The sequence below is a fragment of the Cygnus olor genome, chromosome Z, assembly GCF_009769625.2.
Source record: "Cygnus olor isolate bCygOlo1 chromosome Z, bCygOlo1.pri.v2, whole genome shotgun sequence".
NCBI classification, from domain to species: Eukaryota; Metazoa; Chordata; class Aves; order Anseriformes; family Anatidae; genus Cygnus; species Cygnus olor.
The window spans coordinates 80524719-80596807 of NC_049198.1; the positions used below are offsets into that span (position 1 = coordinate 80524719).

At 42.8% G+C, this 72089-nt stretch overlaps 1 protein-coding gene across 1 annotated transcript; it reads right to left on the reverse strand.

Moving 5' to 3' along the window:
• Positions 1–5399: 5399 nt before the first annotated feature.
• Positions 5400–37103, reverse strand: PCSK1 (proprotein convertase subtilisin/kexin type 1). Its single transcript, XM_040541633.1, has 14 exons — positions 36672–37103; positions 35377–35481; positions 31534–31644; positions 29146–29292; positions 28638–28714; positions 26456–26544; positions 22507–22679; positions 19964–20176; positions 18655–18755; positions 17407–17640; positions 15759–15916; positions 13861–13994; positions 11834–11995; positions 5400–10235 (listed from the first exon to the last, which is right to left on the reverse strand). Exons 1-14 carry the CDS (start codon positions 36849–36851, stop codon positions 9873–9875), a joined length of 2247 nt encoding a protein of 748 aa, XP_040397567.1. The 5' UTR covers positions 36852–37103; the 3' UTR covers positions 5400–9872.
• Positions 37104–72089: the final 34986 nt, after the last annotated feature.

The following is a 72089-nucleotide window of genomic DNA, read 5'->3' on the forward strand; positions in this document are numbered from 1 at the left end:
CTCAATATAGAATTGCAAGCAGACATTTGCGATAACTAAGCAGAATTTTAAAATCACATCCCCTTGCTCCATGCAAAGGGACCCTGGAGGAGCAATCCTTTTGGATTCAGCCAAGCACTCAATCAAGTGCTTAATCCTATGTATATGTTAACGCAGGACAGGAAAGTGATTTAAGGAAGTGAGCAAGATTTAGCATTTCCTCAATGGTTTTACATCACCTGCAGCATGTATTTAAATGAGTTTCTAAACTGAAGACATGAAAGGCCATTGTCTTCCCCCCATAAATTTTACTCGAGTCTGAGTGTCACATAGGGTATTTATAGAGAAAAACATTCGGCTGAAATCTGAGATCCTTGTAACATTTTCTGTAGTTGTCACTGGATTGGAGAGCCCTGTTGTCTGAACGGATGCTCAGTCTGGCACAGCTTCAGCCTAGCTTTTCAAAAGCGCTGAGCAGATGCACTGAGATGTGCTCATAACGACCCAGTACCAGACTTGGGAGCAAAAGATGGAGAGAGATGAGAACAACATTCACTATGTCTAAGTTTAGATGTGTAACTGCAGTGCCTGAATTAGGCCTGTGAATCAGAATTGAGCTGCTTACATACTCGCAAGACAGTTGGCTCCGTGGTGTGATTCAGAGTTTACTCTTACAGAAGCTCTAAAGGAGGCTATTTCTATTAGGTTTTGGAGGAAATCTAAAAGAATACTCAGAGTACTATGAATAACTTTCCCTAAACTATTTCAGTTTTAAAAGCCTTGAAGGAATTTTCACTGCAGTGTCTTCATAAGATACATAAAATTGATAGAAAGGGAATTGAAAGGGCCAGTTGAATCTGGCAAATCAGCAGATGGGTGCCACAGGCAGGGGTTTGGCTACTTAGACCATGGGACTCACGTCGAGAAACCTGGTCTGCTGGGGACCGAGGGGGTCCACCTGTCAGAGAAAGGTAAGTACATCTTCAGGCATGGGCTTGCCAAGTTGGTGAAGTGGGCTTTAAACTGGAGTTGCCAAGGGAGGGGAACCTCAATCCAACCCGCCCCTCCCAGCTTGATGCCAGTGTCAGTGACAGATGCCCAGAGTCTGGAGAAGGGTCATGGGTCAGCAGGAGAGCACCTGAAGAGCAGTGCAAAGGAAGTCCAGCCACTGCAGCCAGTAAGTCAGCTTCATCGGTGGCCCAACTCAAATGTCTCTATGCGAACACACGTAGCATGGGGAATAAACACGAGTTAGAGATATACGCACACCTGCAGGGCTTTGGCACTGGCATTATGTATGGCATTATGTATGGCATTATATATGCATATATAGCGTGGTGGGATGCGTCCCATGACTGGAGCGTTAGGATGGAAGGACACAGGCTCTTTAGGAAGGACAGGAAGGGGAGAGTCTGTAGCCCTCTATGTCCTATAATGTCCTTCTCCAAGTGACAGCGGAGAGGTGTTATGCTGGACTTCATTCTCACCAACAAGGTGGGGAATGAGAAAATCAAGGGCAGCCTTGGCAGCAGTAATCATGAAATGGTGCAGTTTAGGATATTGAGGGAAGCAAGGAGGGAGGATGGGAGCACAACAAGCTTGCTACCCTGGACTTTGGGAGAGCAGACTGCGCTCTCTTCAGGGATCTGCTCTCGGACAAAGCCCTGGAGGGAAGAAAAGCCCAGGAAAGCTGGTTGATATTCAAGGATCACCTCCTCCACACTCAGGAGCGATGCATCCCAACATGGAGGAAGTCGGGCAAAAACACCAGGAGGCCTCCATGGAGGAACAAGGAGCCCCTGGCCAAACTCAAGCAGAAAAAGGAGGCCTACAGTGGGTGGAAGCAAGGACAGGTAGCCTGAGAGGGATACAGACACACTGTGTGAGCAGCCAGGGATAAATTGGGCAAAGCCAAAGCACTGACAGAATTAAACCTGGAAAGGGACATCAAGGGCAAGAAAGGCTCCTATAGGTACACCAGTGGGACAGTGGTAAAAGTAAAACAAGGGAAAAGTGATCCTTTTGCTAAAGGAAACGGGAGACCTGGTTACCTGGGATATAGCTAAGGCTGAGGTACTCAACAACTTTTTTGCTTCAGTCTTCACTGATAAGAGCTCCAACCACATAGTTCAAGTCTCAGAAGGCAAAGGTAGGGATTGGGAAAATGTAGAACCACCCAGTGTAGGAGAAGATCAGGTTCAAGACCAGCTAAAGAAAGAAATCATGTACAATTTATTTATTTATTTATTTATTTATTTATTTATTTATTGTCAAGTGCTATGACTCTATGATCTGCCTGGATTTTTGCAAGGCATTTGACAATGTACACCATGATATCCTTGTCTCTAAATTGGAGAGACATAGATTTGACAGATGGACCACTCATTGGGTAAAGTATTGGCTGGAGGGTCACGCGCGAAGAGTTGCTGTCCTTGGCTAAATATCCAGGTGGAGACCAGTGACGAGTGGTGTTCCCAGGGGTCAGTATTGGGACCGGCACTGTTTAACGTCTTTGTCATGAACATGCACAGTGGACTGGGTGCACTCTCACCATGTTTGCCAATGGCACAAGCTGTGAGGTGCAGTTGACACGCTGGAGGGAAGGGATGCCATCCAGAGGGACCTGGGCAGGCCTGAGAGGTGGGCCTGTGTGAACCTCATGAGGTTCAACAAGGCCAAGTGCAAGGTCCTGCATCTGAATTAGAGCAATCCCATGCACAAATACAGGCTGGGCAGAGAATGGACTGAGAGCAGTCCTGAGGAGAAGGACCTGGGGGTTCTGGTTGATGAGAAGCTCGACATGAACTGGCAATGTGTGCTTGCAGCTCAGAAAGCCACCCATTCCCTGAGCTGCACCAACAGCAGTGTGGCCAGTAGGGCGAGGGAGGGGATTGTTCCCCTCTGCTCTGCTCTTGTGAGGCCCCACGTGGAGCCCTGCGCTCAGCTCTGGGGCCCCTCCACAAGGACACAGAAGTGTTAGCATGAGTCCAGAGGAGGCCATGAGGATGAACAGAGGGCTGCAGTGTCTCTCCTGTGGAGACAGGCTGAGGGAGCTGGGATTGTTCAGTCTGGAGAAGAGAAGGCCCCAAGGAGACCTCACAGCAACCTGCCAGCGCCTCAAGGGGGCTACAGGAAAGCTGGGGAGGGACCCTGTGTCAGGGGGTGTAGTGATGGGACAAGGAGTAATGACTTTAATCTAAAAGTGGGTAGATTTAGGTCAGCTAGAAAGAAGAACCTCTCTACTCAGGGCAGTGAGGCCCAGGCCCAGGCTGCCCAGAGGAGCTGTGGCTGCCCCATCCCTAGCAGTGCCCAAGGCCAGGCTGGATGGGGCTGGGGGCAGCCTGGGCTGGTGGGAGGTGTCCCTGCCCACGGCAGGGGGGTTGGAACTGGGTGGGCTTTAAGGTCCACTCCAGCCCAAAATGTTCTCTGATTCTATGAAAATCCATCTTTTATAGCACTTGACACAATACTTACCTATTGTCTTTCAAAGCCAGTATTACTTAACTGTCTGAATTGTTCAAAACTCCCTATACCATTATGTCTATTTTTTTGCATAAGACTAGGTTTATTTTTCTTTCAGTGCAAATACAGGAATACAGGATTCTCTGGAAAACTGTACTCCAGCTTTTAAAAGGATCATCAGATAACTCAGTCTTCCTTCCTCCTCTGCCACTGTCAAAAGGAGCCTACTTAATACTACTTTGACGCAAAATCTGAGTAGAAGTTTAACTTTAAGCTCTGTTCTAGCATTTGCAATCTGCATCTTCGTCTTTCTTCCTGTTTCTGCTAAGAATTTCTGTGTTCTGCCACTAATAAGTGCTTACACAGAATCATGTGAACAGGTATGTAAAAATTTATCATGGAAAGGAAAAAGCAATGAATTGCATTGATTTCAGAGTCTGATGTAGTCACTGGTGAAAAGGTGTTTTCAGTATCTATAGGTATTTTCAGACAAGTTTCATTCAAGGTTGAGGCAGAGTAATATCTACAGGTATTTTCGGACAAGTTTCATTCAAGGTTGGGGCAGAGTAACTGAAATACAGGGTAAAGGAAGAAAAACTGGTAGCTACATATTTTTTCCTAGATGCCCAGTTTTTAATATGTCCCCTACAGACTGTAAATTTTCATGCACGTAACTGAGTTACCTATCGAACCATGGTATCGAACATTGCCTTTACTTCCTGGATGTTTGCGATGCTCTGCATTGCACTGTAGCTATTCTTAAATGTACGACTAATTCACTATGTCTAATGGAGCTGACATATGACTTTGCTATTTGTCTAACCTTTATAGCTCCATTTCACATGAGCACTTCACGGATCAGCATATGCAAAGCTGCACGTCCTTAGCTCTAAGTTCATTTTCTTATCAGAATATATGGCACTACATTATGCTGCATGTTTTTGATTTGAAACACTGACTGATAACACAGGCATACTCAAACAAAACGGTACATATATCAGCAACCAATTCATTTGTTTTGGGGAAAGAATACGATATCAGAAAGAAATATATAGCTCAGCTAAGTTTGATTGGAGTAGTCAAATAGCTGAAACGATATAACCGGTAAGATATATTTTCCTGATAACTACCCATATTCAGATATTACCTATTTATTTTTCTCTGGTATCTTCATGAAACGTGGAATGTATTTGACATATTATTTTCCACTGGGCATTTACTGTGTTGTTGGAAGCAAAATTTCTTGTTCTTTCTGGTTATATTATCTCCATAAATGGCAATGAGAGAAACAATATTTTTAATGAGTGTTTGTGTCATTAACTAGAAAAATATTTACTGAAATGATTTCTATTAGTGCCTAGCAGAGTTGGAGTTTGAACCTTTTCAGTCTGCAGTCAGCAATGCTAGCTAGCTGAGTAACTGATTCAGAGCAAAAAGCTTATTTGTAGAGTTGTCCCCTTCTAAAATGCCGCTGTGGTGGGAGCTTTAGAAATAGACTTTGTGAAAGAAAGGATTTGATCAAATAGAAAGGTTTCAGGCTGTGCAGACATTCTATATATCTGCAGGAACACAAAAGTGGTGTTGCCTAATAATGAGCAGAAAGGTGTTTTTTTTTTTTTTTTCCCTGTAAGTTTTAAACTATAGCTGTTTTCAGAACTGAACTAATTGGAAGCCAACTTCCCTTGAGTTTGTAACGTTTGAAAAAGTGCAGTGGTAGAGGTCAGTTTGCTTTTGCAGGTACAGCACTGATCATTCTGCTACTGTGATGATAAACATGGCTGTCACTCCTGCAGGATTAGTTCTGTATGTAAGATGTGTAATAGCTCAACAGCAGTGTTCAGATGTTTCCCCTTCCTATGAATATATTCTTTTCATAAATAGACTATATCCAATCTTTTCTAATATTAACATAATTCCAAAGTCAGTAATATATTTGTAAAGAAGCCTTTTCTCTTTTAAAATAGTTTTATTTACACTGAAAATGCTTATGATTGTTTTCAAATGACTTCAGGAGAAGTAAGAAAGAGGATGCAGTCTTTGACTCCTTATTCTCTGAGTTTGGGGCTGTGACATACCTGCTTTGGTAACTCAAAACAGCTAACATTGGAAAGTTCAAATGCAACATGACATTTAAAAATCAAGCCAAATTAAGAGAAAACACATTGTTTAGTGTGGAAATAGGTTAATATTACATGAATATAGACTTTAGATTTCTTTGTTTTCACTAAGAGTTGGTCGGGCACTGGAACAGGCTCCCCAGGGCAGTGGTCATGGCACCGAGCCCGCCAGAGTTTGAGAAGCATTTTGTCAACACTCTCAGAAACATGGTCTGACTTTTTGGGTGGTCATTTGGAGACCCAGGAGTTGGACTCGATGATCCTTGTGGGTCCCTTCCAACTCAGGATATTCTATGATTCCACGATTCTTTAATGCTACCTTACAAATGTATTTTCTGTTCACATTTACTAAAAATATTTCTGCTATGCAAACATAGATTATTGAAAGCACAAGTAGTACTTTGACAATCCAGAAAAATCAGGTTTTGCTTGGCAAGCAGTAGTTACCCAAGACTCGATAAGTGAACTCAGTGCGAGTATAAGAACGATTCCTAAGTCCCTATGAGGGTAAGGCTTTGGGAGGCAGAGACTCATCCCTCTCTGCGCAGTGTTCTCCCTGGCACCACACTTAACAGAGGGAGAAGGGGGTTTTGCAGGGGTGGCTTCATCTCTCTGGGCATCATCATTGACCAGAGCAGCCCACCCAACACCGCAGGCTGTGCACAGAGGCCAGGTGGTCCCCACAGACCTGCATGCTGAACATGGCATGGCTCGTCCCTGGACCACGAGCACCCACCGCGGGGCGCAGAGGGGCAGACAGAGCAGGAGGCACAATGTGGTGTGGAGCAGCTAACATCTCCCCCTGAAATGCCATTCTCCACAGGCACTGCCAGCACATGGGGGCTTCTTTTTTACTGTGTTGAAATGTGAGCAGTGGGGAAAAAATGGCATTTTTAACTAGTAAGACTTCGATGCAAGAAAATGAAGACCTGTATATTTAATTTGCCCCCATGACTGATTCTTCTCTGCTATGTCATTTTAGTGCTTCAGACACGTCTGTATGTGAAACATGCACAATTCTGTGTTTCAGACCCAGGGAGACAGACACTGATACCACTGCTGTCAGCAGCAAACCTCACTTCAGCTGCAGTTGTGCAAGGTGCAGTGTTCCTCCTTGTGGAGAAATCCTTTGCGGTTCTTCTTATTCAATAATTGCACATTTTCTTCACCCAGCCCCTCATTACTTTCTCAAGCTCTTGCTTTCAATTCTAAACTGTATTTCCCTGTTGTTTTAAGGCAGTGGTTTGACATTATCTTATTGTTTTCTTTACAAATGTTAAGACCACACAATCTGAGCTCTGCTAACACACTGTATTATACTACTAGTAGACAAATTTTAACATCACATCACATACATATTGCAGTTGCTGTTGGAACATGCCTTTTAAAAAATACCTTTATTGGATGAAATTGTCTCTTCCCCAAGAAAAATCTGGTTCTTCAATATAATTTATTATACCTTTTAAAATTCTGTCTGTTCAGTAAAATCTTTGCTACATTATAAATACCTGTAAAGAAAATATAATTTAAAATTCTGAGAGAAAACATTATTTTCCTTTTACATTTTTCACAGAACCCACACAGGCACCAAGGAAAGACTAACAATAAAAATAATTTAATTTACTCCTGTACAGTCTACTCTGGGTTGGAAACATTCAAAAGAGAGACTTTAAAGTTGTCCTCTTATGAAACTTTGGCTACAACATAGGAACTGATCTTAAAACAAAGTCCTATGTATTCCACCCATCTATATCTGAAAACTTCTTTCAAAGGCTGATTTGAGTGTTTGTAGTACTTTCCTCACTTTAACGTACTGGATTGACAACTGGCAAAAACCACCACTATCTGACAGAACCAGCCCCTGAATTTCACTGCACAGGACTAACAGTGGTCCTTTCTCACCAAATGGGAATATTTATTGTAGAGACAAACTCCCAATTCTGACAATTACATTTTAGTGGAAGTAAGTTAGTGCTCTCACTAACTGCTCCAGTAGCAGCAATTTAACATTCTGCTTGTTCAGTAGTTATGTATTGCCAGAAAGCTTGTGTGTTGAAGGGACAACATAAAAAAAAATGTTTTCTGATTTCAGTAACTTTTTTTTTTCACTTCTTGTTCTAAGTAAATTTCTTAGCAGAGAGCAAGCGGTTTAAGTTTAAGAGACATTCACTCTTGCAGTTGTTATTGTTGTAGCATGGAGTATAAATATGGAAGAATTCTTCAAATCAACTAAGCCATATCTATCTAAAGCTGGCAAAAACACAGACTGAGCCCCAGGTAGACATGAACCTACTAAAATCAAATGAATATGCAAAGATTTTTAAATCTTAAGTTTGGTAAGATAATTTTCAAAGTTGCCTTCAAGCAGAAATTACAGAATTTAGTGTGAAGTTTGAAAAATCTCTATCCAAACTGATGAATTATGAACAAAATATTCAATTTCTTTTTTAAGAGAAAGTTGGATCATTTTAAGGAATAGACAGTGAAGAAGGAACATTTTTTTCTAGAATGTCTGGAAAATGTCTAGTCTACATTTCTACATTTCTACATTTGAACGGTAGATGAGAAAGAGGGAGAAAAGTAAAACCTAGTCAGCACTTGCTTGGATTATCTTTAGCACTGCAATGAGACACTTCATTTCCTTGTAGTAGATCCTCTCCTATTTCTGAGCACCCAGCCATACATTGCTGTTTTTGTTTGTTTGTTTTTAATTATGAACAGCAAAACAATAAGTCAATCTTGACTCCAACTTTAAAGAGGTATGTGTGGAAAACTGTCATTAGATGCCATATGATGCCATTCATATCATTCTACTGTATATGATACCATGTATAATTTTTTCCACTTGGGATAGGGTGATAGACCTTTCTGGCCACACTGCTTCTCCCTTCACTACTTTTATTATATTCTGAAAGGGTCTCACCATGTTCTCACCATTTTGCATTTTCCTCTGTCATCTCACTTTTCATCTTTAGTCTCTTATGACTGCTAAAGGTAGGCAGCAACCTGCCCTTCCTGCTCTCCGAAGCTACTCCGTTTCCTCCTCTTTCACTTTCCCCTTCCTTCTTTTCCTCTCCCTCCTTCACAACCCATGCAGTTTCTTCCTCCGTTTCTGACTCCCTTCTCCTGGGTATTTTTTCATTCATACACCTCCTTCCCCCTCCCCCCAATTCATTTTGCCTTACCTTCCTAGATATTTGGGAAATGTTACAATTCACCACAGATACTCCAAAATGCACTCATTAGATGTTCTCTGCTGGTATAATTTCCCTTTCTACACTGCTTTGGTCACAGTTTAAGGAAGGGGTAAAATGATCCTAGCTTTGTTGCCCTGATTGCTGCAGATGTAGACATCTTAGGAGGCATTTATATTACTCAACTTTAGAAATCTAACCGAGGCTCCAAAGGTAAGAGATTGTTTCCCCAAAGTTCATCCAGTCAATAAAAATAAATGAGTACTCCAGCAGGTAATTCAGAACCAGTGCAAAAACTAGTCAAGTGCTCTTAAGTGCTATCTGTCTTCATTAGCTACATACAGCCTAGAAAAACTAAGCTCATAATTCAGGCACTTCATTTAGGCAGTTTAAGTTCGGTGGTGAGAATCCCCATGGTCTGGAATGTGTTGTTTGGAGCTCTTTTACATTAGAGTATGTCTGTCTGTAGTCTAAATCATTAATAACCTCATCAGTGTTCACTGATGCTCCAATCCAATTCCAGTTTCCCAGCTGCTCCTTTGCAGGAGAACAGAAGGGTAAGAGTGCATTGTTGTTTGGAAAAGGAACAAAAAATGAAATAAAAAATAAAAACAACTGTGAGGGAAGAGGTACTTGCTGCAAGTATTAAATCTTGAATAAATGCCAAATATAAGAAAGACTACACCATTCATTACAATTCCAGGGATGAGAGTATATCCCCAAAGCTTTGGCAGTTCAGTTCAAAACTGCTTAGTAATTCAGGTTTTGAATCCTACTTCATGCTAAGGAAATAGGGTGGAAGAATAAGTAACGTGAAAATTGTTTAAAATAGAGCATTAGTATTTTCAGGGGAATACTGTTGCATTTCATGCCTGAGGGGGCAAATCTACTCTGATGGTAATGAAGAAAGTCTTTGAAAAAAGCTATTACTAAAAAGCATGAGTTTACTGCCTTATCCTCCCACACCTGTTTTTTTCCTTCCTTGATATTTGTGTTAAATATGAAGCAATCAAAGCAGCAATTACACAACTAGAGCATACAATAGACTTCTGAAAAAAAATAAAAATGGAGGTGGGGTGGGGAGAACGAATATTTCCAACTCAGTGCCATACCCTATAGTTTAGTTTCCTTCATTTATGATGTCAACCAAGGCTTGCAGCAGTCTATCATCTCTATGCTTGTATGGTTTGGCATTGTAAAAAAGATCAACGTAGTCACTGTACAGGCTTTCTTCTGAGTCTTTTAGCTGGGAGGGCTTGTTTAATTTTTCGAGGGCCTGATAGAAATGTTCAAATGGAATATTTAACTTCTCACTTCCAGTCTTCTTTGGCAGTCGCTTCTCAGCCATCTGTCTGCTAAAAGCACTTTGCAGTAAGTGTAGCATAGCCTCTGATGGGATTTTATCTTCTGCTTTGTCACTGTTACTACTAGTATCTTCTGTGACTTTGTTTTTTTCACTCAGGTTCTCCTGTGTGGTGTGGTCCTAGAATGCAGATTGGCATAAGAGAGGTTAAGTGTCAAAGCAAAACTGTCTGGATTCAGATTTGCTCTGATTAGTGATTTTCATGTATGTGTGTGTAGATATAATTTTTTTCACTTAGGAGCCACTAACATCTAGAAAAGAACTAGATCATTTTATTCCAAAGCAGACTGTCATTATTCATTCAGACTGTCATTATTCATATTCAAACAGACTGCATTGCATATAGTATGAAATCTCCCTTAGGAAGATTAGGAAGTTAACTTTGGGTAAGATAACTCAGGAAGATAACTTAGGAAGTTACAACTTCAGATCCCACAGCAGCAGGATACAACTTGTCATTTTACAGCAAGATTTGTCCCAGTCTCACAAATACTCCTGGTTGTACTGTGGGAGACAGCTCCTCAGCTGTCTGGAGCAAGCACCTGCAGTGGTGATGGCAACTCTGAATGTGCCACATACCCTTGTGGAAAGGACTGAACTAATGCCTCTTTATTACCTGCTCTGTAGTAATCATTTTACCTGGGAAATGACGAGTAATGTATGGCTAACCCATGGACATGACATGTATCTTGGCAAACTCTGGAAGACTATTGCCAAATACAGATGTACAGAGAAATTGCTGAGGCACAACCCCATTTCAACACTGTTATGCCTCCCATGCAGCAATATATGGCTGCATATCGTCCTCATTTACACTGGGTCTGTCTTTCTAATGGAACTTGAGCTGTTTTTTAGTATGTGTCCACCAACCTTCTCCTATAGCACCTCCTGAATCCAATTTTATTTTCTTCCAACTTTATTTTACTGCACATAGCTGCCACAACTGTGGACACTTAATTTTATGCATGTGAAAACCATAATTATGTCTCCCTCAATATTCTCCTCTGTAACCTTGCTGAAGAAGGTTAGTCTCTCTATTATTTACAGACATCCTAATTACCTGATGGGGAGATGAATAGATGTGATGTGATTAAGTATGCTGAAGACAATAACATAATCAAGCATTTTGAAAATATACAATATTATCATCATGAGCATCCAGAAAATCGCTGCTATTCTCGGGAGCCTAGAATACATTTGTTTTCCATACAGCACTCTAACTTAAAGGTAAGGAAAGGATGAAAAAGGAGCTGGCAGCAACAGGTCCGTTTAACTGAACTACCTCAATCAGTGAGTTCCTCACTTTTGTGATGCTTCTTTGTTACAAACCTGCTTCCAAACTCCCTTGAAGCACTCCAGCAGGCTCCTTTGGGATCGAACACTTGTTCTCACTAGAATTACATGAATTTAGTGTGTCTGTCAGTGGTGCATTCCTCCCTCCTTGTACCACTCAACTACATTAGCTGTTGAGTTCATAGCGTTAGTATCAATACCTTCTTTCAATCCTAAAACTGTTAGGTGTTGGCACATGAAAACAGAGACTAATAAAAATATCAGTTGCTGACTCTGAGAAAATTAGAACACTTGCAAAACTCACAAGTGTTCAGGAGCTAGAGGAAACGAATACAGAACAAGTATGTGTCTTCTTATTAGGGAAAAAGCCAGAATTCTCCTACAAATTTAAAAATACATACAGAAAACAATTACTGTGCCGCTACCTCTATGAGGTCTGTCATCTTCTCCACTCCTCTTCTGTCATTTTGCACAGCATTGTAGGATGTGTATACACGTGGCTGCTTCATATGTTCAGGCTGGGTAGTAGTGCCATGCAAAATCAATTTCCAATTTACAATCCTTCCTTCATTTTGTATTCTTCTGGACTAAAGGACAAGCATGGCATTAGCATAGGTTCTCAGGATGTAAGAAGAAAAAACAGAGGATACTTGCTCAAAAAGCAGAGAGAATTCAGTAAAATAAACAATAAAGCTTTCAATATCTAAATTTAGAGCATGATTTGTAAGCACCAAAAGACTAATACATTAGAGACAGAACATATCAGAAGGTGGGATTTAATGCAATGGCTTGACTACTCCAAGTATTCATATTTTGAGGTAATGTAATTATTAATTGATCATGTAATCATCGATGGAATTTCAAAACACGACACAAAATTACTGAAGTATAAGTTTGTGTTATTGGTATTAGATCACTAAGCCATTCCTTTGCAATTTTCTCACAAGAGTTACCATTGAAACAGTAGTTTGGAATAATATTCTGTGGTAGTGTACAATAGCCATCTAAAACACAGTCTGTGGAGGTGAGCTACAAATGTTTTGTCCATTAGTTTTGTCAATGGTATTTAAATAGAAGAAAGTGGAAGAGAAGGGTACAGAGGACAGTGAAACTTTATTTTTCCAAAGCTTCTTCCAGAATTTTTGCTTGGTCGTTTATTGACTGAAGAGGGCTGCTGAAGCTCCTTACTAAGTTTATGCCAAAGTTTACATATGTAATTTATGTGGCAACTAAATTATCAGTAACTCTGCATGCCGATCCCTGATTTCAGGTGAAGGCACTAATGTGAAAACTTATTTCTGGAATCACAAAACCCTATAAACTAAGGAAAAAATCCATTGTTTCTTGCAGACAAAAACTTGGTTTATTGTAGATCTCAGGAACCACTATCTTGACAATGAAAACTAAAAGATAGTTACATACGTAATGCCCTTCTTAGCTTCCTTCCTTCCCCCCCAAAAAATAATAGAAAAAAGGTATTATTTTAGTTACTAAGAGCAGGATATCTGTAACCATGGGGTTATCTATAAGCCTACAGTATTAACACTACACTGTTGATAATAATATTTACTTCTACTGCCTTGTCCATCTGCTCAGTATTCAGCATCATCCTCCTGATTACAATTCAAGGCCAGTAAGGGTTGGAGACTCAGTGTCTGGTAGGAAGCACTCGGTTTCTTGCAGGATCTGATCCTTAATGACAAGCTGATTAACAGACAGCTTCAATGAAATTCTCCAGAGATGACTGAGCCTGATCACTCTCACTCTGAAGAGAATGATTTTTCAGTTGCCTGTCAAACAGATTTCTTCTGTCTCACTGTCGCAATCCATACTCCCAAGTGCTTTTAGTAAACTTATTTATTTTACATCTGTAGATTTCTTGGCTTTAATTCTTAAAGGTTGTTCAGTGGTAATTACTCTGAGAAAGAGGTTAGGGAAAGATATATATCAGAATAGCTCTATAAGGTCACCAGAAATTCATTAATTCCAAGGGGTTTGAGTTAATGAAAATTATGCACATGTACCAAGAGGAGACTATCGTCTATCATGTGCTCTTTTCTGCAGAAAAAAAAAAAACTAATTTGCAGTTAATCATATGTAAATTTGATTACATACTTCATGAATCACAAAAAAATTATATTAAGAAGTGACTTCTTTCAGTGACATACGGTGTGAGAAAAACATAGGCATGAAACTCCTTTTGACAGGTACATGTCAGTGGAATGTGTGCAGTGCTTTGCATTCATGTTAGAACAAGAAAATCTGACTTTATCTTTTTTTTTATGCTGTTTCTTCAGATGAGCCAGTCTTTAATCTTCAATCCAGATGGATGCTCCATTTAAATAAACTCTTGCTGTAGCTTCCTTAATGAGAAGATTCACTATTCAACATACTTGATAGTGGCTAGCGATCATATTCTGTGTTAGCTCTCAAACTTAACAAACATACTTACCACATCAGTAATTCTTAATACCCAGGTGCCTGTTGGATTCTCTCCCCATGTGTGAACAGACATGAAGTCCCAGTTCTTAAAGCCATTGGGAGATTTATCTCTCTCTCTCTCAGCCAGTAAGACAGTGCTGGTCCCTGTGTTAGCGCAAGATCAATAGCAGTGAGTGTTCATATGTGTACGCTTCTGTTTGTCACTTAGCTTGGTTTGCAAACTATGTAGTGCAAAGGTAACCTGGAAAAACAGCATTTAGCCATGGCTTGGGGAATGGGAAACATGCTATCTCTGGTCACCGGGTACTTTATCAAAACCAGCTCACACAGAATTGAAAACCAAAGCCTTATCCTGAATTCGTCATTGTATTTTTTGGGGGGGAGTGAATGTAAAATGTTACAGCCCAGAACTCCAACAGGGCAAAAACTATTTGTATTGTTATTATTATTACAAAATGCTACAGTTCAAAAAGCATTTCTGCAGCAGAAGAGACTCTAATGCAACACAGAAGCTTTTTTATGTTTATTTGCATATAAGGAGAGAACATGGAAGCTAAATTTATGTAATATGGAACAAGAGAAGCCCCAGGGAGACTGATCGCAAGCTATAAATACCTTTAAAGGTAACACTGTAAATAAAGAAAAGGGATGACATATATTTAGTAGGAATGTTTTACAGGAAAGTTAAAAAAAAAAAAAAAAAAAAAGCAGCAATAACTAAAGGATAGTTCAGTCATAATAGCAACATGGTAGTATTATGGGGGCAGCAATACTTGACTATTGCTACCTCAACTAAACCCACAGATATACATATGCAGATGAGGAACAAATTACTGTCATCGGTCTTTCAAAAAGGGGTGTTTTACTGAGATGAAGCCAGGCTTCCTATGTTTTAGCAATAAAGGGAGGAAAGTATCTCTGTAAAAGTAGAAAGAGCTCCATGAAATGCCTCGAGACAGTCCATCTGTATGGTCCCAACCCAAAACTTATCGAAGATGGAATTAAAGTAGAAAACACCACCAACAATCAAGGGTAAAACAGATTATAGCAACATTGGTCCCATAAGACAAAAGCTAAACTCAGAAAATGAACAATTAATGATAGGGTTAAAAGGAATCCCAGACAAGGTAGGCTTTGGAAGAATACTGTATGTACAGTATCTAAGCCTGCTTTGAAGTGAGGTCATGCAACTATCACATCAACAAGGCATTAGTAGTTTATTATATGCAAATTCTTAGATTACACTTTAATATCAGTAAATTAGTTTAGAGCAATGTTTAAATTCAAATCTGAAAGTTTATCTGTGTTTTGTTTTGTTTTGCTTTTTAATAATATCAGCAGATCTGACAGAAGATCTTACTCTCTACAAAGTTATTTATACTCTTTCTTCTTTCTTTTCGTTCTCCTTATTTCAGGGCACTGTCAAGATCACTTGCTATGTTGTAGCATACCTATTATAGTTGAATTATGGTGCCAAATACAGACTTTTTTTTACATTCACCAATGGGGTAACAGGTGAAATCTAGGGAGTCAGATTTCTTGAGTTTTCCATTAGGTCATTAAATCACAGGAAGGCTGATAAGCATTACAATTTGATACCTCCAGGAACTCTCAGTTTTCACAGGTCCTGGTGCTAGAATGCGACACATTAGAAACAGTGCCTTCATTTCTGAAGTAAACATCTTCTTACAAAAATAATCCAAAATGCAAGAAGAATGAAAAAGGCATTCAAAGAACCAGTTCTCGTTCCCAGGATGCTTTGTCCTCACATTCACCTGTTGGTTGTGCCTAGATTTGTCTAATGATGTACTTAACTATTTTTTAATCCACTGAGAAACATACAAGTAGTTTTAATGAAATGTTACACACTACAGCGACCGAAACTAAGGATGTCTTAGCTTCCCATACCTGATGGAGACACCAGGGTGACATGAAGATCACCTCTACGGGAATATTCAATTGTTGCCTCAAGCTGCACATGCTCCAGGGATGCAATTGAGTTTTCTTGACCCTCACAGGCTTTTGTGGGAATTTCAATGATGACTTCCTCATTTGCTCTTAATAATCTGGCAAAATTACAGTAAATATTGACAGAAACTTTAGATTCTGGATCATTATGTGAAGCGTAGAGACAATAACAATCATTTAAGAATGATGGGAAAAGAAGTAAGGAAAAAAAAATTTTTTTTGAATGTCCCCATGAAAACCCTGGGAGTTCTGAATGTACAGAAAATACTGAAGTGGATCAAGTTGTGTGCACTGTATAAGTTACAGTTGTGCAACCCACCCTGGAAGCAAGCAAGTCTGGGTAATTGAGTTTCTGTCAGCACTTCGCTGTTCCACAGAGACTACAAAAAAAAAGTCCTTGCAGTCAGCTACATCACATGACTCTATCAGACTTAGACTTAGCTTCCTCATAGAAATATGCAATAGAGCTGTTATCATAAAGTTAAAACATTGCATCAGGCATAGTGCTTTTTATCTTTTGTGATTAATGCCATCTCTAGAAAAAAAGGTTTACATCCTCCATACATGCTCATGCATAGCTTTCTCTGCACAATTTCCATTACTTCTAATGAGAAAGGTATCTAAATGATCTAATGATTAGGGTATCTAAACCTCCACAGAAATCATTCAGAACTCAAAATATTGGGATCTTTGTTTTTATTATGTCACACAGAAGACTGCAATAAAAATACATAAGCAGCAAGTATTGCATATACCAGAACTAGATCAACACTCGAAGGAAAGGAGAGGGCTCATAAAAACAAATTGACAGTAAAACAGCATAAATTGTAAGGTTACCAAGCAGTGACACTCCAAAACACCATAATATGTTTTTACAGACAGACTTTTAGTGCACTCACATGGTATAATTTCTATCTTTGAAATATCTGTATTTATTCTAAAGAACAAACACACAAATGAACAAGTAGAGACAAAAACATTCTAGATATCCTTACTCATTAATCAGGTTAGTGATTTGTGATTAAAGCTTGTATGTTGAGCTCAGTTTAGGCTCACTGTACTGTGAACACTTGTGAATATGGCTTGTAACTCTTTTCAGTGAACCTTTGAAACACGTGTTTCGTAAGAGCAGTGCTATGGATGTGACTAAAGCTTAGTATACCACCCTGATTTCAACATACCCTATGCATGTCACAGGAGAAGAGTTGCTGAGACTACTACAGATGTTCCTTTAAAAAAAATCTCTGAAAAACTTTGGCATCTTTTTGCTCATCTGCTGATAGCAGCCTAAACATTCTTATCTGATCAGGTTCAGTTTCACAGTATCGTTCATACACGCATTGTCTGTAAAAGCAGAGATAATCTCATTTTTGTGAGAGTTCATGCTAGCAATGTTCATCAGTCTTACACTAAAAAATAGCAAGCAAGCAAATGCTGCTTGCCTGTCCCTGGGGGAATACAGTAGGACAAAACCAAATGAATCAAAAGAAATCTCTTAGTCTGCTTTCGAGCGATCCATGCACAATACTATTCTTCAGGCATTACTAAAATAGATGTAAGCCTAGCTACTACTAACACACATTCTTACCTTGGTTCAAAGCTTTTGTCCTTCACAACACACTCTCTCTTTTCTGGTACACCTTTCCATCTTTTGGGATCAGCTAAATCCACCAACGCATTGGCATTGAGTAGTCCAAACCCAAATCGGCTGTTTACCATCAGTCCCGCTCCATTCTTTTTCCATCCTGGATTGCCAGCCAGTGGATCATATTCTGAGGTCCAGACTACCAGGTGCTGCATATCCCTCCATGTTAGATTTGGACTGTTGAGAAAATATGCCCGGTTAATTGTTTCGAGACTATCTATCATATTTCTCTTTAGTTTGCAATATTAGTTTGCAACAGAAAGTGTTTTAAATGTACATGGTACCCTATTATTTTAAAATATAGAGCACATTGCATGTGTATTCTTCCAATACTTCTTCAGGTAAACAGGATTGCTATGTAAATGAAGAACTGCTATCCAGCAAGATCAGAGTCCAATAGTTCAAACTCTTTAGGCATTTAAATTTATCTAGCAAAAATAGTATTTCCCACCAGTCTTTATGGAAACTGGTGGGAACTTTGAAAATTCACCAGGCATTTGAGTCATCTGTGATTAACTCTACCCTTTAAAATATGGCCCTTGGCTTATGTCATTAAAGGAGTATGCAATAGAATAGGGAGTCGAACACACACCTTTCGAGTGCTAAGCCTACACCATGTCTAAGTGAAAAGGCCATTGTCTTGTCAACAATGTGCCAACATTGTCTTGTCCTGCCCTGTTCTTCACCTCCACCTCTAAGTCATAGTTCTGGCTACCAGCCCTGCAGGGTGTGAACCTGCCTGCTCCCTGCCTGCTCTGAAAGCTGAGCTTCAGTACCTTCCATTTTATGTCTCATCACCGGCAGGAAAGGTTCTGCAAATTGACTAAGCACTTCACTTAAACTCCCGCAACCTATTGTCTTCAAATTACGCTCTCTTGACAGAAGCACACCTTCACTGCCTTTAAGCGCAATTGACCAGCTCGGCAAACAATTGTTGCCAGCGCACTAAATGGACTAAAATTACTTGGTCATCACGTTTTATTTGCGTTGGTTCTGACTTGCTAGGAAGGTGTTGAGGCAAGTAGCTGCTTATTTCTGTCATCAGGCTGAGCAAGTCCGACTGACAAAAAGTGGAGCAGCAGCATGAGATCGTGTAACTTTCAGGAAGGCAATGTTTGAGGCAATGTTTGAGGGAAGGTAGTGGGGCGGCTGAAGAAGAGGAGTTTCAACAGTAATTTTGTGACATCTTACTTTGCCTCCAGAGCCAGAGCAAAAATTCCTGCTGCCAGTGGTGCAGATGCAGAGGTCCCAGTGTGAGTCTCTGTACACTCGTTGTGAAGATCAGCACTTGTCTGACAGAAAAACAACAAAAAATTGTCTGAAAATATTAAGATTGCATGAATAAACAGTTGTAAATACAGTCAATCCATGCTCACAAACATAACTACGTATCCTTTACTTGGTGCGTATTAATACATTCCTCACCAGCAAAGTGATGGATGTTTAAATCTGTTCATATTTCAATCCTCTCTTTTTACTTCAACTATAATTTTTGTATCAAAATGCTTTGTGTTGGAACAAAATACTCCCACACTGAATATCTTATTTTATTCTAAGGTTTCACAATAAGTGTTTCAGGCTTACTGGTGAATCATAAAAACAGATCATTGTGTTGGGCCTAGAACATTTAAAATTACTGCTTGCTGGAAAATTACTCATAGGATTAGTATTAGTGTTCTGCTCCCTCTTCAGCAGAAGAACTATAATTTGCAATGAAACATGCTTTATTTGGCAATTAAATACCAAACTCATCTGTCCACAAATCTCTAGATATGCAAAGAGGCAACACCAAGACCTTCACATCTCAGCTATGAAGACTAGTCAGCTAGGAAGTACTGATCCATAGCTAATTTGGAATGACATTGTTTTAATCCCCATCCATGTAGTTTACTGCAAAATTACCATCAACCAGAGCTGAACAGAAATTATAGGTCCTTCAACATTATTTTATCACAGCAAAGTTCTTTAGTACAAGTTATTTCTTGCACCATTAACGAAGACACAGACTGATCTGTCCACTTGCTGAGTACCTTTCACAGGTTTCAAAGCATCATTGTTGCTGTCACCAGTGGGAACTGAGGGGCTAAAAATCTTACAAAAGGTAAGTGTTGGAGTGACAATGTATACCAGAGGTGCTGACTGATATGGGTACACTAACTCCACAAGCTTTTTGCTTATAGTCTCAATCTCTCCTCATGAAGAATGGGACCATCTCCATCGAGAGGCCTCCATCATACACAGATATCAGAAGATTTCAAGCGTGCGGATTTAATTTCTTTGATACAACGATATTGTTTAGCCATTGCTCTACAGTAGATGTTCTGAGAATACAACCACATCCTGGAGTACAAATCCCTCACTGTTTCAAAATGAAAGCACTAAGCATGCAAAACACATGTAAAACAGGTGGTCAAAACTAAGCGTTTAAGAGCTCTCACTTGTTATTTGCATATATAACACATTTCTATGTTTTGTTCTGAATCTGGTAAAAACAACCTACAATTCTTTGGTCAGTATAATCCCCACTGCTGTATGCTGTGGCCAGAGTTGAAGAGCACTTCTCTGCATACCAGGGAGAAAGGCCTTGCTGAGAAGCACTGCTAATGGAGATAGTGTAGATACTATCAGTGTAACCATCACAGTCACAGTTGTCACCCTGACGACCTCCATTCCCAGAAGCCCATACAAAAATGGAGCCTTTTCCATTTCGGCCCTAGAGAAAATGAAACGGGTGGTTATAAAAGAGATTTTGTAATATATTCTTAGCAACTCCTCCTGTCCCCTCCTCTCCCCCCAACATGAAAGCCTAATACATCAAATATTTTCAGGTAGAAAAGGATAATTTTCCACCATAGAAGACAGAGACAGAAGAAAACAGCTACTCGTGATTTTCTACCTCAGACCCTATAGTACAATCTTTTAGCTTGTTTGTATCTTTTAGCTTGACTAGTCTACATTTACTGTCCATGGACAGTAAGTTTCTTTAAAATAGGTTTTAGTGTTAAAAACAGAGTCTATGATCAGCAGGACAGTTTTCCCAAATAACAGTGTTTCAGTCCTGAACAATTCTAGGAGAAACGCCTTTTTTTTTTTTTTATTTATTTAAAGAAATAGCTAGTTCATCAGGAGTTATTTCACCTGCATTTCTTGTAATCACAGAGGTATGGTAAACGGTATAAATGATGTACACAATATGACTTTTCCACCAATTTCTTTTTTTGTAATGAAGCCTTTCACTGGTGGCACTCGCTGAAAAACAGTAACAGTAAGCACATCTGGTTGAAAAGCCTCCCTTCTCTTACAAATCTGTGGGCCAGCACCAGCAGGCTCAGGACATAACCATTTTCATTCCCTGCTCTGGCCCCCAGAGAGTAATGAGGTAGCAGCAGCTAACAACTGATGCTGACAGCTGACAAGAGAATGCTGCAGCAGCACGTAAACCATCACAGCTATCACAGAGGAAGTGTATAGCAGCTATTCAGCCTTCAGCTGTGCTCGTCCTTCAGAGGAGAAAATATGTTTCATGTCAAAAGCAAAAGTTCATTTTTTATTCGTTATTAATATATGTATATTCACTGGAAACTGCAGTTGAAATACAGGTTTTTATCACCCTCACCCCTCAGATAAGATTTAAAGTTATTCATGCATGGCCTAAGCAACATTTGCAGCACTTAAAACATTAGAAATAAAGAAAACAGAAAAATAGGCTGTACTCTTTGAGATACAATTGCTAAAATGGGAAGGACAACCCACATGAATTACAGAAAATGAGATAATATCTTCTTTTGAAAATAAAGGCTGCAGTCCAGAAAAGCAATGGTATATGTAAACAGATGATTTGATTTCTCTTGGAGTGCTACCAACACCTCTCAGATGCTTAAGGCTAAGCATATGCTTAAAGTGTTTTACTGGACCAGCAATATACGAGTCAGGGATGAGACTCATTGGCAGCTCCATCACTGACTGACTAAAAGGGATGGAGAGCATCCAGATCCATGCATGAGGGAGCCTGACAAATTAGTGGGTAAATTTGTTCCCCTCAGTAAATAAAACAAGTTGTAAAAACAGGTACATTCTTCACAAAATAACCTGATTTTTCAGAGTATGACCACCGAACTTTGGTTCCTAATAATTGCCTTTAATTATCCCTTTTCACTAACTGCCTACCTATGGACTTAGATCCCTGTTTATCACCAACCCATCCCTCCCAGCCTCCATTCTTCCCTCAGAGTATGCTTGTCAGTTGTCAGACTCCTTTCTTCTTCTCCCTTATCTGCTAATGTTAACTGCTCTATTTTCAATACCCTCCCTTGGTTTGCTCCTGTCCTTCAAGCTTTCTCTCTTTCTCTCCTTTCTTGTCTCTGACTAATACAGACTTCCTCTCTGTATTAGTACCTGTCCTTCTTTAGATATCTTTTCACTGGCAATAGCAAGAGCAGCTTTTTAATACATCCCCAGCAGCTTTCTCTTTGTACGCTGCTGATCATCCAACGAGATCAAAAGAGGATAACGTAAAACAGAACTGTAAAACCACTGTTTCCAATACTCTTCATCATGCATTTTTACTATCTTGAATTTAATTGGATCATGATATGCACCAATTTATAAACACAATACAAGCCCATCCACAGGGTGCTAAAATGCATAGTTATTTCACACAGCAAAATATTCACAAAGCAGAAATTTTGTATTAAATTTTTATAGGCTTTCAGTGCAGAAATCCAATTACTGTTCAGTGCAAAACAAGCAGCAGAGAAGAGTGGGGGTAGGGCAAGACAAAGGCAGCTAAAGTAGCAACAGAAAAAGAAAGCTTATCTGTAGAGAATAGCAGCTAAAACCAGCTTAGGCTCTAATAGTGCTTTTTTAAAAGTCCTGTTCTAGCTAGTAATTTCTTTGACCAGTACTATTAAAATATATTTTTTTCTTTTTAAATATGTTTAAATGAATAGAGTGCAAACCATTTTCATTTCCTGCCTGATATGAACTATTTTAAAATCCTGTTCTCTGCCACATTTCATTGCATTTTTTTCTTAAGTATCATACCTGTTTTATCCCATACTCAAAAGCCTTCTGTGCCAGTCTCCCAGGTCCCTCAACAGTTTTACCATCATCATTAGGTCCCCAGCTTGCACTGTAAATATCCACGTGTTCTGGATTGAAACCAATTGAACTGGCTTCAATAGCATCAGTGACTATTCCATCCAGCATACGTATACCTTAACAGAGAAAAACAAGCAGACTGTATTTACTGTCTGTTTCCTCTTCTTCATCTTTGTTACCTGATTGTAAATTTTATAGCAAAATTAATCTATAAATATTGTACTACAGACTACTGCTGTTCATTTGAATAATACTCAGGACAGTTAATGTCAGTGTAAAATACTACACTTACCCTTTATTTGTAGAGCTCTGTGCTCTCTACAAACATTAAAAAAATAATAAATCCTAAAATTTGGTTGCACCTTATTTACCTCTTTCTCTGTTTTTTGCAGAAGACCAGGAAGATGATGTTCTGTTTACTGTTCCTGCTTTCTTTTCATTACAATGAGCTTTCTCATTGTAATGACCTTCTTCTTCTTCTTTTAAAACCATAACAGAATTCTTTTCTCAAATTGCTATCATATCACTAAAATTAAACAGGTTTTGTCAACATTATTTTTAAGAGTTTTAGTTCAAAGATGTAATTCTGACTGTTCTGACTAAAGCACTGTCCTCTCTGTCATTAAGCCATTTTGCTGTCTTTGTGATGCTATTTCACAAGCTCTTCAGTCTTCACCACAAAAAACGTTCACTGTTGCTTTACTACCGTATTCTTCCTACTGTGAGAAATCCAGGGATGCTAGTGATATCTAGCCATTAATGTTTTATTAGCAACTGCATTATCTAATCTTCTCCAGATCAAGCCTAATCACAGTGGTACTTAAAATTCAGTGGCAGGCAGTGGCTCGCCTGCACTGGCCCCCCTGCTCTGCAAGCCCCTAGCTCTGCAGTGGGATTGCTACCACCGTCGGCGCTGGGTGAGGACAGAAACCCCCGCTACGGCATGGCTCTCCCAGCAAGAGCAGCAATGTAATGGTTAGTGCAGTCGGGATTCAGCCTGTGTTTTCAAGCGATGTAAATGTCAGGGTTCTCCCAAACTTGGCAAGTTTGTATGACAGCAGCTGCACCGTTACTGGCAGCTGGTGAATTGTGAGGACTGATTTTCTGGCATTTTCCACAAAATGGGGGTATTTCCAAAGCATGCCAGGAAGAATGTGACAGTGCTATACAAAAAGAAAAAAAAAAAAAAAAAGAAAGGAAAAAAAAAAAAGAAAAAAAACCACCTTCCCCTTGCAGCTCTCTGTTTTATTCTTTTTTATAGTTAAGAAGGAGAAAGGGTGTAATTCTTTCCCCAAATGGCTGCCCTCTAAGACTCTTCACACCTCTGAAAGAAAACTGAGCTTTATTATTTCATATTAATTAGTGGCAAAAAAGAGACAAAGGAGTTAATCTGTTCAACCACTGCTACTCCACTATCACTCATAAAGCTGGGAAAAGAATCAAGGTGCATCCTGTGCATCAGGTTCTACAAACACCTCTTGCCCTGAATAGGCTTAAACTCATAACATTTTGAATATTCCTTTTTCAACTAGCTCAGAATTGTGAGTTTCTGTCATACATGTGTGCTGTAAGCAAAGATCTGCCTGTGTGGAAATGACTGCAACACTCTGGACACTGGGTTGTAACATATCATGAGATACTGGAAATGCAGAGAGACATTTCCCAAACAAGAAGACAAAGCCAATTCCACTGATAAATAATGTAGTGAGGAAGAAAACATGCACACTGGCAATGCATTGATAAAAAAACAGCTCAGTAGAAAACAAACAAACAAACAAACAAACAAACAAAAACCACCAATACTGTCATGTCTTTATGACCTCCAAAAATACTGCATGTTTAAGTCAACTTGGGGATTTGATGACTGCAGTGATATTTCCCTAAGCAGATTCCAATTATCTGCTCTTGCATAAATTCTTCCACATGCTTTCTCTCATCATCAGTCCCACAAATTCAAAAGCAGGCAAAGCCCAAGGTAATTTCAGACACATACATGTATCTGCATGGCAGAAGGCTATTTTTAGCAGCACATCACTATGTGGGAACTCTCAGCCCAGTCCTTTGTGAAATGGAACTTCTTAATCATTTGATTTCCATGGCAGCACCAGAGAAATATCGTAGCATAGTGCAGCGGTTAGATATGCACAAAGATATACACACCCTGCTTTACTCCAAAGGTGATAAATACACACATTTCTTAGCTCTATACAAAACAAGAGGTTAATGTTAAATGAAACTGAAAGGTGTCACTTTTAAAATTGACATTAAGAAGTATTTGTTTCACACAGCACATAGGGATGGCCTGCGGGATTCATGGCCACAAACTGTTGAAAAGATTTACACAGATTTCAGAACAGGGCCAGACATTAATGTACTAATAGAAATGCTCGAGATTATTAAAGTTACTATTTTCATGGAAAATGAAAAATTTTGAATTGAATGTTTTACTTCAAGGCAAAGTTAAACCAGTCTCTAATGTTAAAGGTCAGAGAACAGCATATTCCAAATGTCAGGGTTTCTTTCCGTCTTTCTCAAAGCATATATTGCTGACTATCAGAGAGAATGCATTGGCTACGGACCACTGGATTTATCCAGTATGGCAACTGATACAAGCAAACAGCCGCTTAAAGAAGTCACCCTGAACTAATGTCAAACAGAAGTGTGTAATGCATCATTCCAAGGATTTAAAAAAAAAAAAAAAAAAAAAAAAGGAAGAAAAAAAAGAAAATGTCTGTGAAGAAATGAATCCTACATAGCTTTGTACGTAAAAAAAAACTCTTCCAGTGTCTACCCAGACCAAATTTAGCTAAATTTTTTGATGAATTCTCCTATTTTCCGTTGCTCTTTGGACATGTTTTTGTTACACCCCTATCTCAATCATGCTGGCCATATATACTGGCTTACAATTTATTTCAACTCATGTATATTTTTCTTATCTGCCACCCAGTTATTAGGAGCTTTCTGGGTAATCTGAAGCACTGGATTGCTTTTCCTCCTGTTATTTTCCTTTTCTAGACAAGTCACACAGTACAGATTTCTAGTTTGCATTTGCAAATGAAATCTGTGGAAGAACCTTCTCTATAGATGCAAGTGCCTTAAAATATGGGCACAGCAGGAATTCAGACATCATTGCAGCTTCATCCATTTTGCCCTGCTTTGAAAATTTGGCATCTTCATCTCATGAGCGAGATATTTTATTTAAACAGAGCATGACAGCATAATGCATTATGGCAAAGGCAGACTGCAAAGCTGACATCTATGACAGCTGAGTAGAGTAAATGGGAACCTACAAACGTAAGACCAAAATGGTGGGAATGGCAGTTATGGGTGTCAACTGCCACTCATCATCCTTTTGTTTAAAAGGAAAAAAGAAGTAATGGAAAAACTAGACTGCAACAAGTATCTTCCTGTGAGCTAAATAACCATTTGCAACTAATACTTTGATCATAACTATTTCATAAACTTCTAATGGATTAATTTGGATATTCTCTCTTCTAATCTGCTCAATCACCTCTCCTCCTCCATGCCATCTCCTTCCAAGATAGCCAGCTACAACAAGTGAATCCATCATTCCTTAAAAGATCTCTGTGTACAAAAGAGATTATTATTAACCTATATTATTACTTTGTTGTTACATATTACACCATCTACTTATATTCAAGTGACAAATTCCAGAGAACATGATGGCATTTAAGAAATGATGTCACAAAAATCTATCACTCTGCCCTGTGGCCAGTCAGGATTTTGTAGACTAATACTGCAAGAGTGATGATTCCTGTGAAGAAACAGTAATTTATACTTCAGATTAATGGTATCTGAAAACATTCAGCATTTCACAGAATTTTTCTAGTTTTCCTTCACATCAGACATCTAGCTATCTTCATTCTCTTACCTCCAACTTTGGAATTGTAGGCTACTCCAACTCCACATTTTCTATTGTTGGCTTGCATTGCAATTTCTCCTGCACACCGTGTTCCATGCCTGAATAAATACAGTAAGAATAAATGATGTCTCATAACCTACACAATTCTGTGTAATGTACACAAAGACTCATCAGTGACTTTCTGGATTTGGTGGATGTCTTGAACTGAATGTAATGCAGCTGTTGAATAATTCTGAGTTGTATCTATGTGACACAAAAATACTTGTTTCCCTTAGGCTTCAGTCAATGTAATTTTACCTATTTAGTGATCAAATGATCATCAAGATGAGATGGTAAATACCTAATCCAAGCCACACTGAGGTCCATAAAACTATCCATTATCTGTATTTTAGCAGAGTGCATCTGTATTTTACAGAGTAGTGTAAAATTATAAGGCTAATAAGCTACTAAACTTCTTCAGAAAGAAATGCAAACGAGTCTTTCTGTAATCACACATTCAGATATTCTTTTTTTTAATGATTGCCTTTATTAGGATTTCAGAAAGTTAGCCTTTAAAGTATCTTCATCATTGCTGAATTTTTCTTGTAACTAGCTACTTTTTATGCAATTTTTTTTGCCATGGGTGATTCTTTACTCTTCAATAAAGAAAACCTTCAAGTAACTGTAATTGTAGAAGAGTTGTATTATTTAATACTATAGATTGTTATTCAATGAAGTGTTTTAATGCTTCTGGGCTGAATTCCATTTATTTATTAATAAAGATTAGAAATAATACAGGTAAATTTAAGGGATAATGTCATCAGAACAAGAGGATAATGGACTCTTGCTCTTAAATAATGCTGTAGTAAAGTAGAAATGTCATTTTTCAAATGTCTTATTCATGGGATATTTATCTGTTGATTGACTGTTGTGTTCCCCTCCCCCCCCCCGATTTATGTTATGAATGCTGCCATATGGTTTGATAGACAATAGGGAACCAGTGCATCAGCATCTTCCTGTGTATTTATTGAGTACTGACATCCTAATTGGTTTAAGAAATTGACTTCTGTGCACCAGCTTTTAAAGAGGTCCACTCCCTTCTCTTGTGCCAGACAAAATCCCTCACTGAACTACATGAATACTCCCAGGTGTGACAGATCCATCCTGATGTTCCACTGAGTACCTGACTGACAGCTCTAGAGAGGGCATTGGGGAAAATTCCCCACTCCTTCCAAGACACACAAGTCCACTAAGCAAACCGGCTGGTTGTCTGTGTTCGAGCCTTTTGAGACTTCCTGTGTTTCCACTTTGAAGATGTCCAGGCCAAATCTGGTCTATATAACGTTTCCAGACACCTTTTTCCTCAGAAGAGACAGAAAGATTTTCCAGAAAAGGAATGTAGCCTCCTCCAGTGTCACAGCAATATCAGAGGAGGAGGTCAGAAGCATTGTTTCACCTTTGCTTATCAGTACTGAGCTAGAAAACATTTGTCCAAAATATTGTATTGGTCCAGAAGGTACTGCCAAAACCAGAATACAGTGTCCTTAAATAAAAAAGTTGGTCTAAAGGGATCTTTTTTTTTGGTAGGTTGGTAGGTTTCTCTAAGAAACAGGCTGTTTCAGAGCCCTTCACAGCAGATGCATTCTTCTAAAATTCCCAGGGCAAAGCAGAGAACTTAAAATTTGCTTAGGTAGGTATTGTTCTACAAATGTATATGGTGACATGGACAGATTGTTCCATTCAGCTTACAGAAATGTGTCAGACTTTACATATACTAAGATATGGAGAAACTGAAGACGTCAAAATTTAATTTCCCTAATATCCAGTGTCTGTGAAAGTGTTTCTGCCAATGAAAACACAGGAGATTCTGCATGAACATCGGGAAACACTTTTTTTACTGGGAGGCTTACCTGAACACTGGTGCAGGCTGCCCAGAGAGGCTGTGGAGTCTCCTCCTTGGCGATACTCAAAAGCCCTCTGGACATAGTCCTGTGCACCCTGCTCTGGGTGGCCCTGCTTAAGCAGGGGTTTGGGCCAGAAGAGCTCCTGAGGTCCCTTCCAACCTCAACCTTTCTGTGGTTTTGTGACACAAATTTTTCCTTTCATACATAATTACCATAGGGGACATGGATATTTCCTCATTTGCATGTTGTAACACACGAAGTAATAGAGTACTATTTTACTCTCTTCACACAATTGGGAGGCTACTCACTTGTTTTCGTTTGTTGGGTCATATCTAGGAAAGGGATCGTGATCGTTGTCATTGAAATCATAACTTGCCTTTGGGTCCTACATTTAAAAGAACAGAAATAATTGGGACAACTAGGAAATGCATTTTTAAATGTGCAACAAAATGGGTTCTAGAGTCGGTATTTATTGATTTGGTGTGCCTCATGTTGACAGCAATCAAGTGCATAGAATTTGACAGGCGTTCACAATTCCATAAATTTTTCAGGGAGCTTTAATAATTCAGCATTAAACCACGGTATACAAACATGCCTGGGAACTAAATCCACTGAGATTAAAAAAAAATAATAATAAATTATCTTTGCTAAGTAACGTTCAACTTCCTGTGACATAGACCAGGTTCCAAATTAGGTCTGAGGCAAATAGTTCAGTCTCTGCAATGTAGGAGCTGCCTTGTGGAACAGACAATGTGTCTGTATATGAAATTTACAACTGATTAATTTATTCCACAGCAATATAATGCACAAACTTACATAGTTAGTGTAGATGTCAGTGTGATTCCACTCCAAGCCATCATCTAATACTGTGATGACAACACCCTTGCCTGTAATCCCTTTTTGCCATACAGGAATAACATGGAGATCCAGTTTGGGAAGGGATGGAGTTATCCTTGTATCTTGCTGAGGGACAGAAAAGATTACAAATGTGTCAGTATTTTGTATCCATTTATACCACACAGATCCAAAGTCACATTTTAGAAATGCTCTAAATCCTCCCAGCCTGAATTAGTATATTTCTCTCAAACTTTGTAAACATATAACAAAAATGAATTTGTTCAAATAGTTGTAGCACTGAAAGATTTCCCCCATCACTCGATGCTTCCAGAAAACCACCCCTGAATAAGGACCATCTTTGATTTATTAGAGCTAGACAACAGAAATAAATACAAGAGGGGTAGGAACGTACCAATGAACCTTGCAAAGCTGAGTTAATAACCAGACCTACTAATGTCTGTTATTTTCACCTTTTGAGGAGCCAAGACAGTAAGTAGCCCACAGTACAGTACGCTGTGTTTTCTCCAAACTTGTTTTCTCCTTTGACGTTCAACTTAGCCAGAACAGAATAATTAATGGCTAAAACAATTAAGGTAGTTGTTTGGCTAGGAACAACTGTGCTGAATCACAACTTTCTGTTTGCTACCCTCATTACTTTTCCTGTGGTAAATCAACTGGAAGTATGAGTCATTTATAGCCTTCTCTTCCACAGAAGTTCTTTGAAAAGTAACTTCTAAGTGGGTCATTTTTCCTCTCTAATATTAAATATGCAGCACATACATCTAATTTAGAATCCTTGCTTACTACCCCATAAAAACAGAGATATAAACCCCAGCATTTTGTGTTTCTCAGTGCATAATTACGTTAGTTGATCACAGGTTTTTCATTTATTTGTTTCCAAAAGAATGTCAGACAGCATATGAGGATTAGGTACAGAAATATGTTATAGGAATAACATTTATTTCACTTTTTGCTTTCTTTTCTGACTGCTGCAGATCAGGAAGGTTTTGAGGTTTCCAGTTTCGTTTTCTAGAATCCATTACATTTTTTTTTGGTGATTTGTGAAGACACACTGAACAAAAGTTAAAAACCATTGACACTAAATCAGATAATAGGTTATTTGCTACAAGGCAAGGATAACATTTTGGAAGAAACTGTCTAACACACGTATATTCAATTAAAAATATATATAATCAATGTGCATTGGAAACAAGAGTAAGCATCATGTTTTCTGTTTCTCATGTGTGTAAACTGGAGGCAAAAGGAGTGAAAAATCACAGAAAGGTGGAAAGAGGAACAGCGTCTTCTGGAGAACATGGCACTGCTTTTTTCACACACACACACCAAAAAAAAAACCAAAAACACTTTTTTTCTGAACTGTGTGTTTATGTATTTGTCCAAAGCAGAGACCTTAGATATTTTGTGCTTCCTACTGAAAGCAGGCAAACAAGCAAATACACACACAGCTTCAAAGAAATGTTAAATTCTCAAAGATAACTATTTTTATGTTGACAAATAATCTGTAGGAATTTTTGTGGAAATATTTTATCCTATGTGTTTTGCAATTTACTTTTTCTAACTAAAAGGAAAGAGAAGCAAAAGCATTGTACAAACAGCCTACAGTTTGGCCTGCTTTCTCTAAGCTGAACTGAAGAAAAGGAAGTATCTCTAGCCACTAGGATCATGTTTGTACTTGACCATTTTTCTTGTTATACCATTTTTAATCCCACTCCTCTTCTGAGGGAAATCCATGACATCTAGACTGAAGGTAAACCTAGATGCATGGTGGAAATCCAGCTGAAACGTAGGTGATGAACTGTATTTCTGTCTTGTCATATTCAGACAAAAACTAGAGAGGTTAGGAAACTTCTTTTCCTTGAGGTTTTCAACATGTGAGCTGTAAAGAATCTCTTCTACTTGCACCCTAGGCCGAGACGCCAAAGGCGACTGCCATATGCGTGCATATGCTTTTGTGTTCTTCTGGAGTATGCACTCCACACTACCAATTTTAATGAAGAAACACACGGCCAGCTTCAGACATGTTAAAGGAATTCTTACATGTTGACAGTAAATATTTTAAAGTTATAATACAGGTAGGTATTATCTATTGTACCATGTTCTAATATCACCCCCCAGCTTGAGCAGCAGCCTAGATAAGCTTTTGGAATCTCTGCATGAACTACACATCACAAAAGACATACGGTTGCCTGGAAATATTATGCACAGAGATTTTTATAACCTATGCTAATGAGAGGGACTCTTCATTTTTTCCCTCCAGTGCAATCGCTGTGATACTAGTAGAATAGTACAGCTGATACTACAAGCAAAATTCATCTTCCCTGGTCCCACAATGAGACAAATTCTTACCAGATACCACTGCTGATTCCACATAGGATCATTGAAAAGATTCTCTGCTGAGTCTGTCATGGTGGCACGCTTAGTTCGCTTTTTCTCGTATTGCTGCTCTGCCCATGACACCTAAAATTATTTGTAAAAATGTGATATGTAAGCCAGTATACATTGGGACTCATTAGCCTAGAGGACAAGGGTTTTCCTCACCCAGCTAGACTTTCATGCCTAGGGCTAGACGAACAACATTTGATGCAGAGAGGAGGATTATTTATTCCGTACTACGGTGTACTTTAGGAAAGAGGATTCAGTGAAATCACTATGCCATACAATTAATTCATGTAAAGTACAAGTTAATGGTGGAAATCCTGTGAATGCCACACAATGCAGACTTCTGTATCAAATGTGTAGTATGGTTAGAAGGTTATTTAAGTAGTGATGTTTACTGAAACAAACAAAACTACACTTTGCTTCTTTTTCATACTTTCATTTTAATGCCTATTGATTTATACTTGGAGTTGCAAGAAAAGAAGAAAGATTATCTCTGGCTTTATCTCTGACTAGCAGTCATAACGATGATGTTACTCATAGCCCAGATGGACCTTCAAGTCTCCTTCCCACCGGTGTTTTGAAGTGTGATCTGTTAGTAAACCAGGAATATTGGACTAAATTCCTCACTGGCATAATTCCACTTGAGGCTACTGAGAGCCAAAATGCTTCAGTGTGTTTTGCTAATGCATCTGTACACTGAAATGCCTGGCATTTGTGCACAAACACAGCATTCCCTAAGTCACAGGGTTATGTTTTAACAATATTTCCCACCCTTGGTCCTTTGAATGCTTTATTAAATCCACTTCAAATCCAATCCTGACTCTGCTGTGTGACACCCATCTGTGCTGTGTGCTCCTTTTGGAAATGGCAAAAAAATGGTGCTGCAGGCACCTGGGCAGTCACTCTGACACAGACCAAGGTGCTGCTTTTCATCCCAATTTCCAAACAGGCAAAGAAAGCTCAGATTCAGGAGGTTGCCAAGGTCCTGCTTTAAGGACATTTTAAGAATCCATTTAAGAATGCCTGGGACTTAAACCTTTTGCTTTATGCATCTGAACAGACTTTAGTACTTTTCCCTACTGTCGTTTGACGACCTTATGGTCCTTACACATATCACCATATATGAAAAAATCATAAGAGTGAGTTAGAAATTATTATAATAAAGAAATGTACCGATTTGATTAAAATACATCTTTTCTAAGGAGAACTTAATGAAAATTCACTGCAAGAACATTAACCCTTAAAGATGGAAGCTACAGCAAGCACATATACTGAAAGATAATGCAGCTCACTTTGCTTCGTACTTAGTACTGAAACCCCTACAAAGCACGATTAGTCTCAGGAGATGAATATACCCATGAAGTACGAGTATTTTAAACTGCACTACTGATAGGCAAGGCCATATATACTTCTGCACAGGTTAGAGCAATTACCATGATTCTCTTCCCTGCCCACAGCAAAGCTTGGCCTCTGCATCACCCAATGGTAATTAAGAATTGACAGTTTCCATGCTTGTTGTTTTCTGATGCGGACAACTGCTCTGAGGGAAATGAGCTGAAACTACTAAGCACATATGTCAGACATACAAGCCAAATATTTGTCACTCAGCAGCTGGGTAAGGTTCATGCTATCCATCTACAGCAAAAGCTGAAGGCCCTATGCCAGATCTACAAAGCACTGGAAATGATTTTGATTCAGGTCCCTTGCAAGAAAGTGGACTTGGAAGCTAGTGCAAATACTGGAAGACGTTGGGGAGCCAAATATTTGTGTCCTTTCAAAATATTCACAGGCGTTACGCATTTTACTACAAACACTTGGACAGCCACAGGAAGGAGATAAATATTCAGAGTAGAGCCAAGTTTTGCCCCAACTTTCATGGCTAACATATTGTAAAATTCATCAAGGCAATACACAAACCAAGGCAGGATTCTCTTCTCTTTCCTTTTTTATAAGAATGAATTTAAACCCTTTTAAATAGGCTGTTGCTTAACAGAATTAGCTCTTCGAAGTAAAGGTCCATGCATAACCACAAAGCATTACATGATTGCCTCGTGTTTATATACTTACCTAATGACATAATTACATCTCGTTCATTCACATAGTTAATTTGCATACTAGAGGGTAAATAAAAGGAAAATTGGAGCAGATTTAGCAAATCACCTGCAGCACTTTGAAGCTGGTTTGGGGGTCTAAGTACATGAGTATGCAGTAATGTTTAGTGGTAATGCATGTAATGCACTGACTTCCACTCTGCTCATGACACAAGAATTTGGTATATTAAACATGGTCGTGTTTTCCCATGTAACAGACATTTGATGTATTAAGTACAAAAAAGAATCACAGAATATCCCAGGTTGGAAGGGACCCGCAAGGATCAGAGTCCAACTCCTGGGTCTACACAGGACCACCCAAAAACCAGACCATGTGTCTGAGAGCGTTGTCCAAACTCTTCTTAAACTCCATCAGGCTCGATGCCATGACCACGTCCCTGGGCAGCCTGTCCCAGTGCCCGACCACCTCTGGGTGCAGAACCTTTCCCTTACACCCAGCCTGACCCTCCCCTGTCCCAGCTCCATGCTGTTCCCTCAGGTCCTGTTGCTGTCCCCAGAGAGGGAGGGAGAGAAAAGTGAGGAATTGCAGCCAGATCTCTGTTCCTGAACGCTGTACTATGACAGCATCAGAACGTAGGTATGGACATAAAATATAGCATGTAACCTTTATTTGTGGTGGTTTTTACACTAAAGCTGTGGCTTTGAGCATCCCCAGTTTAGAAAGATTTCACCCAGAAGACTTCAACTGCTAATCTGATGCTTGCAAGGAGACAGACAGGAATGGACAGTTTTGAAACAGAACATGTAAAACAAATACACTGTCTCACCCCCTCCTTTAATTCTTCATAAAATGTTTCCTCCTAACTGACATTTGCATCCAAAAACTTCACTCAGATAACCAATTACTTCTTCTCAAGTGATTCATCCTTACATGACAAAACGCTGGTTTTCACAATGAAGTTACTTGACGTTTTGGACTGCTGCTGCAATAATGCTGATTTGAAATTCAAATGTCATCATTCTGATGTGTGTCAGATGCTGTTTTTAAGAGGGGCTGACAGCATTCTGCTCTGTTCCTTAAATTTGCCGCCCACCACATTTCCTCAGTATGTTTACAAATACGGATCCTTCTCTCCTAAGTAAAGTCAAATAAATGGAGAGTCTGCCTCGCTACAGGATTGTGCATTAGACTGTATAATCCATGGCTCTGAACGGTGCCCGTCCCTGATTTCTGGGAGATCCCAGCGTACCAAAAGACTGCAAGTCTAGGTCATGTGATGAATCCCTTAAGCGGGGGTCTTCGCTTGCCATGGAAAAGATAAATCTAGCAAAACCTCAGTCTTTTGTTTTTTTTTGGTAATATTGAATCACTTTAAATGGAACCTAATTTCCATGGCAATCGCATACACATGGCCTGATTAAACTTATTGCATCTATGGATTTTTTCTTTGAATCGAGCTCTGTTGTTCGTCATTTATGTTTTCATCAGCAACACATCGACATATGAAATTCCAAACCTCTGCAATGCTGCATATTTTAAATCTTAATTTGGAAAGCACTTGCAAGAAATATGGTAAGAGAGGGTCAGAGTCTGCCTGTTAATGATGGAATAATAAAGTATTATTCAACACAAGTATGGATGGCTGAATACATTAGACTTGCAAAACGAGCAAAGTCTGCCTGTGACCTCGTTAGGAGGCTGGCAATCAATAAGCAGTCAGAATAAACAGAGGGCATAAAAAAAAAATGTAACACTCACCCGCTCATCATCAGAAAGTCTTTTAGTGATATGAATGGCACTTCTTCGAGATCGTCTTGGATGGCTTTTATGTCTGAATAGGTAGTGATTTTTGAGTGATCCAATCTATAAGACAGAGGTGTGCTGTAAGTATGGAGAGGTATCTCCCTACTGCAAACAAATATCAACAGTCACAACCTGATGGAATGTTTTCTGCTTGAAAGCAAAGAGCAAGAAACTACGTTTAAATATGTTAATCTGAACTGGAACACTCTTCAAGTAAGAAGTGCTTGTCACAGCCTGCATGCTACTGGAAGGGTTGGGGGGAATCATTTCATTTAACCTCATTAAATCGCACTCATTACTACGACAGTACTCAGCAAAGTAGCGCTACTCCTGTAGCAGCAACCGGAGCAAACAGAAGTGTCCTGGCAGAGCCACGTCCCGGCCGGAGGTCAGGTTATGCATTTAGCCGCATTCCCCGATTTTGGCCCCTTTGCTGTGCCCGGGGGCTTTGTGCCTCGGGGATCTCACGAGGGGTCGCGGCGCTTGGAGCTGGCACCCCGCGGGCATTTTGGCTGGCAGCGCGCAGGGGCCGGGCCAGCCCCGGTGCCCTTCACTCCGCGGGGACTGCTTGCGGTCGGCACCGGGGAACCGAGGGCTTGGGGAGCCCGGACCGGGGGTCTGGCCCGGAGCCGGCCGTGCGGAGGGCGCGACCGCCACAGGGGTGAGCACGGCGAGGGGCCACGAGTGGGCGAGGAGGGGGCGAGGACGGGGCGAGGAGGGGAGTTGGGGAGGGGGTCGCCGGCGCCACCGCCCCCGCTCGCAGCCGGCCCCGGGATGCCGCGGTGGGAACAGACGCTGCCTGCGGACCCCCGCCCGGCGCCGGGACGGAGCCGCCACCTCTACGCGGTTACTCATCCCTGACAACGCTGACGTCACGGCATCCCAAAAAAAAAATACAAGCGACGGGGGGTGGGGGCAAGGAGCCCCGCGCCCGGAGCCCCTCGTGCTGGGGTGGGGCGGGGGAGCCGCCCGCAGCCCCGCTCCGGGCGCGGGTCGGGGGTCTTCGGCGGGGCAACTCCCGGAAATGGGGTAAAGGCGGTGTGTGTATGGGGTAAAGGGGTATGGGGGTGTGTACAGGGTAAAAGGGTGCGTGTGTGTGTGTATGGGGTTAAGGGGTGTGTATGGGGTAAAGGGGTTTGTGTACGGGGTAAAGGGTTGCGAGTGTGTGTACGGGGTAAAGGGGTGCGTGTGCATGCAAAGGGATGTGTGCGCATGGGATGCGCGCCCCGCGCCCGCTCCGCCGCCCGTACCTGCCCCACGAGGTCGTAGCCCAGCTCCTCGGCGATGTCCCTGGCGGCGTCGGGGCCCGCCGGGACCTCGGCCGCCCACTCGTTGAGGAATTGCCGCCCGGCGCCGCCGCCGCGGGGCAGGCAGCAGGCGGCCAGCAGCGCCAGGGCCGCGCAGCGCCCGCACCAACGGAGCCCGTCCATGGCCGCAGCGGGCCGGCGTTGCTAGGCGAGCGCCTGGGAAGGGCGGCGGGGCTCGGATCGGCTCGGATCGGCACGGCTTGGCACGGCTCGGCTCGGCGCGGCACGGATCGGTGCTGCGCGGCTGCCCGGCTCCGCGCGGCCGCCCAGACCCCTCGGTCTCCGGAATGGAAATGAGCGTTTTGCACGTCAAAACGACGACAGACATCCTGACGTCAAAGTCTACCTGGCCCCCGGGCCGGGAGGGTGCTTCCCCGGGGGGAGGGCGTGGGGCGGGCGGCTCCGTCGGGGCTCCCGCCCCCTCCCGCGGAGGGAGGCGAGGGGCGCGGGGCCGCTGCCGGCGTCGTGCCCGCGCACCGTGCCCGCGGCTCGCCCCCGCGGCTCGCCCCCGGGGTGGTGGGAGCGAAGGTCGCGCCGTCCCCCGTCGGCGACACCCCTCCGCCGGGCCCTCGGGTGTCGCTGGGAGGAGCCGCGGCGTCGGTGCAAGCTGGGAGGATAAAACATTTCTCATCCTTTTTCTTCTTTCAGTTAACTAATTAGCCGGACCCGCCGCGCGGTAACGCCTGATTAACGCGCACCGTCGCCCGACACCTCCAGCCGGGCGCTGCTGCCCGCTGCCCTGACGTAGCAGGTGCCCTCACCCCAAAATGCTATCGCTCGAAAATAATTATTAACCAAACTTTTTGTCACACCCGGAGGTCTTCGTGTTGCTATTTCTCAGCAAATTCCGGGCTTTGCTAAATACTCATTTAATTCTGTAATTTCATTTTCCATGGGTGACTACCCAGATCCTTCTGTTTTATTTAGCTTTCCTACTGCCCTCTCATTGTCTTTTCTCTCCTCATGTCAGAAAAGTTCTCTAAAGATTTCCTAGTATTCCCTGAACATTCTTGCTTCTACCTCTGAAACTGAACCTTTTAGCAGTTTCAGTTTATAGTTAACTCTATTTAAATGCTTCCTTATTCCAGCTTTTAAACTGGACATTTTAAATGTCAGTGTTGTGCTCTCTCTTTGTTATAGTGTGGCCAACATGCCTGCCTACTCTTCATTAGCTTTTAACATAGGAAGATGATGGAAAACATAAATGTAAAACGATGAGGAGTGGAAAATATGGCAATTGTAGAAAGCCAGCATTTGAGGAAATAGATGAAAACTCAGCCTTGGAAATCGTTGTACCACGACAGGTACAGATCCGAGAGCCTTGTGAGGACTCCTGTGTTCCCATAGTCATCAGGGGGTTGTTACCATTGCAGCTCAAGTATTGGGCATTACATTTACAGGGGCTCAAAAGAACAAGAGTTTGAATGGATCGAGGGAGGGGGGAGAAGGATGAGTGTCTTAGGTATACCAGAAGCACCTGTAATATTTTGATGAATATCAGTATACAACCTAGCTAGCAATAAAATGACACTACAACACTATCCTGATATTCACCAATGCTAACTTTCAGAGACATGGTGAGGACACTCCAGGGCTTGTCAAAGGCAAGCCAGGGGCTAGGGTGTGTTTTCTGTTCTATTTAATTTATTGTATTCGATGAATGATTTCCTCAGTGTTTACTGCCAAAAATGTATTTTCTTCACTTTCCTGGACAGATGCCTTAAAGATCCCTCTGTTCCATTTTTAGCACTGTGTTCCTGAGGTTTCCTTTCAATGTGGTTGTTTCGGCAAACAGTTTCTGGGTCCATGCAGATTTTTCCTCTGTTGGTTTTATCAGTACTGTTCTGCTCGGAACACAAAGGGCTTTTTACCTCTCAATTCATGTCATGGAGATTGTACTTTGGTTTACATTTTACATTCGGTATTGAGCAACTCTGCAGAAACATCTCCATGCAGAAATGAAACAAAAGACATATATATGTATAGTGACAGTTTATATTCCCAAGTCTTAAGAGGTGCGTAGAACATTTACATCCATAAGACTGTCTTGCAGATCTCCATTCTGTTTTCTAAAGTCTTAGTTTATTCCAATGTGTTTATTTATGGAGATAACATTTTGTTCAGGATTTCAGTTAGATGGCCTGTGTACAAGGTCCTGAGCTCTGGTAGAAAATGATCTATGCGCTATACAAACTTGGTTATCCTATCCGTTAATGAAGGATGCTGTCCAACCCACTGCATTCCCATCTAATAATAGCACAATGGAAAAGAACAGCTTGCTCAGCAGCATCAGGTGGAGTCAATGATAATTGTTTCATGGTCCATAAGCACTTCACATTTGTTGTTTATCAGTGAAAGATTTATTTAGTGCACCTAATGGTATTCTGCCTAAGTGTAAGCTCAGAAGCAAACAGAAGACCAACTATAAAAAGATGATTTCTACTGTATAACTTCAGTTTAGCATGGTATTCAACACAGACTTCCTCCTAACTAGGGGAAATAGGTTCTGAGAAGGATTTATTTTCTTCTTGTGGAGAAAGGTTGGTAAAGAAATGTTTGGGTTTGTTTTTAGTGTGTGATATTTGATCGGGAATCATTAAATTTCCCAACTGGAAGTGTCTTGTTATGGCCCAAGTGCAAAACGTTCACCTGAGCAAAGATACAATGTCTGTATTATGCTAGTCCATGAAGAGTTGTACCTATCAGTTGAAGGACAAGCAATAAATCCCCCCAGTCCTGATTTTCATATAACATGAGTGTAAATCAGCAGTTATTCTATTTTTATTTTTATTTTTAATTATATGACAGCAGTGTAAATTAACTCAAAATCAGGACCCAAGGGCAAGTGTTCTGAAGTCTTGAATTGCTTCAGCAATTATAAATACAAATCTTCATCTGTTTATGTTCCAGATTCCTCCCCTTCAGCACACTTACCTCACAGGGATATTTTGAAGAACTTCCGTTGAGGTTTTGTAGCTTCCTCCAGGGTGTTTGGAGAAGGTGTTATTGGAAGTGTCCTCATACACCCCACATGAAAAGTTAGCCCCATTATAACCACAGACACTATTTCAACTCTCTTGTGCCTAGGAACTTAACTGTTTTTTTGTTTTTCTTCCTCCTTGTCAAAATGCTTGTATAAGTTTTAAGTTATAGCTGTATTTTTTGTACTCAGATTTCTGATCCTTCAAATATACATGCACAAAAAAGGGAGACAGACTGGTTTTGAAAAGCCAGGCGCTTACACACAACATCCTATTCCCTTGCTTGTTAGTAGGGCTGAAATATTTAAAACTGGTAGTTCATATTCAAGTTTCAAGACTATGTTTTTGAGCCCAGCTTGCTGCTTAACTGTCGTGGCATCATTCAGGACACCCATTTGCATTTGCTGCAGCACATGCTGGGGAGAAAGGGCTAGTGCTGGAAACTGGAGGAGCAGGGGCTGGGCAGGTGTGGGATTTGCTCTCTCTGTTCCAGACAGTACTGCTTGGCTTTACCATTTTCACAGTGGCAACAAATCCACACCATCAAATTTTCAACATGAGAGATCAGTCAGAACCATGCAGACAGGCAGATTCTGCCCCACGGGGTAAGGTTGGAAAGCTCAAAATCTTCACCATCTCTGAATGGCAACTAGTATCCAAAGAAATATACTTACTACAAGGTATGAAGCACAGGCATGAAGCCCTGAAACTCATGAAGTGAGAAAGCTGTCAATGAAACGAAAGCACCCCGGGAAACTTTAAAGAGATAAAGATGTAGCCTCCATTTTTGTGCACCTTGTAGAAGAGGAGCAATTGTCTTTCTTGGTGAGACAAATAGTTAAATAGCAAAGATAAAAAGGAACAGACCATAATGAAAATTAAAGGTGGGAAAAACACCTTTAGTTTTCTATTTTTTCTGCAGAAAAAGTAATAATCATGAAGCTTCAGGGGAACTGCATCATTTTATCATCTTAATATTTCAAAAGAATATTTTTGATGAAGAATGGTGTTATGCAATCACTTTTCACTTTGAATCAGTTACATGATAAAGCCAGAAAGCAAAGTCATTTCTGATGTCACTTCACAAAGCTGACCCATTTGATTTTGCAGGATGAAGCTAAGAACCACGACATGCTGGGAGCCACCCAGCTGGAGAGCAGCCTGGCAGAAAATGACCTGGGTTCCTGGTGGACACCAAGTTGAACACAAGCCAGCAATGTGCAGCACAGAAGGCTGATGGTGCGCTGGGCTGCAGTAGGCAATGAAATTGCCAGCAGATCAAGGGAGGCTATCCTGTTCCTCTGCTCAGTGCAGAAGAGGCTGCACCTCAAGTGCTGGGACCTGTTCTGGTCTCCCCAGTACATAAGAGACATGGACATACTGGAGAGAGTCCGATGTAGGGCAACCAAAATGCTCAGTGGGCTGGAGCACCTCTTCTGTGAGGAAAGGCTGAGAGAGCTGGGGCTGTTCAGCCTGAAGAAGAGAAGGCTCTGGGGCGATCATATTCATGTGTACCTGAATGGAGGGTGCAAAGAGGATGGAGCCAGGGTCTTCTGAGTGGTGCCCAGTGCCAGGACAAGAGGCAGAGGGCACAAACTGGAGCGCAGGAGGTTCCCCCTGAACACCAGGCAGCGCTTCTGTGCTGGTGATGGAGCAGTGGCACAGGCTGCCCAGAGAGGTTGTGGAGTCTCCTTGGAGATCTTCAAAAGCCTCCTGGACGTGGTGCTGAGCACCGTGCTGTGGGTGGCCCTGCTGGAGCAGGGGTGGGAGCAGATAGACCCAGAGGGCATTGCCAACCTCAGCCATTCTAGTATTCTTGGAGATTTTGGCTACTTATATAATTTTCTTTCAACATGTAAACTTAACTAGGTTAAAATATTAGTAGTTCTTCATGGGTAAACTGTAAACCTTCAATACAGTAAGTTAGAAAAGTCATGTTGAAGAAACAGGAGGAACACGTCCTGAAGGTGTTGCTGCTTCTCTGCATTCTGCTGCTGAGTTGAGAATGAAATACAGGACCACAGCTCACTACTAGAGAGACCTACAGTGACCAACAGCTCAAACAGTGGGCTGTCCACAGCAAGCCTTGTTCTGACGGAAATCGTGATGCAAATGCAGAGACGCTTGTTTGGAGGGAAGAGGTTAATGCATAAGGATCAAAGATCATCCCAATTTGAGTTAAAGTGTTTTGACTGCTCCATGTATTACAAGCTTTCGTCATCTAAGAGTGGCTTTTCAGGCTGCCATTGAGTGGCTCCAGGGCCAGGCTTGCAGCCAAATTTGCAGAATTCCTCTGACTTTCACCCTGACCGCTGAGGAACTGCTCTGTGATATCATCCGTTAGGAACAATGCCTTCTACCTCCTTCTGTCTCTCATTCAAGTGCATTAACCTAGAAGAACAAGCCCTTGTAAAATGCGTTCTATAGAAAGTGGCTGCTGGTATTTCTACCTGCATCTCATTACAAAATCCTGTCTGTTGTTAATGCTGCAAGATCACTAGACCTCAGACAGCTATTGGGAGCTGAACAGTTCTGCAAAATAAAACTTCAGGCTGTAAAGTATAAAAACAATCCGTCATGCAAGTGTCCATATTATTCTATTGAATATTTGAAAGATCCAATTTGAGGAGTTTAACAACATTCAGTGGCATTTTGTGTTATATTTAGCTTTAACTTGCTAAGTCAGAGGACCATATTTGAAAATGACAATTGCTGGAAACACAGTTTGATGGCCAAAGTGGATGTGGTAGCTGGTGTAGCTTAATTATTTAAATACTAAAGAGGGCTGTGCCACTCGTATTCAATTTGGCTCTAGACCAAAGAATACTCTTGAACCACACTCTTTTTCGGTAACACTATTTCTTTTTCTGCAGGAGCCAATGCTACAAAGTAATTGAAGGATAACATAAAAGAAGCCATATGTGTAGGCAATCACAAAGAATATGAGAAACACCTGTTTTTCCTTCAATTACTGCCTGCAAACTAGTGGGGCATGTTTATTTTGGGGGCATTACATTTGCTTGGGTAATAGCGCATGACACATTTTCAGTTTTACTGCAGACGAACACTGAGAACAGCTAATCATATCTGTTCAAATGAAATGCAAACATGCCCTCCCAGCCATACGTGCAGTTAAACAGGGGACTAATGACACCACACATTACCTGCTGCGTGCACTTATGCAAGCAGGAAGCAGTTGGTGAACAACCGTCCATTTGTAGAAACCTGGCTAATTTTGTTTACTTTATGTCTCTAACTAATCCAAGCAAAAAGCCTGGAAAATGCACAGGCAGACCTGTAGGAGACACAGAAAAGCCCAGAAAAACAGCAATAATATGAATATTTGAAAGAGACAAAGAAAACCCCAAATTATTCTTCTGGCAATAGAAAGAAGAAGTAGCAAGTTCATACCCTGTTAGTAATCCAGATAACAGAGATGATCAGAAAAAGGGAAATATTTTAGGAAAATATTTTATTAATTTCACCTAAATGGATATAAATCCCTTCATTTTTAAATTCTACTTTTGGGGGAGGTATACTTTTAACAATGTTTTACTTCCAGTAAGGGACTTAATTGTCCTCACTTGCAAGATCTGCAATAAACCCCTAAGTGAAGGCCAACACATTCATATGTTGTTGAGATGTTTTGATAACAGTATAAATAATATTTAGTGTTGATAAAAACATTGCTGAGAACTCTAAATCATTATTTTCACTGCACATGTAATTTAAAGGGGCCAGTTCTGTAGAAGTCTTGCTGGAAGACTAACTACATTGATTAATTAATTTAAAATGGCTGTTATACAGGGTTCTTCATGTTCCATTTCAAATGTGCTGTAAAAGGGAAAAGACAGGAAAGAACAGAGCATGAAAGCATGAGATAAGAGAACAAATACATAGGTAAGCTGATTAAAGCACATTCAGGATTTAGAAGCTATATAGAGAAAAGGCCTATCAGTTTCTTCTCTCTTGGTAACTTAATTAGTAAGCTATTTCATATATGACGTTTGAGTAAGTATCAATAAGTGACAACAAGCAATGATTTTAGGTTAAAAATTCAAAAAAGTTTTCTTGTGTGAGAAAAGCTAGTCTCACTGAAATGAACTATGAGAAACTAACTTACAAGTTCTTCCTGTCAAAATCAGTACTAGGCCCAGAGTGTACCCAAAAAAGGGAAAATAAGAAAGATATCTTTTAGACACACTTCCTACGATGTTTCAGCGGCAAGTAAGAGCTGCTGTTACATCGCCAGCTATTCCAGAGAGGGAGGGCAGTGCCCATTACCTACCTGCTCACGCCTGTTTGTTATTAACACGGAGCAGCTGAATGCCAGGGGTGTGGAAGCAAGCCATTCTCACCACTTTGATCCCACCACATCAGTGTGTGTCCCACCCACCCAGGCCCTGATGCCAGCCCCGCTTGTCTTGGCACCTGACTGTCCTGTGGAGGCCACGCCAGTGCCTGAGGTCACCCTAACAGGAGAGGCACTTGGCTCTCCAGAAAACTTGCGAAGAATCAGGCTGGTTTGTTCAAACAGGGCAAATTCCTCTCTGGCCTTTCTTGTTTCCATTTAAACATTTAACTTGGGCTTGGATTAGGTCAATGGAGATTAAATCTAAATCTAACCATTCTTGGAGTGAAATCAAAATGCCCACGTGTTGCTTTGACCAACTTAGCCAAAGCAGCACCAGACTGCGGATAGGCGAGGCTTGTGCCTGCCCTCTGCTCCTCCTCAGGGCAGCCTTCAGATGCCTGTGCTATCTAACCGTATTGCCGAGCGACATTAAGCCACACAGACTGCTTCTGGATGCTTTCAAAGGCTACCTGTCTAATAGGTCAAATGCTGATTTATATCAAATGAATAGCTGGAAAGGTACTGCAGTGTGAGTTACTAGAACAGCACTCGCAGCTGGAAAAGAGTTTTAGAACATTCTTTGAGCTGAGGTTCTGCTATGATAAAGCAATGGCATTTCAAAGCGCATTAATCACCCATGACCAAAGGGACAGTGGGGGCCAGCAGGGCACGGGGACGGCACCAGGAAAAGGGAGGGAAGGCAGCAGCATGCACGGGGCTGTGCCAGCTCTGGTTTGAATCACACCGAGACTTTTTCTGTGGTATATTCAATCTATTTTATTGTTCTTTATTTCACCACCCGCAGGAGCCTGCTAGAGGCGCCGGGGGGGCGGCCTCTTGCAGGGCTGGGGAGAGTCTTGGGCACTGCCCGCGCGGGTGCGCTTCCTGGGGCGCCGGGACCCCCGAGTCGAGCGGTGAGGAGTGGAGGGGCTGCGCCTGCAGGCCCGGGCAGAGGGACCTGCTGCTGCCTCCTGCCCCAGCTCTTCACGGGGCTCTTCCTGCTCCCTGGGGCTGTCTGCAGCTGGGACTTCGCCAGGACCCCCAGGCTGGAGCATGCCGGATGTGCTGGGGATCTCCTCCGTGTCAGGGTCTGCAGAGCTGCTGGAGGGCGCGGGGCTGGTACTGAAGGCTCCCTGCGCTGGAGCAGCGTGCCCAGAAGCAGCTGCAGGTCTGGCCTCCTGCGCCCTGGCAGCGCGGCTGCTCTCGAGGCCCAGCAGCCTCCGTGCCTCCTGGCCGCAGAGACCCACGATGGTGCCGACGAGCCCGTCGATGAGCGGCACGGTGAGGGGCCCCAAGCCGGGCTGTGTGTGATGAATCATGGCGTCCCTGTCCAGCCCCATCACACACAGGGAGTGCAGGAGGAAGCTCTCTGCAGCTCTCGCCTGCCACCAGCGTGTCCCATAGATGGCCGAGAGCTCCCGGCGAAGCCAGGGCAGCACAGGGTTGAGGATGTCCCTGCGCTCCCTGAACAGCATGGCCCAGTCCTCGGGCAGGAGGCCGCCCACAGCAGCCCGGGTATCGGGCTCCGCAGCCCTCTCCTCGGCTGGCACAGAGGACGGAGCCAGCGCTGCAGGGCTGTGGGGGGCGGTGGTGCTGCCTGCCTGGAAGCCAATAGGTACGGGCACTGCGGGAGGGGAGACGATGCATTCTAGGTAGTCTTCCTCTCCCCGCACGGAAACCTTGATGGTCCTCATGCCCGTCCTGCAGAGTGGGCAGCTCGCCTTCAGTTTTGCCCAGCGCTGGATGCAGCCCAGGCAGAACTGGTGGTTACATGGTGTCGCGTACGCCACGTCCTTTCGCCCCTCCCGGCAGACGGGACACGTCCACGCCTCCTCTGTGGCCATGATCTTCACGCTAAGGTGCGCTGGGGAGAGCTGATGGTGATGAGCTGCTCCCCTGCACCGGCACTGCAGAAGCAGCTATCGCACACCCTGCGAGGAAGAGAGAAGGTCACTGGCTGTGCCCCGGCCCCTCAGCAGGAAACCCCCCAGCCCCAGCCCCAGCCCCACGGCTGGGTCGTCCCATGCCCCCCGCGGGCTGCCCCGGGGCACGTGTCCCCACACAGCTCACCTGCGCTGCTGCAAGTGCTCCTCACAGGGCCCCGGCTGCCTGAGCCAGGCAGGGCCGGGGAAACACAGGCACTGGCTGCGGGGACGGGCACTGAGAACAGCTGCCGACGGCCCCACAGCACAGCTCCACCAAATCCTTGCTCGGCGCTCCAAGCCTCGCACAAACGCTCAGCAGGAATCCAGGCACGAGCCAGGCTGGGGCAGGCTCTGCCGGCACCCCAATATGAGCAGCGAGGGCCGTGAGGTCACAGTCCGTTGCTGGGTGACCTCAGAGCCCATCGCTGGGTGAAGTCACAACCTGCTGCATTGACCAGGCCCGCAGCGCTCAGCCCAGCAGGGCCATGGCCAGCACCAGCACCGTGCCTCTGCATGCCCACTGGCTCTGCCACGAAGCTGCTGCCTACTCCCTCCCCTCGTCTTTTATCTTCTGCTCCGTGTTGGTGCCTCCCAGCAGCCACCCAGGCCTGGGCCCTGTCTTGCCAGTGCTCCAGCAGGTGCCCTCGTACCTCCCACTGTCCAGTCCAAAACACCAACTGAACTTCCAAAAAGAGTTTCCAAAGTTTCAAGACACAACAAACAATTTCTTCTCCACATATATGTCCTTTGTATATTGTTGGACAGCACTCCAGCAGGTGACCTCACACCTTTACCTCGTGGTTGCCAGGGTGGGACTGGCTCAAGCAATGATTTGTTAGTATTGTAGTAATATCAGCACTGCGTATCTGTCATCTCCCTTGACATCAGAAGAAAAATATTGTGCCTTAATGTTGGAAAACCTCGAGTGTGGGGGATGTGAAGAGGTGCAAAAACAGCCATAGGAGTAAGAAAAGAAGAGGGGGGAATTGTAGGAATTAGTGTTATGTGTTTGCAATGGAAAACTCCACTAACCTTGCGTATTCAGGAGTGATTGCACAGTCATAACAGTGGGGGGTACATTACACAGATAAGGGCACAGGGGAAGATCCCACAGTCCCAAAACAAGGACGGTGGCCATGAAAAACAAGCAGTTGTAGAATCATCAAGAAGAGGATGCTACGAAATCACGGGCCCTTCTGGCTCAAAAAACAAAAAACAAACAAAAAACTATGGTGGTCAAATAAAACAAAACTGTACATACAGGGCATATTAACAAGCATCGAGTAGGGATGCCTACCACTGCAATCGCAAGTTAAAAATGCTTCTTCTCTGAGATCTTCTGTACTTATCCAGCAATTAATACAGCTGATGTTTTTGGCAGATCATGCCTGACAAATCTGGTGGCCTTCTACAGTGAGGTTACAGAGCTGGTGGATAGGGGAAGAGCAACTGTCCTCTACCTGGATTTTTGCAAGGCATTTGACACGGTCCTGCACTATATCCATGTCTCTAAATTGGAGATTAGGTGAGCTAGAAAGAAGAACCCCTCTACTCTGATGGAGGGTGAGGCCCAGGCCCAAGCTGCCCAGAGGAGCTGTGGCTGCCCCATCCCTGGCAGTGCCCGAGGCCAGGCTGGATGGGGCTGGGGGCAGCCTGGGCTGCTGGGAGGTGTCATGAGAAATGAGATGATAGCTTCTGTTACCAAAATCTTTTATAAAATAAATTATTTCCAAAACATTGTTAGGAGATATGCTCCACTAACACTTTTTTTTTTTTTTTTTTTAATCAGAATTCTCACTTCACTTTTCTTATTCCCTTCAGTAGTAATTTTATTTTTCACACCTAACACATTCTGAAGTTAGCTGGCATCTGTAATTTTCTAATGCCACTTTCATTCATAATAGAGCTTTGAAGTGACCTGTTCATCCACAGGAATCTGGAGATGAAATTTCAAGCATCTGAAGAATACTGCTTCAGCATATGCTGAGTGCAGAGCAGCTGACATTTCCCTAAAAGTTACTTACAAGCAGCACTAATTATCATATTTTTCTGAAATTGTATGAGTGGCATCAATGCAAATAAAAAAATTAAGACAATCTGGATAAGAAGGTTTTGCTGGAAATGCCAAACAGAGCTAAGAGCTGTAGAAGTTAAGGTCACGGAAAAAGGGAGCATATAAGCTAAATTCCTTCTGACAGTCTTCCTGGTGCAACAATGCTGAGTATCATAGAAGAGAAGAGGTTTCCAACTCTAAAAATAAATTCAAACTAGAGCATCATGAGCACACAGTTCAGCAACAGCCATGGCACTTTCCTTGATCTCCCTAAAATTTCAACTGGAAAGATTCAGGCCACTGCCTTTCATATATTGTTTAAATTGAAAGCCTCAGAACAAGCAGCCAACAAGTGTTTTGACATAAAAATCTTGCCTTAAGGGGTTCTGCTTCTTCACATTTTTTTTATCTTCTTTCCTACTTCTGTGTTGTTTTCAAGCTCTTATAAATATAGAAGTGTTGAGTCCTCTCAGAAAGAGCCAGAGTGCAATCTTGATTCTTATCTGTTTCAGATCAAAGGAAAGAGAAAAAGAAGAAATAGGAGAACAGCTCAGAGAGAGCACAATGGGAAGTTTAAAATGAGAAACAAAGAGTGGGATCAAGCACCTCCTTTTGTTAGAGGAGTGCAGCAGATACAAAACAGGCTGGCAATTACGCAACTGCCTCAAGAAGGAACTGCAGGAGACCTCTAACATGGTATTGACCTATCCCCACAACACCAACGCTGGTAATGAGTAACAAATAACTCCATGGCAGCCCCTGCAGCATAGCCCAGAAATGAGAAACGAGCACAGCTCAGCGAGGCGAAGGACCACACACTCCCCTCAAAACCTGCCCACCTCCCTGCTGCACCTGGAGCCAGCCACGTCCCCCAGAAGCTAGGCAGGGGGGTCTGGCTCAGGTGTCCCTGTTCTCTCCTCTGGAGCGTAGACCCATACAAGCAGCTGCTCCTGAGGCCACCCGAGAAATAAAAGAGCACGACTGCTATTGAAGTGACACAATTGCAAATTTCCCTGGTTTTAGATTACCATTTTCCTTTGTTTAGGGCACATACACATTTAGAAGAACAAACCAAAACCACATTCATCTTTTTCCATGAAATGATGCCTACATGATCAAAGACAGAGATGAGACAACCTCTGTAAAACATTTTTTCTCTTGCCTTCATTACAGCTTAAAGAAGACTTTTAAAGGATCCTATACGTTACAATGGACATGTACTTAAATAGGATCAAAACTGAACTGGTGTTTTGGCAAAGCAATCTCTATATTAATAGCCTATGTATGCAACCAGACATCTATTTTCTGTGGTTCTGGTGTGCATCTGTTTATTGTGACACAAGGAAGAAGGAGCTTTAGTGACCTAGGTTATCATGGTCGTCTCAAAAGCTGGATCTTTGACTCGCTCTCCCTTTACAAAGAGCCGTAGCAGTAAGATATATTAATAGACTTAGAACATGTTATCCTGCCTCTTCTCCATGGCTTTGACTGCATAATCAGCAGGGGGAATTTACAGGGATTCTTGTCCATGTACATGCAAAGTCCAGCATTTCATTGAGACACAATTTTACTGGACATTTAATCCAAGACGTTCAGCCTGGCCCTGGAGCAGTACACATTCCCTGGTGCCAGCTCTGTGACAGGGAGACCAGGGCAGATGGATAGCAAGCCACAATGCCTAAAACTGCAACAGCAAGGTTTGCAAGGTCTTTGCCAATTATTTACCTCAATCAGAAGTGAACCTCAGGGTAAATGCAATGGAGTGGTGGAATTTATGCTAATGACATGTCCATGCCTTTCTGCAAACAAAATTGTCCCTTAACACTTTTAGTAGGTACCAATCCTTTTTTTTTTTTTTTTTTTTTCCAAACCCCAGATGGAATTTACTGCTGCTGTTTCACAGACATATGTTCACTTTTGTTCAGTGTTGGCAAAGTGCACTGTGGAGAATGAGATTTAAAAGCTCTCAACAATGGTGACTGTCCTTATCAGTTTATATCTCATCCACCTTGTCCTCCTGTTGGAGGGCAGAGATAGTTTGCTTTAAGAGGAAACAATAAGAACAATTTAAGTAAGCTATTTCAGTGCTTGAAAGCTGACTTAAAATGGGTAAGAGGAATGCAAACCACTCTGAATTTTCATTTTAACTCATTGTCTAGGTAGAACCAAGGCCCAAATTTTGGGATGCCTACACATTGTCCATCTTGCTACATCATCTTTGGCAAGTCACAAGATCTCCCTATCTCTCCCTGTTTATAAGAATGAATAGCAATTCTGGATCTTTATTGTAAAGAGTAAGCTGATGAACCATACTGCGTATTAATGCTAGATCTTTCAACTTATCATTCTCCCTAAGGAAATCATGCGAGAGTGTCACAGTACTTAATTGGAATTTCTTCTCATGATTTTCTTTGCATCTGTAAAATCAGAACATGTGTCTATTTTCTTAGGGTTATTTAGATTCATGATTTTTTTTGCCTTTTTTTATAATTTTTTTGAAATTTAGTTGGTGACAAACTGGTTTTGAGAATGATGTTGGAATCTCAGGTCTGAATTCTTTTATTTATTTATTTATTTATTTTAACCTGTACAACACTGCGAGACTTCTTATCCCCGCATCTGCAGGGCAGCTTTCTGGTTTACTGCTCTTAGTCCCATTTAATTTTTTGCCTAAGTCAAAAGGAGAGGTAGGAATCTCCTTTCAGAAACGGGTATTGACAACTCTCTCACCACTGCCTTTCTGCCTTTTACCACTGTTGAGAAGGTGTTTGGACACACAGACAGACAGAGAATGGGACATGATACCAACCTCTGTGTTGTGGTTTAACCCGGCCGCAGCCAAACACCACACAGCCGTTCGCTCACCCTCCCCCCTCCCTCTCTGGGATGGGGGAGAGAAACGGGAAAGTGAAGCCTGTGAGTTGAGATAGAGACAGTTTATTAAGACAGGAAAATAATAATAACAATAATAACAATAATAACAATAATAATAATAATAATAATAATAATAATAGTATTACTAATAATAATGTGTATGACACAAGTGTTGCACAATGCAATTGCTCACCACCCACCGACCGATGCCCAGCCTATCCCCGAGCAGCCGGCCCCCCCCTCCACCCCGGCCAGCCACCCCTATATATTGTTCAGCATGCTGTCAGATGGTATGGAATACCCCTTCAGCCACTTTGGGTCAGCTGTCCTGGGTCTGTCGCCTCCCAGCTCCTGCTGCACCCCCAGCCTGCCCGCTAGCAGGACAGAGCGAGAAGCTGAAAAGTCCTTGGCTTGGTGTAAGCACTGCTCTGCAACAATTAAAACATCAGCATGTTATCAGCACTCTTCTCATCCTAATCCAAAACATAGCACCCTACCAGCTACTAGGAGGAAAATTAACTCTGTCCTAACTGAAACCATCTGCAAATTTGGCATTGACATGCGAGTGCTTGATGAGCATCACAAAGATAAATAAGCTCCCAATCTGCCTGTCTGTAAACATTTATTACTCTGGGAACAGGACTGATTTTTGTAGAAGGAAGCAACCTGGTAAAGTTTTAAATTTTGAAGGGAAGGGAAGGGAAGGGAAGGGAAGGGAAGGGAAGGGAAGGGAAGGGAAGGGAAGGGAAGGGAAGGGAAGGGAAGGGAAGGGAAGGGAAGGGAAGGGAAGGGAAGGGAAGGGAAGGGAAGGGAAGGGAAGGGAAGGGAAGGGAAGGGAAGGGAAGGGAAGGGAAGGGAAGGGAAGGGAAGGGAAGGGAAGGGAAGGGAAGGGAAGGGAAGGGAAGGGAAGGGAAGGGAAGGGAAGGGAGCACAAATGAGCTGCACAAGTGCCCCAAAAACTAGAAGGGGAAGTAAGCAGCAGAAAGACAACAAGGCTGCGGAATTTCAGCAGAGACATCTCCAAGCTGCTAAAGCAGCAGTGCAAAGAGTCCCATAGAGCTCATTAGAAAAATGCCAGGTGACTGACACCCTGCTCAGCTGCCTGAATGTCTCTAACACTATACCCTGCTGTTGGGGATAATCAGAAGCTTTTTCTTTTTATCTCAGAGAAAGGTGTCAGACCAGAATCCTCTGCTCAGGGAGGTGGCTTAAGGGTTGTCTTCTTTCTCTTGCCTGAATTTTGTTTTGAAATTTTCTCCAAGAACTGTTCATTCTGAGAAGTGTAATAGTAAAACAAACGATATGGTCACTTTGAATTCAGCAGCATCTTGTACCCACCCCCTCACATCTCTGAAGTCAGTTGGGTAGGTGATACACACACTGCGACAGTGCAAACAAACATCTGTTTCAGTGGGTGTGTGCTTACTCACTCCAGCATACTCTTGAATCTAATTGGGAATTTCCAGGCATATATTGCTCATGCTTTCTCCAAAATAACTTTTAAGTATAATGTGTATGAATTAATCATCCTTTTAATCCAGCAAAAGCTGTGCTATATCTGCTCAATCACGAGATACTTATTTCTATCCTGGGTATTCAGGATGCTGAGTAGAATGGAATATTTTTGAATTTTCTTTTTTTGTCAAGAGGAGTTTCCAGCTTTAAGAAGTAAAGCTGTTAAGTTCTGTGCAGATTTGGCAGACAGCAGTGCAGAGGAGGTTTAGCAGAATAGTTGTCCACACTATGGAGTGGGAAGAGTGGGGCTGTTTCTGTTCGGATGGGCTATTCCAGACCTTAACACAACCGGGGCACACAGGCACAACAGCACGAGTACTCCACAGTTCAGAGCCTGGATGTGCGTACCAGATAGGAACATTGCTCCATTATGGTACCTCCTTCCGGTGCTGCTGAGGGCAACCACCACAGCCACACAGGCACCATCCCAGGCGCTGGGATGCATTTGACTCTTCTGGTCATGCCATTGGCTGCGCTAGACCATGTAGTTAGCCATTCTACTATGAATTTTGGCAGGTCGTTTAAAACAGGGTCTACAATTTAGAGTGCAGTGCAGTGTTCTGTGGGTAAATATGACCCATGCAGGCACACATGTTGCTGTTCAGTGCTATCTGATCATCTCACCCCTAACCACGAGCAGTTGTTACACCCCTTTTCAACAGGTTTTCTGAGCACAGTGTGAACATGCCCCTTTGGTTCCTGCTCCTGAACTGTGCCTGTGCATCTGAGAGGGCTATAGTCTGCCCAGGTCACTGTTGCATACCTGTAAATGGGGAAACAGCACATCCCCACTTAACGGGTGAATGGAAATATGTTTAAAAAGCTGACAGAGGGTGGCAAGAGAGACCACACACTATACTCCCCTTCCATAAACCAGCTGCACCTTGGGGCTGCCTGGGAGCAGGCACTTCTCTGTGCTGGGAAGTTCAAGTGGCTCACCTTGCTGCCAGAGAGGAGTCAGTGATGTCATCTGGATGTTAGCAGATCTCAAAAAAAAAAGGTTTCATTTTTGTGATTTGAGTGGAAGAGAAAGACCCATACACGTACTGGCAGATAGTGAAAGGAATCTCTACATTAAATTCTTCCTACTTCATTCAGAAGTGGTCACTTAATATTGGAGGCTGTCTTAGTATTTTCACTACAATAGCACCTTTTATTCAAATAGGATGATATTCTATGTGTTACAGTATAGAAATACAAAATGTTGAAATACAAAATACTAGTGACAAGGTCATATCAGAAATTAACTGAAGAAAACTGTTAAATGAAAAGAGAAAAGGGAAAAGTGTACAGCAATTCAAAGGTGAGCTGGTATGGCTTGCCTTCTATATTGATTTTGTTTCCTGCTTCGCAACAGGACTTCATGGCAGTTACATAAAAAAAATACAGAGAAACCTCTTGCTGTTGTAGAAAACAAAACAAAACAAAACCTAAAGAGGTAAAAAAGATGCAAAATTCTTTGGGATAACTTCATCTAGAAAGAACACTAATATCAGTCTTAGGTGGAAGTGTTACTAAATAGAAAGATTCAAGTGGCAAAATACAAAACCAAAGCAACTGGATCAGTAGGAATCTAAGTGGAAACACATTCTTGTGGTTGAAATGTCTTTGTCTATAGTTTGTTTAAATAAACCTTCATACAGAGTCCAGTTCAAATACATCACAGACAACAAAAGACAGAAGAAAAAGAAGATGGGGAGATGGGAAACAGCTTAGAAAAATGGGCAATCCATAATGGTCTCTTTCAGAGAAGAGGGTTTAGTAAACATTATCTACATTTTCAAGATGAAACAAGTGTTTATTTTATTTTGGTAACCTTTTTTATCTCCCTTTCTAATGATACTCTCTGGAGTGTGCTCCCCAGAAAGCATGATTTTACCTGTGGATAGACACCATCATCCTGGAAGATGCTTAATGTTTTCAGCTGTCACTGGAGTTAACTTTAGCTTGTTGGGAGTTAAATACCCTTTGCAAATATGACCAGCCTCTTTTGCTCTGCATGGCTCTCTCTCCTGTCTCGACAAAACCATCCCATCATGTTCTGCTCTGCTTGTTTTGGTTTTTGTTGTGTTTTCTTGGGGAACAGTCTCAAAGATTGCTCTTCTCTGGACTCATCAGTGGCAGCTAAGGAAATCACATGTCTTTTGTCCAAAGGAGAAATAAATATCTAAGATTATTTGGCATGAGAAACATCGTACAGGGAAGATTGTTCTTAAGAAATCATAGAATGGTTTGGGTTGGAAGAGACCTTATAGACCACCCGCTTCCAACCCCCCTGCCATGGGCAGGGACACCTCCCAGCAGCCCAGGCTGCCCCCAGCCCCATCCAGCCTGGCCTTGGGCACTGCCAGGGATGGGGCAGCCCCAGCTCCTCAGGGCAGCCTGTGCTGGTGCCTCAGAGTAGAGAAGTTCTTCTTTCTAGATCACCTAATCTACCCACTTTTAGTTTCAAGCCCTTAACCATTGGCCTATCCCTACTCCCCCTGACGTAGAGTCCCTCCCCAGCCTTCCTGTAGCCCCCTTGAAGCACTGGCAGTCCACTGTAAGGTCTCCTCAGAGCCTTCTCTTCTCCAGGCTGAACAACCCCAACTCCCTCAGCCTGTCTCCATAGAAGGTTCATAGGTTCTCCAGTTCTTTGATCATCTTCATGGCCTCCTCTGGACTCATTCTAATACTTCTGTGTCCTCCTTGTGTTGGGGGCCCCAGAGCTGAATGCGAGGCTCCAGGTGGGGTCTCATGAGAGCAGAGCAGAGGGGGACAATCCCCTCCCTTGCCCTGCTGCCAACACTGCTTTTGATGCAGCCCAGGTTACAGGTGGCTTTCTGAGCTGCAAGCACACATTGCTGGCTCCTGGTGAGCTTCTCATCAACCACCACCCCCAGGTCCTTCTCCTCAGGGCTGCTCTCAATCCATTCTCTGCCCAGCCTGTTTTTGTGCTCCTCCCTTTTGTGTTTGGGATTGCTCTAATTTGGTTGCAGGACTCTTGCACGTGGTCTTGTTGAACCTCATGAGGTTCACACAGGCCCACCTCTCAGGCCTGCCCAGGTCCCTCTGGATGGCATCCCTTCCCTCCAGCATGTCAACTGTGCCTCACAGCTTGGTGTCATCAGCAAACTTGGTGAGAGTGCATTCAATCTCACTGTCCATGTCACTGACAAAGATGTTAAATAGTTCTGGTCCCAATACTGACCCCTGAGGAACACCACTCATCACTGATTTCCACCTGGACATTGCACTGTTGACCACAACTCTTTGAGTGTGACCATCCAGCCAATTCCTTACCTGCTGAGTGGTTCATCCATCAAATCCATGTCTCTCCAATTCTGAGACAGGAATGTCACGCCAGAATATATCCTTCTCCTTCTTTGGTGGCTTCCCCCAAATACAGGATGAGAATAAATTTTACAGTGAGATTTAAGGTGTTATTCTCATAATTTGTAAAAGAAATAGTTCTTCAGATAACTTGCACTCACCCCCTGGCATTTAATATTAAAAAGTCATATAACTGGGCTCAGGTTACGTGCTCAGTTCAGTAATCCTGACGCATGTGACATGGGAGTAGTTTTCCTGCCTGTTTAAAGAATGCACTCTCCCCACATACCCCAACAGCACAGCCCATTCCTCTTTGGATGCCTGCTGGTCCTAGAGTTCCCTCAGGGATCAGTTTTTGATCCCTGCATGCAATGCTGAGGCAGTAAAGCAATTGTTGGGTGTGTGGGGGACCAAAAGGGTTTGAAGGATGGCCCCGGACCACTAAACCTGTCCAGCCCTAGTGGTGAATTAGCAACAAAAGTGAGGTACAGAATGGGGTGGAGTTCTGGAAGTCCAAAGCTCATCCTTGGCGAATTCATTTCCCAGAGAAAGGGGATTACTAAAATCTAAATTGAACTAGCAAGGACGGACTGTTTGTAGGAAAAGTGTTTGTAATTAGATGCTGTCCCCCGGAAGAGACTGTTTCCTCAGAGATTATAGTCTGAAAAGTGATTCCAATAAGTGGAACGCCACCCATGTCCGTCACACAAACAGCAGTTGGATTAAGTGTAACAACTCGAATGAGAGAGGTTGCCTCCCTGTAGGGGTTAGTACAAGTTGTAGGTGCCGTGGAGATAATACCACTGATGAGAGACGTGTGATGAGAAATTTCCAATGGGCACGGCAACATCGGAATGGTACCGGGACCTTCTTCAAGGAATTTTGGTCAAAGACCAAAGAGTCTATCAGCAGGGGAATGTGATCGGGATACAGCTGTACTTGGAAGAGAGCACTGGAGCTTGGAAACATGCCTACTGTTACGATGGTATGAACATGGAGGTCCATATCCTAGGAGGGCCTGGAGGTATAGGGAAAGCTCTGCATTATGATCGCCAAGAGATAATGAGACCTGGCCCAGCCCCTTTCCAAATGGCACTTGGGACTTCAAAGGACATTACTGGCTCTGGGGACAGCAAGCAAACCGACAGTTGCCTCCAAATTGCTCAGGGGATTGATACGTAGGGTGTAGTAGACCTTTATTTTTTCTGCTGTTCCAACCCCAAGGCGAGACCCTGGGAATCAGAGTATATGGTGATTTAATTAGGGGAAAACCATCAATTGACACCTCCATCATCAGAGGCAGCTCCCAGAAATGGAGAAAAGACAAATGGCTTCCGGAAAGAATTATACAGCATTATGGCCTGACAACATGAAACCCCACTGAATGGGTTTACAGGGCAAGAGAACCAACTTAGAATGTAAATCGTGTAATTAGATTGCAGGCTGTTTTAGAAATAATTTCTAATCAGATCGCTGCAGCTCTTGATCTCTTGGCTGATCAATCCAACTGAACGAGGAATGCAATTTTCTAACATCACGTGGTCCTAGATTACTTGTTGGCTGAATAAGGAGGGGTATGTGGAAAATTAAACGAGTCCAACTGTCATTTGCAAATTGATGACAATGAAAAAGTAGTGAAACAAATAAAAGAAATGCAAAAATGGGTCCACATGCCTACACAAATGTGGAAAGGCTGGGAATTCAACGGGTTTTCTCAGCTCCCATTGTGGCCCTGGATCAAACGTGTTTTATCTCTTCTGTGTAATCATTGCATTAATGTTTCTTCCATGTATAATCCCTTGTTTTATTCACTTAATCAGGCGAGTTGTTTCTGGCACACAATATATACTGCTGGCCATGGAGGATGATATAACTCCTATCCAAGCAGTGTATAATCCAAAAACCTCAGCTGTGTTAATTGCTGGATAAGTACAGAGGATCTCAGAGAAGAAGCATTTTTACTTGTAATTGCAATGGTAGGCGTCCCTACCTGACGCTTGTTAATATGCCCTGTATGTACAGTTTTGTTTTATTTGACCAACATAGGGTTTTTTCTGAGTCAGAAAGGACCGTGTCTGTTGTGTCTTGAAACTCTGGAAAATCTTTTTGGAAGTTCAGATGGTGTTTTGAGGCCTTGGTGGCTGCTGGGAGGCACCAACATGGAGCAGAAGACAAAAGACGAGGGGAGGGAGTAGGCAGCAGCTTCGTGGCAGACCCGGTGGGCATGCAGAGGCACGGTGCTGGTGCTGGCCATGGCCCTCCTGGGCTGAGCGCTGCGGGCCTGGTCAATGCAGCAGGTTGTGACTTCACCCAGCGATGGGCTCTGAGGTCACCCAGCAACGGACTGTGACCTCACGGCCCTCGCTGCTCATATTGGGGTGCCGGCAGAGCCTGCCCCAGCCTGGCTCGTGCCTGGATTCCTGCTGAGCGTTTGTGCGAGGCTTGGAGCGCCGAGCAAGGATTTGGTGGAGCTGTGCTGTGGGGCCGTCGGCAGCTGTTCTCAGTGCCCGTCCCCGCAGCCAGTGCCTGTGTTTCCCCGGCCCTGCCTGGCTCAGGCAGCCGGGGCCTTGTGAGGAGCACTTGCAGCAGCGCAGGTGAGCTGTGTGGGGACACGTGCCCCGGGGCAGCCCGCGGGGGGCATGGGACGACCCAGCCGTGGGGCTGGGGCTGGGGCTGGGGGGTTTCCTGCTGAGGGGCCGGGGCACAGCCAGTGACCTTCTCTCTTCCTCGCAGGGTGTGCGATACCTGCTTCTGCAGTGCCGGTGCAGGGGAGTAGCTCATCACCATCAGCTCTCCCCAGCGCACCTTAGCGTGAAGATCATGGCCACAGAGGAGGCGTGGACGTGTCCCGTCTGCCGGGAGGGGCGAAAGGACGTGGCGTACGCGACACCATGTAACCACCAGTTCTGCCTGGGCTGCATCCAGCGCTGGGCAAACTGAAGGCGAGCTGCCCACTCTGCAGGACGGGCATGAGGACCATCAAGGTTTCCGTGCGGGGAGAGGAAGACTACCTAGAATGCATCGTCTCCCCTCCCGCAGTGCCCGTACCTATTGGCTTCCAGGCAGGCAGCGCCACCGCCCCCCACAGCCCTGCAGCGCTGGCTCCGTCCTCTGTGCCAGCCGAGGAGAGGGCTGCGGAGCCCGATACCCGGGCTGCTGTGGGCGGCCTCCTGCCCGAGGACTGGGCCATGCTGTTCAGGGAGCGCAGGGACATCCTCAACCCTGTGCTGCCCTGGCTTCGCCGGGAGCTCTCAGCCATCTATGGGACACGCTGGTGGCAGGCGAGAGCTGCAGAGAGCTTCCTCCTGCACTCCCTGTGTGTGATGGGGCTGGACAGGGACGCCATGATTCATCACACACAGCCCGGCTTGGGGCCCCTCACCGTGCCGCTCATCGACGGGCTCGTCGGCACCATCGTGGGTCTCTGCGGCCAGGAGGCACGGAGGCTGCTGGGCCTCGAGAGCAGCCGCGCTGCCAGGGCGCAGGAGGCCAGACCTGCAGCTGCTTCTGGGCACGCTGCTCCAGCGCAGGGAGCCTTCAGTACCAGCCCCGCGCCCTCCAGCAGCTCTGCAGACCCTGACACGGAGGAGATCCCCAGCACATCCGGCATGCTCCAGCCTGGGGGTCCTGGCGAAGTCCCAGCTGCAGACAGCCCCAGGGAGCAGGAAGAGCCCCGTGAAGAGCTGGGGCAGGAGGCAGCAGCAGGTCCCTCTGCCCGGGCCTGCAGGCGCAGCCCCTCCACTCCTCACCGCTCGACTCGGGGGTCCCGGCGCCCCAGGAAGCGCACCCGCGCGGGCAGTGCCCAAGACTCTCCCCAGCCCTGCAAGAGGCCGCCCCCCCGGCGCCTCTAGCAGGGCTCCTGCGGGTGGTGAAATAAGGAACAATAAAATAGATTGGATATACCACAGAAAAAGTCTCGGTGTGATTCAAACCAGAGCTGGCACAGCCCCGTGCATGCTGCTGCCTTCCCTCCCTTTTCCTGGTGCCGTCCCCGTGCCCTGCTGGCCCCCACTGTCCCTTTGGTCATGGGTGATTAATGCGCTTTGAAATGCCATTGCTTTATCATAGCAGAACCTCAGCTCAAAGAATGTTCTAAAACTCTTTTCCAGCTGCGAGTGCTGTTCTAGTAACTCACACTGCAGTACCTTTCCAGCTATTCATTTGATATAAATCAGCATTTGACCTATTAGACAGGTAGCCTTTGAAAGCATCCAGAAGCAGTCTGTGTGGCTTAATGTCGCTTGGCAATACAGTTAGATAGCACAGGCATCTGAAGGCTGCCCTGAGGAGGAGCAGAGGGCAGGCACAAGCCTCGCCTATCCGCAGTCTGGTGCTGCTTTGGCTAAGTTGGTCAAAGCAACACGTGGGCATTTTGATTTCAGTCTAAGAATGGTTAGATTTAGATTTATTCTTCATTGACCTAATCCAAGCCCGAGTTAAGTGTTTTAAACGGAACAAGAAAGGCCAGAGAAGAATTTGCCCTGTTTGAACAAACCAGCCTGCTTCCTCGCAAGTTTTCTGGAGAGCCAAGTGCCTCTCCTGTTGAGGTGAACTGCGATCTAGAAATATGTTGAAATACAAAATACTAGTGACAAGGTCATATCAGAAATTAACTGAAGAAAACTGTTAAATGAAAAGAGAAAAGTGAAAAGTGTACAGCAATTCAAAGGTGAGCTGGTATGGCTTGCCTTCTATATTGACTTTGTTTCCTGCTTCGCAACAGGACTTCATGGCAGTTACATAAAAAAAAATACAGAGAAACCTCTTGCTGTTGTGGAAAACAAAACAAAACAAAACCTAAAGAGGTAAAAAAAATGCAAAATTCTTTGGGATAACTTCATCTAGAAAGAACACTAATATCAGTCTTAGGTGGAAGTGTTACTAAATAAAAAGATTCAAGTGGCAAAATACAAAACCAAAGCAACTGGATCAGTAGGAATCTAAGTGGAAACACATTCTTGTGGTTGAAATGTCTTTGTCTATAGTTTGTTTAAATAAATCTTCAGAGTCCTATTCAAATACACCACAGACAACAGAAGACAGAAGACAAAGAAAATGGGGGGATGGGAAACAGCTTAGAAAAATGGGCAATCCATAATGGTCTCTTTCAGAGAAGAGGGTTTAGTAAACATTATCTACATTTTCAAGATGAAACAAGTGTTTATTTTATTTTGGTAACCTTTTTTATCTCCCTTTCTAATGATACTCTCTGGAGTGTGCTCCCCAGAAAGCATGATTTTACCTGTGGATAGACACCATCATCCTGGAAGATGCTTAATGTTTTCAGCTGTCACTGGAATTAACTTTAGCTTGTTGGGAGTTAAATACCCTTTGCAAATATGATCAGCCTCTTTTGCTCTGCATGGCTCTCTCTCCTGTCTCGACAAAACCATCCCATCACATTCTGCTCTGCTTGTTTTTTTTTGTTGTGTTTTCTTGGGGAACAGTCTCAAAGATTGCTCTTCTCTGGACTCATCAGTGGCAGCTAAGGAAATCACGTCTTTTTGTCCAAAGGAGAAATAAATATCTAAAATTATTTGGCATGAGAAAGATTGTATAGGGAAGATTGTTTTTAAGAAATCACAGAATCACAGAACGGTTTGGATTGGAAGGGACCTTGCAGACCACACAGTCCCAACCCCTGCCATGGGCAGGGACACCTCCCAGCAGCCCAGGCTGCCCCCAGCCCCATCCAGCCTGGCCTTGGGCACTGCCAGGGATGGGGCAGCCACAGCTCCTCTGGGCAGCTTGGGCCTGGGCCTCACCACTCTCAGAGTAGAGAGGTTCTTCTTTCTAGCTCACCTAATCTCCAACTTAGAGACATGGATATAGTGCAGGACCGTGTCAAATGCCTTGCAAAAATCCAGGTAGAGGACAGTTGCTCTTCTCCTATCCACCAGCTCTTTAACCTCACTGTAGAAGGCCACCAGATTTGCCAGGCGCAATCTGCCCTTAGTGAAGCCATGTTATCCGTCACCACTCACCTCCTTATTTTCCATGTGCCTTAGAATAGTTTCCAGGAGGATCTGCTCCATGATCTTGCTGGGTGCAAATGTGAGACTGATTGGCCTGTAGTTCCCTGTGTCTTTTTGAAACTTTGGGGCTATGCTTCTCCTCTTCCACATGGTGGAAACTTCACCAGACTGCCATGATTTCTCAAATACGAAGGACAGTGGCCCATTTCCTCAGGACCCACGGATGTATCTCATGATATCCCATGGATTTGTGCACCTTCTAATTCCTTAGCTGGTCTACAGCCTTATCTTCTTTTCCAGTGGGCAGTTCTTCATTCTCCCAGTCCCTGTCTTTGCCTTCTGGAACCTGGGCCATGTGGCTGGGGCTCTTGCCAGTGAAGACTGAGGCAAAGAAAATCATTTAGTCATTTGCCATGACTAAATATTTAGCACTTGTCCTCTTCCCCCACTGCTAGATGAGAACATGTGAGTGGTCAGAACTTTGAGCCCTTTTTCATTTCCAAGTTTAGTGGACTGCTATTTGAGAAGAAAGGTAGGAGTGAAGCAACCCGGCCGTGATGGCAATCATCTGCATCACATGGAGTCACTGCCAGCTTCTCCCCATCCCCGTGAATGGTCCAGCTGGGCTGCTGACCTGGGAGAACAGTTGGCTGAAGGACCACTAAATTTTTTTGTTGCCTGGATTTTTAAGTATTGTCTCATCTTTCTCAAATATCACAGCAGCCCTGTGTTCCTCTATGAACCCTGGAATAGGGTTCCCTCATATAAGAGTAGTCTTATATGATGTTCCCAAGATGAAGATAAGGGGAAAATAACAACAGTGTATTGCTAACCAAGATGCCAGATTGGTAATATTAAGTTATTTTTTCCGTGAAGCCCTGATTCCATTGAAATCAGTTGCAAGCTTAGCGGAGAAGATTTTTCTCTGCTGAGTTTTCTGTTCAATTTATACAGCCAGTCTATTTCAAGCAGGCTACCTTCCCCCATCCCCTCCCCGCCCCACATGTTCCTGTAGAGAGAAGCACCAGCTTGTTCTTATGAAGAAGTATTTCTCTTGATCTCTGTAGTGCCTCTCATCCTAATTGCAGCTATCTTGTTTCAAACGTCTTATTGTCTTCCTAATTAGAAATCAGCCCCAGGGTTTGATTCCTATCCTCCTTGCTCCCTGGCAGGAGCTGGAAGGCTTGCAATCACGGCTTGAATTTTTTTTCCTTTCTCCTGAGATGGCAGGCTGGTTCAGAGGGCCTGATTAACACTGGAGATATTCTTTGTGCAAGGCTCCTATCAGCAAACCGAAGGCACAACCTGCAGACACCCGCCTGCCAGCATTACAGCTGACAGACTGTGGCATAATAGCTTCTCAGTGCTACAATTCTCTCTGGCTCTCCAATTAAAAAAAATAAATAATAATAATAAAAAAAAAAAAGAAGGAGGAGGAGGAGAAGGGAAGCTTTCCGCATGCTAAACACGCTCCATTTCTCAGCGTTTCCATCTGTTTCCCGAGAGTGGTGAGGCAGAACCACAGCCGGACACAGCCACGGGAGCAGAGCCACCCCAAAGGCAAAAGGCACCGAGAGCCTGTGCTGCTGGTGCCCGCAGCGCGCAGGGCTCTCCCTGCGATGACACCGGCACAACCGCAGGTGCAAGTGGGACAGCAAGAGGCTTTCCCTAAACAAGGACGGCAGGCTAGGGCCTAGGAAGAAGGCTGAGCCAAAGGTGTCCAGTGCAAATATTGCTGCTGATGGTTGACAGAGCTCGATGTCAGTGATAGCGGTTTGGCACTGTCTTCCAGGAGATGAAAATGGCTTGAATATTCTGGCTCCAAATGCTGTTGGGGCAGGACACACAGACAACATTTCTTTGGGCCTTCAGGCAAGAGGTAACACTATCATTTCAGTCCAGAGCTGCCTTTTCTCTCCCTCCCACATTTCCCTTTGTAGTCTGACTTGACAGGCCAGCTGTTTTGTGGCAAGTCTGGCTAAGTAATTTATTTATTTATTTATTAAAAAAACACCAATTTATTTGAAATGTACACATAAGTGCACAATTTACATATAACCCCAACTGCCAAGAGAAAAAAAAAAAAAAAGCGACATAACATTCACAATCAGATGTTTCCACTGATGAGAGCACAATGCTTAGTATTCAGGGCACTACATCTGAATACATTGAGAAAATTATACGTGCCAAACTGTTCATGCATTGCCTGACTACAAGATCTACTCACACAAACAGCCAGAGAAACAACATAATAAGAAATCTTCAGCCTATTTTCAGAATACAGATGTCTTAACTGAGGAGCGAGCCTGACAGCTGGGTTTGTCTCCAGGAGAGGGGAAGCCCACTGCTTGTTTAGATGCCAGGTGGACTCTGGCAGCTGGGGACCAGGGCAGCTCTGGAGCACTTCAGTCCCGCCAGCATGCAAATAAAAACACTCCTTGAGGTAGCAGCTACACAGGTAAGGAAGAGCAGTGTTTTCAAGCAGCTTTCACTAAAACTAGACACCAAAACCCTAGCTGAAAAGTGCATTCACATTCATGGTCAGAATTTGTACCCTGTTTTTAAGTGTTTTACAAGCTCATAGGCTTGCTGAGGAGCTACAGGGTGTCTGAGGATTTGCTGTTGCTGGTCAATGTCCTGCTCAAGTGACCCAAAGCAGAGACTGGGGCTCGCTTTGAAGTGGCAAGTCTCTTTAGACTGAAGTCCACCTCAATGAGGGGGCAGAATCTCCTTCCACTCTGATTCATCACAGCAGTGAACTGAGCCAGCATCAAAGCAAGCACTGCCTAGCCAGAGACATGATGGGAAAGACGTGATTCTACCAGAAGCTCCAAAAAGCTGGAAGCTGTTTTTTATAACAACCCACACTCTGATAAATTTATTATTTTTTTATTTAATTTTTACCAGTTTACCAAGGCTCAAAAACCAGCACACAAGGACAAACTGAAGCAGACTGGCCAACCAAGTCCCAGCCAACTGGAACCAGGTAGCTTGTGAGGAGCCTGCAGTCCATCCACGAGCACCAGGTGTACGCCAAAGAGATCAAAGGAGTAGGCAGACAGGACCACAGCACATCCCAGTCTTTTATAATTCAGAAGCAAGGCCCAAGCACAGACAGATGGTCAAAGTCCAAGGTATGAGAAACACTACAGCTTTGCCAAAAAAAGCATGACAGAGCAGCGTCAACAGGGAAGCATAGGTGGGGAGCCCATTTTGTGATGGGGCTCAGGTGTACAGGAAACACTGTGTCACCCATAAGAAAAAGATGAGGTGGATGGTGAGAGAGAGGTGGTGAGGACAGCATAAAAGAGGGGAATAAATGCCCCTGGGGAGCACACAGTGAGGTTTGTATCACAATGGTCAGTAAATCTGTATCTTAGTTTTGGCTCAGGTGGGTGAAGCTACAGACCATTTAAGCCATGTCCTGTGTCAGATAGTGGGACAAGAAGGATAAGAACCTTCTTTCTATACATACATTCTACATACGCTATATATCACACTTCTTGCATTTATTGAAGCATGATTTTGGTGAATTTGCTACCCTGTGGGGAAGTAAGTACTAAAAGCTCAGATCATTAATCCTTAATACTGAGTAGATGCAGCTTGTTAGTTTATGCTTTACCATGTAATTATAGCTGCTGTAAAATGTTCTTAGAAATGCTGGGCTGCCATTCTGCACACCCAACCAAGACACCTTTGAGAAGACACCCTGGAGTGGCCAGTCATCACTGGCATGTGATGCTGGGAGCAGGACCCCATGGTCTGCGGCAGGGACAGCTCATCCATAGAGATTTCCTTTAGAAACCTCCTACACATCTGTGTCCAGGTGGGTGAAGATACATTTTCAGCAAGTCTGAAAACTCACACCAGACTTTGGCAATTAATTTGAATTTAAAGATGGTATTTTCAATATTTCACAAGTAATGTAAGATCATAAATCTGATCTTCCCAAATGAAATCCCAGCCAATCCCTTTTGGATCTGCAACCACAGCCTCTTTTTTCTAGGTCCCTGAATTTGGCACCTGGACTTGACTCTCAGTCTTTTCCTACAAAATCATTTGTTCCTGGGCTCATCACACCCACTCTGGGAACTGTCATTGGGCACGTTATACGCAGGCTACCCTCCCTCAATTTCATCTTCTTAGTTGCTGTATTTAAAGCAATAACTTAGTTTAGAGTTCACAACTTGCTTTGTGCAGATATTTATTAAAATCTGGGTCTCAAAAGGCAGTGACAGTCTCATGCAAGAGGTCAAATTCCCCTACCGCAAGACACATATCCTTGACAACTTGTGCTGTCTGCTCAGAGAAGTGTTCAGACGTATTTAGAGTGATTTGAATGTAACAGTCACCTGGTTGAGTGGATTACACAGTCCTTACACCATTAATTAAGCAGCAACCAAACTTGTTTTTAGCAGCCAAAGTCTTTGCTAAACTACCAAAGCGCTCTGTAGGGGATCGGCAGAAGCTTTTGGAAAAATTAGTTGCTCATCTCTCCCCAGTCAGAAATCAGAGAGCAGAGGCTTGTGCTGGCGTACGCAGCCACGCAGCCCAGAAAACAGGACTGGAGGACGGGTGTTGCAATAATCATCGGTGGACACAGAATAAGAAGGTGGATGAACAGAATTCTCCTTTCTAACAAAGGAGACAATTTTGTAAAGAGAAAATACATATTAGAGAAGTGTAGAGGATTCAGAGAAGAAAGTGAAGACTGACATGACTACTAACTCACCCTGTGGACTGGTCAGATCGTAAATGACCTAACCCCACCTTGTGGTAGCTCTGCATTAGTTTGTTTGCTTTGCACCTCCTGATTTGCTCAGAGTATCCTCATGTTTCAAAAGTTGCAATAGAGACATACATTCCTTAAATTCAGACTTGTTGATGACTGTGATTAACAGGCATCACCATGCAGGCTTCCATTTAACACTACATTCTGTTACTAAAAAAGGACATATACAATGCTGCACTTAGTTAACAAGAAATGTAATAGAAACTGGATGAAAAAGATCTCTTTTTGAGAGATACGGCTGTTTTCCCTACATTTGTGAAATGAAAACATCAAAGAAATTCGTTGAATGACTCACGGGCAATCTATTAGCATATTTGCCTATCTCTGCAAGCCATTCTTACACCAACACTTTCACAAAAGCTACCTACTACAGTATGGTGTTTGTTCTGGCTAGCTTGCTGGTCACCATCGTGATATAATCTCCTTCCAAAGCAATTTAATTAGCACAGTGAAAGAACTGACCTTTCTCAAGATTTTATTTTTTTCCACTAGGCTAAAAATATCTCACTGAATATGTCAATAGTATCCTTGATGCACACAGCACTCTAATACCCTGTTGAAAGGAAAGAAGCGTTTTAAAATAATAATTTTATACACAATGAGGAAAAGAAGCTTTAAATTAGGCAAAATTATTTGGCATGCAAAATTATGGAGAATGTCCTAGGTGAAAAAAAATAAAATAAAATAAAATAAAAAGGACTGTAGATAGCAATACACCATGCTTCTCATAGAGCATTTTGTAGCAAGATATCACTAGTAATGGTTATTACAATGCTTATTGCAAAAGAACTCCATTTTATTTTATTTTTTCTACCATTCTTGGATCAAGAGGCGCAGAAAATTGAACCAGTTTGCCCAAGTCCATCTCACAAGCTGTCCATCTTGCAGATTTTGCCCACCGGGATGCACCTGAAATTTGCTTCTTCATCATTTATTAATTCCATCCTTGCCTGGACTGCAAAAGCATCAGCGTATGCACAGTGTGCTCAGTGTCTTTGCAGAGCAGCTATAAGCACACATCTGCTCCTAGCGCAGCACTCGACAGCTCCTTGCCAGAGCCCAGTGGGTGCTCTGCATTGTTCTCACCCACCTGCACCTACTTTTTTAGAAAAATAAAAACTGAGGTTCTCAGAGACCCCTTACTGCTGCTGCTGGTGTGGGCCAAGGATTCCTCCAGCAGCTGCAAATGGCTGTCCTGTCTACTTCTGTCTTTCCAGTCCATGTCTAACAATAGAAACAGCACAGAGGGTAAGACTCTTAAGAAGGAAATGAAACTGGCTTGATAGGTACACAGGATGCATTTCTCTCGGTGAGAACACCCCTTCCTCAAGAGATTAAGAAATGAAAGTTTAGCAATTATTTAGGGCAATACACAGTCCAGGCATGAGCTACATACATGTGATTTGTTGCTGATCAAGCGCTGCCTCATGACCAGTAATATTTTCTTGTTGGATTGCTTAGTCTTCAAGGCTGACAAGACAAATGAAATATTTTGTATTTCTGTGTGCAGTAAAAAGTAGCTATCCTCTTCAGTTGCCTTTTTTTTTTTTTTTACTATTACCTTGTGAAAGGCAGCAGCAGCTAGATGTTCTGGCCTGGTAAAGATACCTTTCATCTCTCAAAACAGGCAGTAGAAAAATAACGCTGGGCTCAGAAAGGTTGAATCTTCATGGAAAGACTAAACATAATATATATATGTTTAAATACAAATATTTTTCATACAGGTTTTTCTAAAAAGCAAGGTAAGGTAAAAAAAAAAGGGGGGGGGGAGTGAAAAATATTTTTTTAACTTGCACTTCAATTTGTTTGAACTGGCCATTATAAGAGAATTAGGTAGTATTGTTTTTAAGACACAACATCCTGCTTAGAAAAGTTAGCCAGCAATAGACACTGGATGGGATTCACTTTATGCATAAAGTTAGCCTGGCTTTTCTCCTCCACCCTATTTTTCAGACCTCTTAAACATCATTTCTTTCCAAACAGTCCAGATTAAAAAGGAATTTGAGCTTAAGCACAGACCAGATCCCATAACTGAAATACAATGTACACCTAAACTGGTCCTGTTCCTTCTTGTGCCATACAACGTCTGTGTGACTGTGACCTGGTGCAATGACTCCATGGGTCTCTAATTGCCACATACAATATGAGATACCAATGAAATAAAATCTATAAATCCTGTAAGCACTTAGCTACTACAGCACTAAGGGCCAGAAAAGTACTCAGGTGGAATACGTACATTGGAAAAGTGGCAAAATGCCAAGCATAAAGGGACTAAATGTTAGGAAAAGAAAGTGGATCCAAGCTTTCAAGAGGTAATTATAACTTTTGGTAAGTAAAAAAGAAAATATTAAATGTCAAAAGTCTGTGTCATGCCCATGTAAGTTATAGGAGTGAGTCATATTAACTTCACCTCAGCATCATAAAACTAGCATTGTACACAACAGTCTTCTCTTCTGCCTGCAGCAATTTATAAAGCCTTTTTTCCCCTTTAGTATGACACAGGGAATAAAACAGCACTATTGTGCCTTTATATTGTACTTTCTTGCTTTGGATCTTGCAGAGCTTTGGAAACCTGTGTACGTGTGAGGCAGAGAAACACATAGCATTCTTTGCCGAGAGACAATAAAAGCCACTTCAGTGCCTTGGACAGAAGAAAAACGTGGGTGGACAAGAAGGATGTCATGTCTTCTGTGTAAGAAAGGCTCTTTCAGGTTTCAGGCCACACAGGAGCAAAGTCACCTGTCCAACTCCACCTGCCCTGTTGGGGCTTCCACTTTACCTTACAGCACCAACCATGAATTTCACAGATGGGATGCAGACCTCCCATCCTTCCTGGTCCTGGTGTCAGTAACCCTCTGTGCAGAAGCTAATGCACTGATCTGCCTTCAAAGTTGCCACAAATTTGGCTGGTAAAACAGCCCAGGCAATCACGTTTTTTTTTTTTTGTTTTTTTTTTTTTGCCACTCAGTTTCCTTTGCCTACAGAAAAATTAAATGTTTATATTTTCTGTACATCCCAAACTAATAATGTTCTTTTGATTTCTGTGGCAATTTCATCAAGGTTACACAGCAGTATATAACAAGTCTTGGTGAAACTACAGCATTGATCTAAACGAGGGTTTTAGTAGATATAAAACATGAAGGATTAATTCATGTTGAAGGGTTTCCACTTCTCCTTATGCACCATATGAGTTGTTATGGTAGCCTGAAGACACATTAGTCATAAATATTAATGGTAGGGTCGTAATGTATTTGTTACATGCATAAATCATAACACCACAGTTTTAGACATGTTTTGGTGGGGAGATAAAAGCTCGTTAGTGGTCCAGTGGGGCTGCAAAAAAATAAAGGGGGGAGAGGGGAAGGGCTACCAGTAAGCTTAACTCAACAGAAACACTGTAAGCCTAACATATGAGGCTTCCTCCTTAAAATGCTGGAGGATTTTCAGGTAAATGGTGCCATAGAAGTGCAGGGCTGCATCATTACCAGAAGAGCCTGGTGAGGCTCTTATTGCTAATGGAGCGCAATCAGAAACCAGTGGTCGCTCCCTCCTACCTGCTGGTTGCTGTTCGCACAGCAAGACCATCGTGGTGAAGCATCTCCCATGTACTGCTCAGCTGATTTTATCAGTGGCACTAATGCAGGGATGACAGACCTGGCCCTCCAGCAGCTGCAAGCATTGGACTCATTTCAGAGCAGCCTACTGTCAAAAGCCAGCATGCGGGGAGCCTTTCTGTGAAGTGTAGGAACCACCAAGGCAGAACTGCCTGCTCTGTTCACCTGGAGCCCTGGGCACACCTTGTTCAGCATTTGCATCACGCCAAGCTGCATGCAGCAGATCTCGCAGGGGACATATCAAATATTTGGCACTGAACGTGGCTATCTCTTGATTCAGACGCAGGACAAGTGATGGTAGGCATGAATAAAATAAATTTCTAGTGGGAGGTGTCCCTGCCCATGCCAGGAGGGTTGGAGTAGGTGATCGTTAAGGTCCCTTCCAATCCAAACCATTCTACAATTCTATAAAAAGAGAAGCAGAAACAAAAAGATTTTTAATATGAAATTACGGGGGCTTGTTTGCGTATCATTCAGCATAATGAAGACACATTTAATTTAAACTGTAAGTGCAAAGTAATTTTGAATTTAAACTTCAGCACTTTCCCTGATAATTGATAGGATCCTGCAGTCCTGAAAGATCTGAGAAAGCATTTCGTAGCAATAACTGTCACTGAACAGCCAGGGGAGTCCAGGGCAGTGTCCAGGGCAGTGTTGAAACTCAAAATGTAGTTTATCCCAAAATAGAAGTATATGTTTGATTTAGTAAGGTACATGTGACCTGTATTCATTTCCAAGGCTGTTGCTCAAACTTTTGCTTGAAGACAGAACGTAAAACAAAAGAGTAAATAAAGTAGAGAATATCTACATATCCAGAAAAGAAAGGGTCATGTAGTAAGGATAAGTCAGTGAAACTGACATAACGGTGATTAGTTGCTTTTCAGCTATCCTTTGCATTGCCATTTCTTTCAGTAAAATCTTGTATTGTGTCACACAGCAGAAACTTTCATAAACTGTGGCAGTCCAGATGGCCAAAAGCCTCTTAAAGCCACTTTAAACAAAGATTCATGAGACAGAGCCTCGAACAGGGATGGATGGCGGTCACTGCAGCAGCAGACCATCTCCTGCAGCACTTCCTGACCTGCTGCCATTTGCAGAGCCAGACTTCAAGAGAAAAATAAATAAGTAAATAAATGGATTTCATGTGTGAAAAAGAATGAACGCAGTTGATGTCAGTGAAGAAGCGGAGGCACCATCACTGTAGGTTAATGCCAGCTGCAGCTCAGCTCACTTTTTGCCCAGCAGGAACAAACCAGAGTCTGTATGTTTGGACAGCCAGAGAAAGAGCAGGATAAAAATGGTCCTTTTACACCCATGTGCACAGCCAATCTCTGGATGAGCTGGCTTCCTCTAGGCTGGGAGGCAGTGGCGGAGACCTAGACTACAAAGGATCTGTCACTGAAAATGTCATTGCACAAATTCAGAAAAATGTTATTTCCCCAATTTTTCTTGCAGGATCCTCAGAGCTGTTAGTGTATCCGCTCTCATTTAACCGGGTACGATCAAAAGGTAAGACTAATGCTTGATGTTATTTTAAAACCTTCCTGCAATTAGACACATATGATGAATTTACTGTAGGCTACCAAATCAATGAAAAAAAAAAATCCAGAAAATGTGAGCATAAAAAAAAAGTCAATTAAATTCTACCAGAAGAACACAGGAACAGCTGTACCTCACACAGTGTGTAATGAGCAATACCTGATTTTTATGTGATCACTTTTTCTTTCTTATTTCCATCCATAATATCATGATAAAAGCTCCCGAGAGCTGAAATAAATTAATCTTACTTATTTTTACCATTATTTTACTGCTAGAGTGATGTGTACTAGTTTAAAGTATACAATTTTCTTTTACAGAAATTGTTCTTGTTTTCTCACAAAAACTTCATCCAACAGCATAGGAAATACTTTTTTTCCTAACCCACAAGGCTTTTTAAATTAAAAATACTTCTGTCTCCTGAATGGAT

What these genes read in the sequence shown, in the direction of transcription:
- PCSK1 (XM_040541633.1), bottom strand. Translation starts at nt 36,851, where the DNA reads ATGGACGGGCTCCGTTGGTGCGGGCGCTGCGCGGCCCTGGCGCTGCTG. An exon ending in CTGACATCTACACTAACTAT is followed by an intron (nt 28,715 to 29,145) that starts GTAAGTTTGTGC and finishes TTTTAAATGTAG; the next exon opens with GACCCAAAGGCAAGTTATGA. An exon ending in CACCCTGGTGTCTCCATCAG is followed by an intron (nt 13,995 to 15,758) that starts GTATGGGAAGCT and finishes GCGCTAACACAG; the next exon opens with GGACCAGCACTGTCTTACTG.